This window comes from Mustela nigripes, chromosome 8 (assembly GCF_022355385.1).
Source record: "Mustela nigripes isolate SB6536 chromosome 8, MUSNIG.SB6536, whole genome shotgun sequence".
In the NCBI taxonomy this organism is placed as follows: Eukaryota; Metazoa; Chordata; class Mammalia; order Carnivora; family Mustelidae; genus Mustela; species Mustela nigripes.
The window spans coordinates 16772695-16843675 of NC_081564.1; the positions used below are offsets into that span (position 1 = coordinate 16772695).

At 52.0% G+C, this 70981-nt stretch overlaps 1 protein-coding gene across 4 annotated transcripts; it reads right to left on the reverse strand.

Moving 5' to 3' along the window:
- Window positions 1-3997: 3997 nt before the first annotated feature.
- Window positions 3998-49540, reverse strand: CMKLR1 (chemerin chemokine-like receptor 1). 4 transcript variants are annotated; one of them, XM_059408609.1, is made up of 5 exons: window positions 49318-49540; window positions 49009-49062; window positions 47327-47416; window positions 6612-6684; window positions 3998-6068 (listed from the first exon to the last, which is right to left on the reverse strand). In XM_059408609.1, exons 4-5 carry the CDS (start codon window positions 6612-6614, stop codon window positions 4971-4973), a joined length of 1101 nt encoding a protein of 366 aa, XP_059264592.1. In that variant the 5' UTR covers window positions 6615-6684; window positions 47327-47416; window positions 49009-49062; window positions 49318-49540; the 3' UTR covers window positions 3998-4970. The 4 variants fall into 4 exon arrangements, with proteins under 4 accessions (XP_059264592.1, XP_059264591.1, XP_059264593.1 ...); XM_059408608.1 differs by lacking the exon at window positions 47327-47416; XM_059408610.1 differs by lacking the exons at window positions 47327-47416; window positions 49009-49062; window positions 49318-49540 and adding an exon at window positions 26777-27487.
- Between the last annotated feature and the right edge of the window lie 21441 nt (window positions 49541-70981).

Here is a 70981-nt window from a genome sequence, read left to right on the forward strand (position 1 = left end):
GGAATGACGAGCCCACCCAGACACCATTTCCTTCCACCGAGAGGAAAAAGCAATCTGTCAGATCCACCCCCCACCCCCGTTCCCATCTCCTCAAAATCTGACACTGGACAGAGAGCGTACGCTTGCCTTCCTCTCTCTAGGAAGGAGTCTCGTTAGAGGACAGTTTGTGCTCGCAAGTTGCTTTCAAGCTAAACACTTGAGCTGGAAACTCTAGCTCTGTCACTTACTAGCTGTGTGATGCTGGGCAAGACACTGCACCTCTCTGAGCCTTCATTTCCTCATGGGGAAGTGGGAAGAGGAATGGCTGCTGCCATAAAGGTTGTTGTAAGGATCCAAAGAGATAATGAAACCAAAGCACTTGGAGGAGACCCAAACCCTGCGCATGCTCAGTTAATAGGACCAACTATTATGACTATGGGAAATGCTTTCTTGGGGCTTCAGGAACAAGGTAAGGGTCCTATACACCTGTGCTTTCTCCACCCGTGACCAACTGGCCATTGACTGGGCCTCTAGAGCAACAGCTAGCTGCCCTCTAAGGATGGGGGGAGACTTCCAGAAGCTCCCCGGGACAGAGCTCTGGTGATCTCCCAAGTTAAATCCTCGGTCTAAGCACTTAGCATCTTGTCTGCATAAACTCCCCCAGCTGCCACCCACAAGTACAGCATTAATGTGCCTCCGTTCCTCTTAGGTTAATATATGTATTATTTATAGGGCTTTATTATGTGCTCAGAGGGCTCCCCTGAGAAATGTAATTGTGCATTGGGAGGTAAATTTGAATAATATTTACAATTAATTTCCATCAATAAAGGAACGCACGGAGGCCTCTGTGCCGCTGAAATGGGCCCTGCGTTGGCTTCCCGCTAACCGCTCCCCTGAGAAAGCTTGGGTAGATTTTAAGTATCTCTAGAATAGTCCCCTTCTTTGAGCTCTACCTCTGCACCCATCACCCTCAGCTGGGGGCTGCGGCAGCCTCCTGGCTTCCCCTCCTGTCCTTCCACATCCTGTCCCGCCCAGAGCAGCCCCCGGCATCATTGCAAGATGCAGATCTGAGCACGTCCTCCCTTGCCCATGGCCTCCCCTGCCGTCCTCTCCATCCTGTCTGCTCTGGGCTCATTCTCCTCCCTCTGCTGCATCGCCCACCCCCTTCCGTCCCTTGCCATCACTCTCCCCTCCCGCTCTGTTCCTGCCACCTGGAGCACCTTCTCCAGCCCCCGCCCCTCTGCCACCGAATCAGCACCTACCCATCCCACACATCTCAAGTGTCTCTTCCCCAAGGCTTCCCTCTCCTCTGGACAGGGTCAGATCTCTCTCTAATAGGTGTGTAGCGCTTAGCATGGTTCTTTTCCTTCAAGGGTGTGGTTTTTAAAAAATTATTGGCTATCTCTCCCACTGACCAATGAATGAGCTCTTGAGGACAGGGACTGTGAATGCCCTGGTCACCCTCGCATTCCCGGTGCCTACCACAGGGCCTGGCAAAGAGAAGGTATTAAACAGATTTTTATGGAACAGATGAATGGGTTGTGTAAATGGATGGGTGGCTGGGTGGCTGGGTGGGTAGACGGATGTTGGAGTGGCTGGGTGGGGTTATCGAGTCATTACTAACAATCTACGGTCCTTGGTTGCCAAGAAATTGAAGTAAAGTGGAGGGAATGCTTTTCAAAACACAGTTTCTTTGAAGTCCTAAATTTGGGGAATGGTAGGAAACTTCTGACTTCCTCCTGCTGCCATTTCACAACACTGCTGTGTGACTTTGGGCAGCGTGCTGCACTTCTCTGAGCCTCGCCTGCTGCTCTGTGAGGTGGAGGAGGAAGGCAAGAGGGTTTGGGGGTGGGCAGGAACGTCCAGCATGGCCCCGCTCTCACCTCTCGTTTCGTTATTCAAAAGCAACTATGTCCTCAAAGGGAGAAAGCAAGCAACCCCCACCCTCCTGAATTACTTCTTGGTTGGACAAATGGCTTCCTGGATACTCCTGGTCCTGAATACCACCCCTAGCAGCAATTTTCTGAGTCCAGGGCTTGGCAACCACAGGCCCGGGGCACCCATCTCCACCATGGCACCACATGCTAGGGAGGAATGGGAGAGGGAAAGGCTGGGGAATCATGTATCCCTTCCATCCAAGCAAATACCAGCTCCATTTGCGGCAAAGAACAGCTCTCAGCTCCCTCATCTGTAAAATGGGAATGCCCCTTGTGGCACTCACTGTTGGGCTCTATCCTCTCCTGCCCAGCCTGGCCCCTTAAACCCTCTCGAGTTGACTCTGGGGACAGGCTTAAGCCATTCCTTCCTCATTCCTCAGCCAGTGCCACATCTGGGTCACTGTCCCCTCTTGAGCCCCTCCCTCTGGTCCCCCTTCTGCCTCCTGCCCCCCTCCTTCCTCCCACAGGCTGAAGAAGCTGGGAGCTCCCCTGAGCAAGTGGGGCCCGCAAGCCAAACCTCTCATTCTGCATCACCCATGTGGCTCCGATGGTCCTCTTCTCCTTTGGAGGGTCTGATGAGATCCTGAGCCTGACAAGTCTTATGACTTGTTTAATGAATGCCAGACCCCTTTGCTTGGTCTCTATTTTGCATTTCCTCTGTGCGTCCCTCCCCTCTTCCTGTCAAACCCCACCTTCACTTCTTGTCCCTGTGCCCACTTCCCCGTCCGCCCTCCACCCACCCGCCCCACCCAGGAAGCAGCACGGGGGCCCCCATTGACTGGTTCCTGGCCCCAATGGGGGCAGACCCTCTCAGGCACAAAGCACATTGGCCGCCTGTGGAGTAGTGCAAGGGCACACTCTTTGTGAACCACAGGACCTTTGTATATGTCCCCTGGGAGACACTCTGAAGAAGCTGCAGGGACAAGATGCAGGAGGAGGTCCCGGTTGCATTTCAGTATTTAATGAGAAACTCCTGGTGGGGCAGCCAGAAAGAGGTCTGACCTTAAGGAGGAAACAGCTGGTTTGAGTTTTACTCCTGCTCATCAGCTTTTCCAACGACAAAATGATTTCCTGGCTCCCTGGCCCGGCCTAGCCGGCATGCAGCCCAGGAGGAGCGAGGGCCCTGGCCTGAGCAAGTAGCACCTGGGGGTCAGAGGCTGAGTGGCTGAGGACTGTCCCTCTGGGGCCAGACATCCCACGCTGTCCCGTGCCTTAGCTCCTTCACCTGTGCCACGGTGGTGGGAGGTGACAAAAGGCACTGGGCACGACTTCAAGCTCCCTTTTTATGCTCCCAGATGGCCCGAGTTTAGATTTCTTGAAGCCACTGGATGCCTTGGGGTCAGTTCCAAGCTGCCTCCTCATAAGCACAATGGCCCAAGGAGGGAAGGAACAGTCCCTCTTTTAATGAGGTGTGATTTCCAAACCCCTTTCAAAAGCCCGTGGCCTCGGGAACCTGCCCAGCGCTGTGTACACATTACATGTGTTCACCGCATCTTGTCAGGGAATTGGCTTCACAACGGCGGCACGTGGAAGACAAGAGAATGTGGACACTCGAGGCCGGAGGGCCTCGGGCCCACCAGAGACCGCCTCCAGCCCAGCCTCTCTCCCCACCCTGCCTTCCCTGGAGGTCGCCGGTGGTGCAGCACATGGGAACCACAGTGGGCACGTGTGGGTGGGTGTCAGGGGACTGGAGGCGAAGTGTACTTTCTTTGCCATGTTGGGTCATTTTGAAAAACTTTTTGCAAGCCTGGGTTATGCGCTATTAAGAGGTTTATATGAATCTGCCGAGTAATAGATATTTATGGTCAAAACCCCAAGCCTCTCTCCACACCCTGATTCTGCAGCCTTCTCTGAGCCAGAAAGACCTGTTTTCAAATCCAGGTTCTGGCAGAGACCCACTGGACGCCCTTAGGCAAGTTACTTCACCTCTCTGAGCTGCAGCTATCCATCATATGTAAAAGGGAAGTAATAACTGTACCTAACTCAGGCCCGCCAGGGCGGAGGGGAGTAAAGGAGGTAACACATGGACAGTCTTTAGCATAGGGGGTGCTAAGTAAATGTAGGCGATCATGAGAGTCTAGAATATTCTCAATAGATACACCCTCCATTAAAAAAAAAAAAAAAAAAAAAAAAAAAAAAACAGAGGTTCCGGAGCCAGTCAGAGCTGGCTTCACCTCTTAACTGGCTTCCGGCTAGCTGCGTGTCCCTGTGAGTTACTCCCCACCCCCACCCCCAAACAGGACGTCTGCTTTGTCACTTGTAAGTGGGATAATGACACTGTAGCACGGGAAGGTGTCAGGCCTCATTGAGAAACGGCAACAGAGCTACTCCTGGGCAGGCCCCACCGCCTGCCTCTCAGCAGCACAGGACAAGGGCCCAGGCTGCAGGCTCCGCTGAGTTCCGTGACCAAGACCTTGGACCCATTCTTCAACCTGCAGGATGCCCCCAGCTTGTTTCCTGAAGCTGACTTGGGCAAGGCTCGGAGGAAGCTGAGGAGAAGGACAGGCCCTCCTTCCCTGGCCTCCCGCCCTGGCGTGCTTTATTCTGAGCACCGGCAGCCAGAGTCGGTGGACCAGGGAAGGAAGGGCAGCCCCCAGGATGGGGTGGAAACTGCAGGTGATGGCTGCCCGCCATGACCCGGCCCCCAGGAAACAAAGGCAAGGTGCGAGCAGGGCCTGGGGCAAGGGGCTGGCACCACGTCTCCCAAACAGCTATGGCCCCGCAAAGCACCATCACCCTGGAAAGTTCAAGGGTGAGTATCTTCAGTTGGCCTCCTTTGAGGGCCTGAGCTCTTCTCCGTCCCTGCCTCCCCCAGACCCCAGATCCTCATGGAAAGAGTCCAAAGTTGAGAGGACATGGCTTGCCCAGTCCATCAGGCCACTCGAACAAAGAAGTTCCAAGCCCTGGACTCCCAGCTCAAAATGCCAGTCAGCCCCGTGCAGACTACAGGGGGCGTTGGTGTGTCCTGCGGAGGTTTCTGCGGTGGTCTTGAAAAGGCAGAGTTTGCGGCCTCCAAGGCCGGAGTGTCTGTCCATTGGGGTTCCCAGATGGGCCTCAAAGCATGCTGGTCTCCCTCTCGTTCATCGACGACATCTTGGTAAAACTTCTGTGGCTGGGGTAGGAGGAGTGGCCTGTGTCCTCGCTCAGAGCATTGACCAGGCGGGAGAAGAAGGCCACCTTGAACTTCTTGAAGTCCTGGCCCATGAAGACATACAGGATGGGATTCATGCAGCTATTGGCAATGGCAATGGCAGTGGCCAGGGGCAGACCCAGGCTAAAGACGGAGCCGGGCACAGCGGTGTGGTGGAGCTCCAGCAGATGGAGGGTGTGGTAGGGGCACCAGCAGAGGAAGAAGGTGGTAACGATGGTCACAATGATCTTGAAGGGCTTCTTGGTCTTGGCCAGCCGGTTGCGCCGCAGCTTGCAGACGATGGTGAAGTAGCAGGCCGTGATGACAAGCACGGGGACCAGGAAGCCACAGAGGAAGCGGGTGACGGTCACCACTGTGTGCCGGCCGAAGCCCACGGGGTCCAGGCGGGAGTGAGTGGGCCACGGGGCAGAGCTGGCCGCTGACTGGCTGAAGTTGTTAAAGCAGGTTATCTTCCCGTGCACGTGGGCCGTGTCCCGGAAGAACAGGGAGGGAGAGCTCAGGAAGAAAGCCAGGACCCAGATGACCATGCAGGCTACATAGGCCAGCCGCACGCTGCGGTGGTTCTGGGACCAGACAGGGAGGAGCACAGAGACGCAGCGGTCAAAGCTGATGACGGTCAGCAGGAAGACGCTGGTGTACATGTTGTGGATGAGGAGGAAGTTGCTGATCTTGCACATGGCCGTCCCGAAGACCCAGTGGTAGTCCAGGGCCGCGTAGGCTATGTGGATCGGGAGGAAGACGTTGAACAGGAAGTCCGCCACGGCCAGGTTGAGGAACCAGACCGTGTTCACCGTCTTCTTCATCTTGAAGGTGGCGATGATGATCACCAGCCCATTGCCCAGGATCCCAAGGAAGCAGATGATGCTGTAGACCACCACCAGGAAGATCCTGGCTGTCGTGCCTTCCAGGGGAGAAGATTCCTCCAGGACCATGATGGGGTCAAAATCGTCCGGGTAGTCATCATAGGCAAGGGAAGTGTTGTAATCCTCATCCCCCATTCTCTGCGAGGGGAGACAGGGGTCAGTGGGGAAGCGTGATGGCGACTGACTGCAAGGGCTTGGCCAACACCAGCAAGGCCGACCGGGATCTGCCTGACTCTGGGCCAGGCCAGTTTGGCATCTTGATGGCTTAAGGGCTTACTTAACTACAAACCCCATTTTACAGACAGGGAAGCTGAGGTAGAGAGAGCCTAAGTCCCTTGCCTGAGGTTATACAGCGGAGATGAGGCAGAGCCGGGAGCCACACCCAGCTTCAGAGTCAAGCCTCTTGACCATCCTGTTTTGCTGCCTCTCCTGGACCCTCCCCTTTGCTTACAGTCTAGTGAGGGAGACAATCATTCATCAGATTCCTCAACTCATGGTAAAATGGTGATGATGCTCAGCATAATGAAGGAGGGGAGTGCAGTGCTGGGAGCTCGGGTCCCTCCATGTTTCCCAAACCCAGGAGACAGCTGGCTGGCATTCTCCAAGTGCTCCCCCCGTGTCACGGGTCCCCCACCAGTGTGGCCTTTGCAGATGCTAGTTGCAACCACAAAAGCCCCTCACCATTCAGTTAGGGTATCCAAGGCTCTCCGATGGGGTCCTCAGCCAGTCAGTCCCTGGGCACAGCTAGAAACACCTGCAGGAAAAGGACAGAGAGGCAGGGGTTGGAGCCAGGTCTGGAGTGGGGGCCTGGGTGGACTCAGAGCCAGAGACAGGCTCTATCGTCACCGCTCCCAGTGCACAGAGGAGGAAGCAGAGGCTCAGAAAGGCCAAGTGATGCCCAAGGGTGGAGGCTGGGGAGTGGCTGAGCCCCTCGAAACCAGATGAAGCGCCGAACCCTTCATCCCAACCTCATCCCCGCCCCACCCAGCACATCCACAGAGGAGGGCCTGAGTTGGGGGCGGGTGCAGGGGAAGGCACGGGCGAGAGTGCGCAGATGGCTCCATACAAGTCTGCTGCCAGGACAGCCCCAGAAAACACCATTCCACTTACCCGGAAGACAGAGGAGAAATGGCCCTGAACACCCACTCCGTGCCAAGGAATAATTCCCTCATTTTGTCTTCCCAGGGCCTCTCAGAGGCAGGCATGGGGACTCTTGTTTCAGATCTGGGGAAACTGAGGCCCAGAGAGAGAAGCATCCTTCCTCCGGGCGTACCCTGAGCTCCGTGGGGCCATGGACCACACACAGACCCGTGTCGCCACTGTCTGGGAAGGACATGGCCACGAATCCACTCACCGAGCACCTACCATGCGTCAGGCAACTTAAGTGGCACATGGGCCAATTCCCAGAACAACTTTGCTGGGGATTTTCCCACTCGAAGGAGGAACACCCTGAGATTCTGGGGAGCTGGCAAACTTGGGAGGTCTTGGAGGTGCGCCCACGGGCACGGTTCAAACCCAGCCTCAACCACCTGCCAGCCATGTGGCTTTGGCTATGTGACCTCTCTCGGAGCCTTTGTTTCCTCATCCATGAAATGGGAACACGTGCTCCTTCACAGGACGGATGTAAAAATTGTAGGCACCGGGAATAGGGCACATCAGCTCAGTGCTGGCACATCATAAACCCTCAAAAAATATTAGTGATTCTGTTAGGGCCCTGTGGGGAACTGCTGAATTCCAAGCTGGGCTTGGAATATGGGGCTCTGATAGCCGGACACCCAAACACCTTCCACCACTCAAGCTCTTCCCATCCCGACACGTGGGCTCCAAACCAGACGCTCAGCTCGCACAACTGCCAATCAATGCTTCATTATAAATAACTCCAGCCTTCCACCACGGAAATGCACTGTTGGTCCTTAATGGGCTTGAGGTTGTATTTTACGGCAGAAAAGTCATCTTTTGTTTTTATTAAATAAAAGCCAGTTGGACAATCCCCTTGAGCGTCATAGGCTCAAGGGACTCAGAATTCAAGTGTCACCCCACTTGGGTATCAGCTTAGTCCACAGGCTGGGAGGAGAGTCCAGACATACCCAGTGAGGGCACCCCCGGGGCTTCCTGTGACCCCCGGAATGCAGAGAGGAGATGGGAACAGTGCGTCCCACCCCTGTAACTGGGGCAAAGTGTGATTGGTGTTCAAGATCAGGTCTGCAGAACGAGGGCTCTCACCGTCACTACATGCTGCCCCCAAAATCATGGTCTGATGACAGTCACCGAGAGTGGCCTTGAGGACGAAATGACCATGTCCTCCTTCCCTATGCCAGCTTGTGCAGGTCCCAGGGACGTGGAAGTGCCTTCCTTGGGTCCCTTCCCGTAGGGGCTCACAGTCAGTGACAAGGCACAGGACAGATGTGTGCTCGGGCCGGAGCAAGGCCAGGAAGCCCGAAGAAGCCTGGAGGGGGCGTCCCCCAGCCTGCGCATCTGTCCTATACTTCTTCTCCCTGCCCCCAGCATGCCTCCCTCCTTGGCTGTGGGGCTGGGGGGGGCGGGGGTGCACGCATCTGAACCCAAGAGGAAGGCAAAGAGGAGTGGGGATCCAGCACTTTCCAAGCATCTATAGACAGGCTCTGGACACAAATAACGTCATGTCTGGCTCTCCAGCTGGGCTGGGAGCAGCTCGGGGTCAGAGGCTACGTCTTTTCATCGGTAAGCAGGGATGGGGGTGGGCAGGCTGAGGTGGCACGGGGTGACAATGACATCCTCTAGGCATGTCTGTCCGTCCACCACTCAGCCGACTAGGAATCGAGTGAGTCAGTGTCCCCAGTTGGCTTATGCTCTCCCCCTGAGCCCCGCAGCCCTCCCCGGGAGAGTATTTCATCACACGCCTGCCCTCGGCCTGTCCCAACATACATCCCTCCCACCCTGAGCCTGTTTCTGCGCCAGCCCAGGCTGTAGAGCAGGCGGTCAAGGACACAGACTCCGTGGCCCAACCAGGCTGCCAGCTCCCAAATCCTGGGTCCACATGAACCTCCTGTGACCACGGGCAAGTCCGTTGTCTTATCTATAAAATGGGTGTGATCCCCACAGCCTCTAACTCATGGGATGGCTGTGAGGCTTGAATGTCACCTGTGAAGCTCTTAAAACAGGGCAAGCACTATGCTGTTCTGGTCCCAAGAGTCTACTCTTAAGGCCCTCCTAAAATGCACTTTGCCTGGGAAGGGAGGAGGGGCTGGAAAGGCCATAGGACCCTCATGTCCTGCCCGCTTACCTCCCCACTTCTGGGTTTAAGGGCAGATCAACAGTGACACAGGCAAGGATTTTGCTTCTCTAAGTTCTAATCTCTTGTCTCTCAAATAGGGGAAAAAAGTGTCTCCCTCATGTTGTCAGAAAGGTCAGGTGAAGCGGCAGTGAACCCTTGGCCAACGGTAAATGATAAAGAGCTATAAAGTTCTAGTTATTTTTGTTCCTTCAACAAACAATCAGGAAGCTCCTGAAAAAAGCGTGTGTAACTACAAATGCGTCTTCTCTGTATACACACAGCCAACATTAATCGGAACGCTCAGCATACGCCCAGCACTGCTCTGCCAGGCTCCGTGCAATGCCCCTGACAGCCCCGCAGGGGTAACTCTAACTGGCAGGTGCAAAAAAATGGAGGTTCAGAGAGGGGAGCCGACTCGCCCAAGGCCACACAGCTGGGAAGTTGGATCTCCAAGGACCCCAGCGAGCAGTGTCTTGGGCTCCCCCTGCTTCCCTGAGGGATTAGGGGTCCCCAGTCCTTCCACTCAACCCTTGGAGCTCTTTAAGCCTTCACTTTGAACCCGGAGAGCTCAGACCTTCGTCACATTCCTGCTCCTCCCACGGAGCTACCTTCTCCGAGCCACCGTGCCGGGTTTCCCTTCGCCTTTCCTTCGCGGTGCCTACGCGTGGCTGCATGTGACAGTCACGCCTGCGACGCCGTGTGTATCCCAGTCCGGGACCCACACCCACCCACTGCCTCTCTTGGGCCCCCTTTAGGAAGCCCTCTGCTTAGTGAGAAATGCCCAGGAGAATTCAGCAAAAGAGCAGCAGTGCTTCTCCTGAGGAACGGGGCTGTTTCCTCATTCTTAGTAATTCAGGTGCTACAACATCACATTTCCCTGTTTGATGTGGCCACAGGTCAATTCACAGGCCAAAGCCAGCAACCACGATGGCCTTGCTGCTCCTCAGGCGTCTGCACTGGTTTTGGTTGCTTCTTAGGTCTCTGTCTATTGATACTTTCGATTGGTTTTAGTTCCTGGTGATAAATAAGAATTGACTGGGCGCATACAATAGCCCATGCACTGTGTAAATACTTTCATTGCATTAGCTCATGCGTCCCCAGGAAGCCCAGGGAGTGGTGCTGCTGTCACCCCCCCATGTAAAGGCGAGGAAGTGAGGCTACTGTCACCCAGTCAAATAGTGGCCAATTCACACCCAGGATGAGCAGACGTTGAGCCCTGCTTTTAGCCACTTGGCTTTCCAGAAGGTGAAGCACGTCTTTCCATGTCTGTTCCCACACCTCCTCATGCCCTAGAGTGTCTTACTCATTGCTCCCCTTTTCCTAGCCCATCAAGGAAGCCACTGCCCCAGTTCTCGGGACATCTGGTGGAGGCCCAGGGCACATCGTTCATCACAGCCCAGGCAGGCAGGTGAGCCTGTGGCCAGCCTGGCCCCTTTCCACCCTCAGCTCCCCAGAGAGCCCGCGGAGCAAACGGGCCGCTCTGGCTCACTCCCAGATTTGGCCTGTCACCCTGACCTTACACCCATTTGGAACGAGGCCTGGAGCTGGGCAGCTCTGAGGCCTCTGGGACAGACTTCCCCAGGCCGAGACAGTGTCCTGCCTCCATGCCCTCTCCTCCCTGGCATCCCCTCCTGGAGACTTATGGGAAGTGTACGAAGGAAAGGATGGCTTTCTTTCCCTTTGTGGCCTCAGCTGGCCCTCCCAGCAGCCCTGAGAAGCAGCAGAGCAAGCGTTCTTATCATCCCTATTTGCAGGTCCTGCAACGGAGACCCCTGAGAGAAGCAACTTGTTCAGGTGTGGTCTTGCACCACCACCCCCAGCCTCCAGAACTGTGAACAGGAAGGTTCGAGACTTCAGCCGCATAGTTTCTGGCATTCTGCTACAGCAGCTTGGACAGAGGCCGAGTCCTCTCGGGGGCTCTACCGCGATCCCAGTGCAGCGGGGCAGATCCCATGACCAACCCCCAGGCTGCTGCGAGGCTTGAGTAGGTGAAGGTGCGTTTTGGGGTGCTTGGGCGCTGCCTGGGGCATGAAAGCTCATCCCTGTAACTAACAGATCATTTCCTGTATGCTGGACTGCAGACCACACACTTCATGCACCTATTACTCACCCCTCACGACAGCACTCTGGTGCCAGGACACGAGCATTCCCATTTACAGATGGGGACACGGAGGCACAGGGAGGCAAAGTAAGGTCTGTGAAGCACTGTACACACCTGTGTAGAGCCTCAAGCCATTGATGTCGGTGTTTGTGGGGTGGGGGTGGGGTCAGCCAGAATCAGCATCTGCTAGAATTTCCTACTGGTACCCGCTTCTGACTCCATTGGTCCCTCCAGCTCACAGGCATCTCCCTGCAATGCTGACCACATCCTACCCACTGCCCCCTAACACCTCCAAAAGGCCTGCCAGACAACAGACATTCATTCTTCACCAGTCCCCAGCTCAGAGCCTGGCACAGAGCACGCACTTAAGGGGCACGTGTGGCATCATCATTGACTGGACACTTCTGTGTGGCAGGTGCCAAGCCCATTAGAAATGTGGGCACAGGTAACAGTCCTGCAAGGGGGGAGGTGTCCTTCTCCCCCAAGACTTTGGAAGCCTGGAGTGTCATGTCTCCTGGGGCAGTCACCTTGGGCAGCTGTAATGAGGGACCACAGGCTAGGAAGTTCAAAGAACACAGATGTTGATTTTCTTACAGTTCTGGGGGCTCTAGGTCCAGGATCAAGGTGTTGGCAGCATTGGTTTCTCTGAGGGTCCCTCTCCCTGGCTAATACACAGCCACCTCCTCCCTGTATCCTGTATGGTCTTTGCTCTGTGTGGGTCTGTGTCCTGATCTCTTCTTATAAGGCCCCCAGTCAAGAGGGATTAGGGCCCACCCTCATGAGCTCGTTTTACCCTAAGCACCTCTCTAGATGCCCTGTCTCCAGACATAGTCACATTCTGAGGGATTGGGGGTGTGGACGTCAAGATATGAATTTGGTGGTAGGGGGGATTCATAACACCTATGTGTTGTCATTAGTGTTATAACCTAGCATTGCTATTTGTGGTTCCTCCAGATGGCTCACTCTGAGCATGGGCAGGGTCTTATCCCCAGCTCTATGTCCCATGGCCTCACCCATGCTGGGGCCCAAGCCCCCTGCCTACAGTGGGTTACACACACACACACACACACACACAGGCCCTACCTCCAGGGCTGCCTGCCTCCAAGAGATTTATAATCTCCAAACCCATCAAGGGATTGCCGTCTACAAGGTACAAAAACCCCTTCCTTCAAATCTAAAAAGAGAACAATTCCAACAGAACAATCGTCAAATGATACGAACAGGTAATTTACCAGAGGGAAACCTCCAAATGCCGGCATATGACAAATTCATGCTCAAAGACATCCAAATGAGAACCACGGCCAGATAACACTTAGCGCCTGCTGGACTGTGGCACAAATGCAAAGCTGGCAAGGTTACCCCGCAGGCTGGCAGGGTAGGGGCACGGGTTCTCATGCCACACCATGGGTACCCAAGAAGCCCTGTGCACCTTCCAGCACCAGGAGGCACCAAGCACTGGGGGCGCTCATGGGTAGTGTTTGGGGGTTAGGGGTCATGCCTTAGCTTTGGCTCTCCAGAAGCAAACCTCCAATGACGACCCCTGCAACAGTGATTTATCAAGGATGTGTTCCAGGAAAAATCGGTAAGGGAGTGGAGAAATAGGATCCGGAAGGGGAGGAGGCTGGACAAGGGTGCAGAAGGTGCCCTCGGCTCTTGCTTGTGCTCTGAGAACAATGGAGGTCACCGTCCAGGAGGCTGGGTATTTGTATCCCTCTTCCCTGCCTCTGTGCATTCCCAGGCACTCCCAGCCCCTGAGGTCACTCCTCCCAACAAAGAGCGAAGGTGCTGGCTGTTAAGGCAAGAGACCATGGGGAGATCACGTGCACAAAAACCATCAAGGTTCCTGAGTGCTGGGGGTGGTCTGTGAAGCACACAGAGTCGTCCCCTGATAGCTGGAAGCTGGAGGCCCTTGAATGTCCACTGTGGGAGACTGGTGAATGATACGCAGCTGGTAGAAGCAACAGATTATCCAGTGTGTACACAGCAGTGGCATTCAGAGCATCTTAAAACCACCTAACCATAATAGCTCTTAAGTGCATTGAAAGTACACATGCAAATGCGGCAAAGCACACAAAACAGTAACGCACGTTTTGCAAAAACACTACCAAATAAAAAGATACACACTGAACGGATTACAATGGCCCTGTGGGAGCAGCGGTGGGAGGCAGAAGGATAGAAAATGAGGCTAAGAGGAAATGAGCCCCGTGAAGGAAGAGAGGTCAAGTGCGGGGGCTTCCGGAGTCCGGTGACGTGAACGAGGATGGATGCAGGGGTGTCCATTATGTCAGCTCTCTCTCGTCTCCTGAGGTCCAGAAAAGCCCAGAGCAAACAGACAGCCCAAATCCTTGGCTAGCGTTCATGCTTGGGCAGCGCTCAGCCCATGCCTGCATCCCTGAATTCCCGATGAAGCCACGCTCGGCCGGCCAAGGGCTAAGCAAGCAGCCTTGGTCCTGCCCAGGGCCCTTGGGTACTCCCCAACCCCGGAGCCTCCTCTCAGACTGGGAATGAACTTGGATGAGCCACTGGAAGCCCTGGTCCAGTTTAAGCTGGCTCCACGGCACCCAAGGCCTCATACTTCCTTGGCAATCCCAGACCCTGGCCAGACAGATGGGGGCTCAAATCCACATCTGGTTCTTCCTGCCACAGAGAGCACAAGACCTCAGGAGGATGTTATTGGCTTCATTTTTATTAAAGAAACATGCATGTAGCCCTCACTACATTCTAGGCACTGTTCTAGGCACTATTAGAAAGAAACCGAGGCCCAGAGAGGGTGAGAAATGTGCTCAAGGTCACAGAGATAACTCAGGTATGCAAGGTAGGTCAAATGAGGCATTGTGTGTGGCTCCAGGCAGGTAGGCGTCATGCTGGGCTTCAAACTCCGCCTGCCACACTGCCAAACCCACTCTCTGTCCTCGTTCACCACCTGGCCTCCCTAGAACATTCTGGAATTCTCTGGTCTTTGCTCTAGTGGAACTTCCCAAGAGCCCCCACAAGGTCAGTCTGTCAGGGTTCACAGTGTGCATTTTACAGATGGGGCAAGACAGGGTTCCAGGTTCCCTACAATTTTTCTGCCAGGGTCCCCCTACCTCTAGGGAATGGCCCAAATGGGAATGTGTCATCATCCCAGGTGCGGCAGGAAAAGACTTTTTTTTTTAGATTTTATTTATTTATTTGACACAGAGAAAGAGAGAGATCACAGGTAGGCAGGCAGAGAGAGAGGGAAACAGGCTCCCCGCTAAGCAGAGAGCCCAATGTGGGGCTCGAACCCAGAACCCTGAGACCATGACCCGAGCCAAAAGCAGAGGCTTAACCCACTGAGCCACCCAGGCACCCCACAGCAGGAAGTCATTTGGAGATGGGGGCGCATTCGTGCATCCATTCTGCAAGCATGCATGGAGCCTGTGTCCTCTATCCCCCGATCCCCACCCCCGGCCCCGGCCTGGAGGTTGGGCTGTACCACCTGGGCCTTTCCCCACCCAGACCTCCTCCTCACACAGCAAGGGTGGCTGTCACCAAGTCTGTCTTCTCAAGGGGACAGCTGAGGCCAGAGGGGTGGGGGTGGTCGTGCTTGCCTGAAGGCACACATCTGGTGAGCGGCAGTGCAGGGATTTGAATCGGGTTGGTCTGAGTCCAAGGCCCCCCCTGCTCCAGCTGCTGCCTGCTGGCCTGTGTCCCCAAGGGCTCAGGGGACAGCAGGGCTGAGAGGCATCTGGGCAGCAGCTGTGTGCCTTCTGCTTCCCCTCTGTGTCTTTGCTCATGCCCCTGCTAAACGGGTGCCCCAAGTCCGCAAAGGACTGTCTGTCTGTGTCTGTCTGTCAGGTCTCTCCCTACTTGCTTCTCCTTCAGCCTACCTCTTTCTCCTTATCCGTGCGTGTGCATCTCTGGGTCTCACTCTGTCCTCTCTATAGTCTCCCTGTCTTCTGTCTCCCGGCTCCCCCCTCCCCGCCCCATCCTCCCCTCTGAGAGGCTCAGCGGCTCCTCACCTGCCCTCACTCACCTCTGTCGGCCCCTGCCGCCAGAGGCCCTTTACTCTCCCAACCACTGCCTCTCCAGCCAGAGCATGCCTGCCACTGAACTCCTGGCCACGGGCCCAGGGTAGGGGCCTTATCAGGGCCCGTGGGTGTGGGAGCCCATCAGGGAAACTAGAAGCGCTTGCCTTGGTGTCTAGACTGGCTGTCCTCCTCCTCTGCCCCCTCCCCCACGGCCCACCCTGGCGGGCAGAGGGCCACCCCGATGCCTCTCTTTTAGTTCCCTCCAACCTCGGGAAGGGGACGCCTCTCCCTCAGAGGGCACTCCGTTTGGGGGCTAGAGAAACTGGGGTCCTGACTGAGCAAATGACCCTCCCTAAGCCACAGAGAAGAGGGGCTCAGTCTGTCCTGTGCGTAGTGTGTCCCCCAGAGCCTAGAACTCTGTCTGGCCCACCATATGCCCTCATGCCTCACCCCTCTGGAGCCTCCCTGCAGAGACCTACAAATAGAGGCTCACTCAGAGAGGGGAGGTGGCCGTGGCCTTTAAGCCTCCGCCTAGGACTTGAACCAAGGATGTTCTGACCCCCAAATCTTTGCTATTTCTACTTGCTCAAGATCACAGCCTCGGCCCGCAGCTGAAGTGTCAGGAGGCCTTCCACATGCAGCTCCTCCTTCACAGAAGTCCCTCCCCACCAGCATCCTCACCTCCCCCCCCCCCTGCCTACCCCCCCCCCCCCCAACCCCCCCCAGCCAGACAGCTTCTGTAGGTTCTGATGTCAGTCTGCTGCAGGGTCTCCTGGCTGCCTCCACCTACCAGTTCCTCACCCTTCAGGGCAGAGAGAAGGGCCCCTGGTCCCCAATAGATTGCTCTCAGGGAGACTCCTTAGGGGTTATAATGCCTGGATCCCCAGCTCGGAGGGACTCAGGAGCCTCAAAACCACACTGCACCACAGATACTCCTGCCGCAGGCTGGCCGCCAGCCCCGGGACAGAATTAGCTCTGTGTCGGAGAGAATTTCCTCCCCGGTCCCACGCCCACACTTAGGAGCTCACGCTGAGTCACTGCAGTGAACTAGAAAGTGCTGGCTGCCTAACAGTCTGTCCCATTTTCTTTTGGCTTGGGTGGGCCCATGTTTGAGCTGAGGACCCCGTAGGAGGGCCAAAGCACCGAGCTTACAGCCCGGGACCCGGACAATCCCCTTGCGCAGAGACCAGAGACCCCAGGAAACCCCCAATGGTGATGAGTGCCCAGAAGCAGGAGACCCCCAAAATACCCACTCCGCTGTCCGGTACCCCTGCCCACTGGAATGCCAGTCCTTCCTCCCCAGCATGCTCTGTCTATCCCCATCTAGTCCCCCTTGCTCTGTGTCCTAGGGTTCCCCTTGACATCACAAGGCTCTTTGCCCTCAGACTTCTAGTTGAGTTTGATCCACGAGAGACCCAGCTGGGGGGAAGAGGGTAGGAAGAGAGAGGGGCGGTCAGGCTCCCTCCCACTTGAGCCGGTCGTTCGCTTCCTTCTACGACCTGAGCCAGACTCTCCCTGCCCACCTCCCACGTCTGTCAGATCCGACCCATTTTGTTCCCACACAGCTCCCAGATCTGCCCATGACTTCTGCCCAGCAGACACTGGCCTGGCTGACGGTGAAGTGTGGCCACTGCCTAACCAGCCTCTTGTTGCCACTGTGATTTCGTTTTTCAACTGGCAGCCGGAGAGGCTGCAACTCTCTGCTTCAAAGCCCTCCTTGAGAGCAGCACCAACTCCTTCCCAAAGTCCCCCAGGCCCTTCCTATCCTGGGACTGGGCCTGGGCTGGACCCCGGCCCCAGATGAGAGCCTGACTTGGCATCAGGTTCCGGGGCCCAGGGAGAGCACAGACACTTCCTTGCAAACCTGGCCCCACCTCATAGGGGAGAGCCAGCCTCCGGACTTGGCTGCATAAGGCTGCTAGCAAGAGCGTTTGGGGGGGGGGGGGGGGCACCTCTCCTTCCAGGCTCGGTGGCAGCTCTGGCCCCATTAGTGAGTCTGATGCACAAACGCTGCATGTCCTCTCAAGCACTCGGCTTGTGCCCAAAACCCCCAGACAGATAGCCTGTGCCTCTTCCCATAAACACTGCCCCAGCCCCTGAGGTGGCCTGTAAACAAATTCCCCCCTGCTTACGTCCCCTGAGACTAGGAGGCCCAGCACCCGACCCGCCTAATCCCCTGAAATCAGCCTTGAGTCTGCTCACACAAGCAATCCCCAAGCTGTGTACACAGTTTATCCGGAAGGCGGCAGGCCCTGGGGGCGTAGGCATGAGCCGCTCAGGATGTGGTCTGAGAGGGCTGCCAACGGTGGTCGCCGTCTCCCCAGGCCAGGCGCCGGCCCACCCCATGTGCTCAGGGTCCTGCTCACAGCGTGGGCTTGGAACCTTCACTCCCAGGGACTCTTGGGTGCTCCCCAGAAGTCATCATCACAGCTCCTGCCCCAAGTCCAAGCCAGCACAGCCCCTTCAGCTCTGAAGGCCAGAGTGAATCTGATACTGCCCCCAGGTGTGGCTTCTCCCCTGCCTCCTGAGACCCCTGGGAACTGGCGGCCAAAGGAACCTTCTCCATCAGCAGGGCCCCAACCTATGTGGGAGACAGGAACAAGCAAGCTATGCCCCGGGCTCCTGCTTCTGGAGCTCTTGTTTCCAGGCTCTGGTCCCTCCCTCCTTCTTTGTAGCTCCTGAAACTCACACCAGAGCCCCAGGCCGGGTATGAGACCAGGCAGACCACCCCTGAAAGGAGCCCAGGAGCCCAGAGTGTCAAGTTTAAATAGTATTAATAATCATCATCAAAATAATGATATTTTACTGAGCACCTACTACGGGTGCCAGGATGCTGAGAAGCACCTTACGTACGCCCCCTCACACAAACCCTGTGGGATGATGGGCATTATTATGACCCTTTTAGAGTTGAAGCAGAGGCCTAGCGAGCTTGAGTCTTACCCGGGATCACAGGGCTACTGAGAGGCAAAGGTCTTTATACTTCTACTGGTTTTGCTTGGCACATGTCCTTAAATAAACCCCTGACACTCTGGGGGCCTTGGTTTCCCCATCTGTGCAACAAGGAGGTTGGAGTAGATGGTGTCAAAGTCTCCCTTCCAGGGTTAAAAAAAAATGCTGTAGTCGAATGGGGCACGGGTCTGTCTTGTGCTGGTAAAAAGACAGTGTGGCTCAGCTCCATGCAGTGTGACCCCGCGAAAGTCACTTTCCCTCTCTGAGGGGCCACACGTGGTTGGGTTGCTTATAAAATGGTAATATTAAAGCCTTCCTTTCAGCGGTGCCTGGGTGGGACAATCGGTTAAGCGTCTGACTTCTCGCTTCGGTTCAGGCCCTGATCTCAGGGTTGTGGGATCGAACCCTGTGTCTGGCTCGGCTCAGCATGAAGTCTGCTTAAGACTCTCTCTCTCTCCCTGTCCCTCTGCCCCTCCCTACCACGTTTTTTCTCTCTCTCTCAAATAAATAAATAAATCTTTAAAAAAAAAAAAAAAAGGTAAAACCTTCCTTTCAGAAAATCAGGGAGTCTGAGTAAAATCATCTCTTGGGACTCCTTGCAGTTCTAAGATTTCTGGCCCAGGGGTTGAAGGTTGATTAGAAGCCTCCCCTTCCCCAACCTCTGAGGAAGTCTGGGGTCCTTCTTGACTGTGACAAGGTGGTCTCAGGCTCACCCCCTCTTCCAAGCTACCCACCAAGCTCAAAGGCCCTTCCTAGTTAAGCAACTAGGTACAAATGATCTCTTTTCCAAGGTTCAGTGTTCCCGTCTGTAAAATGGGGCTGATGGTACAACCTCCCTCTTAGAGTTCTCATGAGCGGGTCATGAAACAATAACATGGGTGGACACAGTGCCCCCCACAACCCAGCAGGTGCTCAGCAAACATTTGTGGAGAAAATTCAGACGGTGCTTATCTGGGAGAACCAGCAGCATCCCTGTCCCCGGGTGAAGAGAAAGCTTGGCTGAATCCAGCCAGCAGATTCTGAACTGAAGCAAAGAGCCGCACTTCTAGAAACCAACGGAACTTGAAAACCAGCCTGGAATGTGCCTGGGGGCAGAGGAGGGATGGGAGCCAGGCCGCAGGCAGCCGTTCCTCTGAGCCTCCTCCTGCGGGATCAGACAGCTGCCCTGGCCACTGCCATCGCCACCCTCAGCTCAGTCTCTTCCCCCATCCTGCGTCCCCACATCCTCCACGAGGAGGTTTTGCACTTGGTGAAATCTCTCCGCTGAACCCAAGCTATTGTCCTGCATCGGTCCACACAGAGCTGCACAGCGTCACCCAGAGCCAGCCCCAGGCTGTGAGGTCTTAGACCCGTTCCCCACATCTCTAACCCCCCATTTCTGCTTCTGGGGCATGGAGATCACCCTGCAGGCTGTGAAGATCAAGGAGAAGGCCCGACGGGATGCACCTAGCAACACAGTCAGCCCTTGCAGGGTCTCACGTGATGCTGAGTTCCCCTTATTCCCATTTGACAGATGGGAAAACTGAAATTCAAACAAGTTTCATGATCTTTCCCCAGGTTACCCTGACAAGTGAGCAATGGGTAGAATCTGGCTTCTCTTGTGGTCTTTCCTGGAACCTGGTTCCAACCCACTTAGAGCTAGGATTGGATCCCAGCTCTGGCCCTTGCAGGCTGTGTGATCTGGTACGAGTTGCTTCACCTCTCTGAGCCCCATCCCTGGCATCTGCCTCCAGGAGCTGTGAGCATTCAGTGAAACGAGGCTGGCGAAGCTGCGGGCAGAGTGCTTATCACAACCACAAGGACTTACAAACACCATGGGCAAGGTAAAGCCTGGGAACTGCATTCCCACTGCTACCTTGGCAGACCTGCTATTTGAAGGTCCAAGGAGAAGTTGGGAGGGCACGCGCCTTCTCTGGAAGCCCTCCGAACAGGGTCAAATGTCGGGGCGTGCTGGCTATGCTTGGGTCACTGACAGGCTGCAGCGCTGGAGCCTGGGCCCCTTTCTAGCCTTTTCCTTGTGTCCTGTTTGCTTGTCCCCTGAGCCACGCTGAGGCTTCCAGCACATCTGGTGGAGAACAGCCCTGCCGGGCCCCTCCCTGGCTGCCCAACAGCCCTGTTCACTCCAGGTCACCTTGTTTCTGAGACTTCCTGCCTCCGGCCTGGAACGTTCTCCTCCGTGGCCCTGTCACAGGAGGAAGTGTGCTCAGCATGGGCCTGGGGTTCCAGAAGTGTGGTTTGGCACCTTGGCCTGGGAGAGGTCAGAAAACAGAGGCCCTATTGGAGGGTGAGGGAGGGTGAGAGAGGCTGGGTTGGGGCCTCTCCCAGACAGGCTGACTCAAACCCTCCGGGAGGCTGAGAAAGTTCCGGCAAGATGGCCTTGACATTGGGCTAACAGAGAGCTCTGAAGGCCGGAGATTCTTCCCTCCAGTTCTCAGATTCTCCTGTTTCCTTTGCTCTAACCTTCCAAGAAATATTTATTAAACATCTATTAGGCTCCAAGCCTGGATCTGGGAACTGAGGGGGCTGGCATTCTCCAGGGGGGGTGGGGGGATGGGAACAAACAGATAAACAAAGGCACGATGAAGAAGGCCATCACCCCTGGAGCCAGAGAGCCTGGGTCTGAATCCCTGCTCTGCCAATCACCAGCTGTGTGTCCTCGGGCATGTCACCATACCTCTCTGTGCTTCAGCTCCCTCATCTGAAAACTAGCAGGGATGCAGCTCCACCCTCACAGGGTTGTTCTAAGGATTAAATGAGTTTACATTGTCAGTGTTTTAGAAGCAGGCCTGGCTCACCGGAAACACTATGTAAATGATGGAAAAATAAAATGATTACAGTGGCAGGTGGTGGGATGTGCTACAGAAAAACTATAACGGGGAATGGGGTGGAGAGCCTGGGAGGCTCAGTCGTTAAGTGCCTGCCTTTGGCTCAGGTCACAATCCCAGGGTTCTGGGACCGAGTCCCACATCGGGCTCCCTGCTCAGCAGAGAGCCTGGTTCTCCCTCTCTTGCCTCCCCTGCATGTGTTCCCTCTCCCGCTGTCTCTCTCTCTGTCAAATAAATAAATAAAATCTTATAAAGAGAAAACAAGAGGTATGGAGCATAGAGATGGGGGAGAGGGTATTATTTTTAGGTTGAGTGCTCAAAGAAGACCTCTCTGAGAAGGTGACCTTTGAGCAGAAACTTGAATATAAGAAGAGGGAGACGTGTGACTATCTGATTGAAGGCAGTACAAATAGTAAGTGCAAAGGCCCTGTGGCAGGAGCAGGTTTGACAGGTTCAGGAAATGGCACAGATCTATGCATTCAAACATTGATTCAAAAGGCTGCTAGTAAACACCTTCTAAGTGCCACACTCCTTGCTAGAAGCTGTGGGTGTGAGATGGCCCAGTCTCTGCCCTCATGTAGGGGAGGTGGGCACAGGGGCATGGTTGATGCTCCTCAGAGCATCTAAAGTCCAGACTTCCAGTGAACTGGCCATATTGGGCTGCATCACAAACAGGATGGGGTTCTCTGCCATCTCCACCCCTCCCTAATACCTTCTTGATTCTGTGGCTATGAGCCAGTGGCAGTTCACCATAGAGTTTGCCCTGGGTCCTGCTGGTATAGAGATCAGAGAGATCTGGTGAGAAAGATGGGTCAAGTCATTCTCACTTCTAGCTGTAATGGGAGGGTGCATATCTCTTTGCAGAAGTGACAACATAGTCCCAACATTACTCATTGTGTCCCCTTCCTGGCCATTAGCAACCAAGTTTTTGACCCTGGCTCTGTACCAATCAAAGGCAAGTTGGTTGGGGAAATCAGAGGAAGCTTCTTGGTGGAGGTGACATTTGGCCTGAGCCTTGGAGGGTGCAAAGCCTTTGCTAAGTGGAGCCACAGAAGGAGGGGGGCATCTGTGCAGACAGAACTGTGTGCAAAGGCACAGAGGCTTGATCAAGCGTGGTGGGAGTGCGTGTGGAGTGGGATGGCAGGAGGGAGGGCTATGCGAAGAAGACCCTGCAAAGCAGCAACATTTCCCTGGGGGCAATAGGGAGCCATGGATGGTTTTTGAGCAGAGGGGTGTCCATTTTTCTCAAATGACCCCAGTTCTAACTCATACAACTGATATGGGGGCTGTGCTGGAGGAGGGGAGGCTGGAGGCAGGAGACAAGCAAGGGGCCCTGTGAGCTGGGTAAGGATCCTTCTGCTAGTTCCAAGTCCAGTCAGAAGTAGCAGTCTTTGGAGGCTATAGGAATTGGGGTCCCCTCAGAGAGTGGGGGAATCTGGTAATCTCCCTATTTCCTTTTCCTTAGCCCATGTGGGCAGTTTTGCCTCAAGAGTTGTTTCCATGGCGACAGCCAATACTCTAAGAAAGGTCTTAGATGGGCAGACAAGTGGGGACCAGAGATACCCAGATGAGGCTTCAGGGGAGAAGCCAGGTCACAGAGAGGGGCCCACACTGGCCAGTCCCGGGGACTGAGACTCATCTGCTCCCAGAGCCCCTGAAGCCATGGATGCAATCTGGTCGCCATGATAATGCTGATTCCTCATCTCTCAGTCTCACTGACCTGGGGCCTTTCAGCATGGGGGGTGGGGATGAGTAATGCCAAGGGGCAGCCAGAACCAGCAACTCACAAAATAAATATGCACACCTAAGACAGGGGTGTGAGGCAGGTAAGTGTGGAGACCCCCAGGAGATGAGTATGGATATAGCCAAAGGAGCAGCGTTCTGGGTCTGGTTTTTGGATTCCAGAAAGGCATCCTCCCCCACACCAAACTGACATCTGATAAACCCCCGCTGCTATGCCTTGAATTCCACCATAAGAGTTGCACTTTCTATTCCCTTCCCCCCAATTAATTGCCATAAAAGTAGTAACGATAACGAGTGGCGTGAACTCTGTCCTCCTGCCAAATTCACATGTTGGAGCCTCATTCCTAATGTGAGGGTATGAGAAAGTGGGGCGTTTGGGAAGTGATGAGGTCTTGAGGGTGGAGCCCCATGAATGGGATGAGTGTTTCCATAAGAGACCCCACAGAGAGAGTCCCAGTTCCATGGTCAGCGAGGAGACAGCCATCGATGAAGCAGGCGGCAGGGCCTCACCAGCCACCACATCTGGCGGCACCCTGACCTTGGACTTCCCAGCCTCCAGAACAGTGAGAAATCAATTTCTGTGGTTTATAAGCCACCTAGTTTATATTTTCGTTATAGCCACCAAGACAGACTAAAACAATGACCAACATTCACTGGAAGTTTGCAATGCACCAGATGTCGTTCTAAATACTTCAACACATAAGCTCGTGCAATCTAGACAGTAACGGCACAGAGGGTATTACTGCTCCCATTTCAAGATGAAGAAGCTGGGGCGCCTGGGTGGCTCAGTGGGTTAAGCCGCTGCGTTTGGCTCAGGTCATGATCTCAGGGTCCTGGGATCGAGTCCCGCATCGGGCTCTCTGCTCAGCAGGGAGCCTGCTTTCTCCCCTCTCTCTCTCTGCCTGCCTCTCTGCCTACTTGTGATCTGTGTCAAATAAATAAATAAAATCTTTAAAAAAAAAAAAAAAAGATGAAGAAGCTGAGGCACAGAGAGGTCAAGCAATCTGCCTGGGGCCACGCAGTTAGGAAGGGGCAGAACCAGGATTGAGATGTGGGCATCCACTCTATTCCTCCCTGCTCACCACTCTGGAGTTTCCTTCCACAACCCATGCTTGTTTCTGGTGTCGTGAAGCACGCAGAGCTTAGCAGTGTGTGGCACAGGGTAGGGGGCCAGCAACGTCTGCTCCCTTCCTCCTTCCTGGTGTATGGTCCCAGAAAGGAATCAAATATAACTCACTCCCCTAACAGAAGAAATGCTGCCTTTCTCTCTAGAAGTACCCCTTCCTGGTAACCTTCAGCAAACCTTAGCTTAGCAAACCCTAAGATTTTGATGAGGAGCCCCTGGAATCCAGAGACAGCTTCTGGACTTCTACTTGCCCCCCGGTGGTGCCCATTCCTGGGTCCCTCTGGGGAGTGACCCGACCATCTCTTCTTTGTGGAAAGCCAGCCCTCCCTCTGCCTCCTCAGGCTGAGGGGCTTGGAAGGAGATAACCCCGCCCCCTGCTCCAAGCCTGGCCAATGAGAATACCCCATCCCCTGGCCACCAATGACTGTTTCAGGAATTGGGCACAGGGGCCTGAAGTGGGCCAGTGAGAGCCTTCCGTGAGACTCTTGTCACCCCTTGGGCAAATTCCACCAGAAAACAAGACCAATATGGAAGGAAGCAGACCTCCAAGATGGAGAGAGACCAAACATGCCTGAAACACTTGCTGGACAGATGAATTCCCCCCAACCGATGTATTCCCCTTCCTGCTTTAGCCAGTTTGAGTTGGGGTCCTGTCCCCTGCCACCAAGAGAACCCTGCTTCACACGCGCTGTTCCAGCTCTGATATCTCAACGTTGAGGAGGGACCTCACTGCTACAGTGCCGGAATCATCCAAAATGGCAGCAGCTTGAGACAGAGAGAGATCTAGAGCCTCACAGACTTGCTTGCCTGACCCTACAATGTCCCACTGCTGAAGGAAGGGGCTCCCCTTCAGGTGCAATCAACTCTCCAGGGAAATCAGGAATGTCAAGGGAAGCCCAGAGGGCTTGTGAAGGGCTTCCCTACACAAGCAAGCAAGACCAGGCCTTGAGCTGGGAATCTGACACACAGATGAATTAGACAACATCCCTCCCCACCCGCACCCCACCCCACACCCCCCCATCCCTGTCCACCCAGCTGCGGGGAGCTGGGAAAAGCAGTCATGCAAATAGATGCCCGAGTCAGAGCTGACATTTACTGAGGGCAGAGGCTGTGGCCACTGTGGCCTGTTCTGGCCACGGCTGCACCCCAGCCCCTTAAGTCATAAGTGACACACGGTGTGCACTCCATAAAAAAAAAAAAAATGTGTTAAATAAATTTGAAAGCTTCTTATGTGTGTGGCATTTTCATGTTACTAGCTCAGTCTCTGTGTCAGTCTTGGGAGGTGAGAACTATTATTTTATTATTAGCCCCATTTACAGATGAAGGAGGAGAAACTCACTGAGGTTAAGTAGCTTGCCCCTGCCCAGCCAGGAAACTGCAGAAGTGGGATTAGAATGGGGACTTACAGGGTTGTGGCAGACATCTGTAGGGGACATGGCAGGAGCAGGGAAGAGGGAGGGAGTGGTTCTAGCTGAGGGTTTGCATCCTAGAGGGGGCTGAGGGGACAGTGGAGCTGCAGCAGGGAGCTGGGACCCCGGGAGAGGGTGGAGTTCCAGTTGTGGGGAGCGCTGTGTGCTTACAAAGCTCCAGGGAGGAGAGGCTGAGGCGGGGAAAAGCAGCACAGGGCAGGAGCCCAGATGCAGAAAAGCCACAAAGAGAGGAAGAGAGGCCCCCTGAATGTGAGCACTGGTATCTGTTCCCCTTGGCCAGCCTGGGTAATGTCAGCAACCTCGGGTCACTGACCCAGCACAGGGCTGCAGGGCCCTGGGTCAAGGAGGGCTACCCGGGCTGAGGAGTGAAGGACCGCAGAGTCCAAGTCCTTCTAATCCCACCTGCTCCCTTGTGCACCAGGAGCCCAGTGCCTCCTAGCACAGTGTTCGAGACCTCTGGGGCCCTTACCCGGGCAGATTCCTCTGCCTGGAGAGGCCCTGTCTGGTTCCCTCTGCTCCCCCCAGTCCCACTGGGCACTCTGTTAGGAACCCAGGCAGAGCAGCCAGCAGTGGTAGCGAGAAGAAAGCAAATGCTCCTGCTGGGACAGCCAGGCGTCTGGCTCGATCTGGCCTTCCTTATCTCCCAGCCTCCAGACAAGGCCCCCAGAGATGGGGGGTTTACCATCCCCACCTAACAGGTGCTGAAACTGGGACTCTGGAAGGCACAGGATCAGGATCACCAGCCACGCCTGGAACTTGGGTCTGTTCTAACAGATCCCAGCAGCAATCCATGAGGCTGGTTGAAATATCCGTCTGTCCTGTCACAGCATGTCCAAGCATCCGGAGGGTAAGACGGCCCTTCTACTGTAAGGCTGTGATGAGCCTTTCTTGTCTGTCAGACTTCCCTCACATCTCACTAGCAAGCTTCTATGCACGGACTCAGAAGCCCTCTCCCGTCTTGGGGTCTTGGAGCACAGCTCTGAGCTGAGAGTAGCAGAAACCAAAAGGCTGGCATGAGACATTAACTCCCACGTCTTGGGTGCCCACTGTGCACCCAGTACCTCTTCTCAGAACAATGCACCCACGTGGGCTTTTGCAGTCCCATCTTGCAGATGTGGAAAACTGAGACACAAAGAAGCAAGACCACTCGCCTAAGATCCCAGAGCCAGGAAGGGGCAGAGATGGGATTTAAACTTGGGTCTGCCTTGACACGGGGGCCCTACCTGCGGTCGCTGTGACTGTACCTGATATTCTGTGACTTGCCTGCTAGAGATCCCTGGGCACAGAGCCCTGTGTTCTTATGCCTCCTGACCCCCACCCGGGCCCAGGGCTGGCAGGGCCACCGCGTCTCACACATTCCCCAACCCCACCTCCAAGAGCCCTTGGTGACTAGACTCACCCAACTCTGGAAAATAGTCGCCACTCACCAGGCTCCTGGACAGGCAGGGGCTGCAGAGTCCCGTTCAGCCGGGTGGAGCCCCGAGAGATCCTGGAGCCGTGAGCTGCGCAGTTGCACCCTGCCCAGGCTGCTGGCCCTGGGCACAGGGGCCCCGGGGCATCTAGGCAGGTTCTGGCCCCTTAGAATTCCCTGGCTCCAGCCCAGGCGGCTGACAAAAGGGCAGGCGCTGCTGCCAGCAACTGGGACAGGGGAGCCTGAGATCCCACCCTGTTCCCAGGCATGGGGGGAGGAGGAACAGGCTGCCCTCCCCCTCGACCCCGTCACTGCGCCGTCACCTTTCCCAAGGCAACACTCCAGCCTTGCCCTAAGGAAGGGTCTTGCTGGGAAAACTGCCCCTCCGCCCTCAACGGAAAAAACAGCTGATTGGAGCCCAAAGGAAATTCCAGGATCTCCAAAGCCGTTGCTGGAGAGGCTTTAGGATGGAGGAGTCTGCCCCGCTCCGGTTACAGCGTAAGCCTCACCAGGCAGCAGCAAAGCCAGATGCTCAGGCCGGCCCAGACCCACGCCTGCCATGCCACCTCGGGCCACAGGGCCATCGCCTCATCTGCAAGGTTGGTCCTTGTAAAAACTACATGGGATCCCCAGCACAGGGTGTATAGGAGATCAGCCATCCAGTTTGGGGGTGTCCTGTGAGGCAGTGCTTCCAGAACGTTCCAGGCAAACCAGGATGGATCGGGCAGCCTCCGTAGGTAACGATCCTGGCCCCAACTCACATGCCCCTGGCTGTTATGTTTACAGAGAGCTATTTCTGGAGGCAGATAATACCGAGTTGGAATTCTAGCTCTGCCACCAGAAGCTGTTTTCTTCATTCGATTACTGTGACAAATCTCTGCGGTGGGCCAGGCGCCAGGCTAGGTGTGGGAATGCCGCAGAGAGGAAGGTGTGCAAAGAATCGTGTCTGGCAGAGTTCACCTCACGCGGGGACGAGACACAAGTCTTTGCGCCCAAGGAACCAGTACGCAGGCGACATCGTGCAGGGGTGCCCACAGCCAGTCTCGCTGCCTAGCGTTGCCTGGAAATGAGGGGAGCCTGCCCCTGGGGCCGCCCCTCAGGAATCCCCTGGGCCCCCGGGTCAATACTCAGAAATAAAAGAATCCAAAATAAACTCGCCCTGGGTTCTGCCATGTTCTAGGGCAGGTCACTCCTTTTTCTTACCCCCCTCCCAAGCCCTCCCCAGCAGAACTTCCAGAAAAACCCATCGAGTCATTAGAAAGCTCTTCCTTTTTGGACTAAACTGAACTCGGAGCAACCTGTCATACTCGCCTCAAGCCTGGTTAAGCCCCCCTAGAGTCACACGGGATAAGCTGGCCACCTCCTTCCCACCCCTGCCCCCAAATGAGGGTCACTTCCTCACTTTTAACGTGGGCCAGCACTTCCTCTGCAACATGCTTAACCCCTTGCCTTCTGGCTCTCACCGGCTGGGATGTTCTCTGTCCAGGCAGAAGGAAGAGTGCTACAGGATGTTTTTGCTTGCAGGTTTGTCTGTGTGTTTGCTTATGTTTTGACTTGGTCCAGAAGGGAGGGAAAAAAAAAAATCTCAAAGACTCACATATACAAGGGATCATAAATTAAAAGTGAGAGTGTAAGGAGGAAGGGAACGTGGGTGGAGACAGAAAGCTGAGCCAGGGCTGAGGGGAAAAATGCAGACGATAAGTAATGTCCTACATGCTTAGCTTGGGTGGGCCACGCCGCGGACTCCCAGACTCCTAGTCTCGGAAACGAAAACTGGTCCCAGCGGTCACGTGCCTCCGGCTAAAAACAAACCCACTCCGGGGAATGGGAGGCCTTCCTGGGACCAGGGGGCAGAAGGACTTTTCTCCGGAGGTGCCTTCAGAAAGGACAAGGTGTGTGGTGATCACTGTCCTCACCGATGCCCTGACTGTGGACACAGGCTCGAGGTTCTGCTCGTTTTAGGACAGGAATCCAGATGTTTGTGGCTTAAATACAGCGCCCTCCCTCCGTGCTGGTAGCCTGACCCCAAAGGGCAGTTCCTTAAGAGCCCATTTTCTCAGCTGGGCCCGGGCAGGAGTGTTTAGACCCGGTTTACGCATTGCCGGTTTCCTTGGAAGACATTTCTAGAATATCTGGGAGCGGGCCTGAACTGTGTGGTCTTTGAGGCGCCCTCCCTGATCCTGCTTCTCCCTGAACAGATGTCTTGATGTTATGAGCCAGAGCAAGTGGCACACCATTCTGTGGCAAATGCTAGACCCCAGCCCCAGTCCCTACTAGCTGGAGGCAGGCCTGGGGTGTGGTTCTGCTCCCTCCCCAATGCTTGCTTTCCTGTTACCAGGCCCAAGATGCTCACAGCGCCTATGTAGTGACCCTATATCCTGGCCTGGGGCTCTTATCTCAACATGCTTATTAAGAGTGCTGCTTTTCCTCTCACAGTGCCCCAGTCTGGACAATATGGCTTTCCTACTCACAAATCACCCCATCCTCTGCCCCAGAGGGAGGGCGGCCAGAAGCTTCTGAGCGCAGACCCTGCCTGCCCACCCGTGCTGGACCCTGTGCTGAGCACTGATCTGGGTCCTCACATTCCCATGACCCCCACTTGGCAGACAAGAAAATAGGTACAGAGAGGCTGGGGCAACTGTGTAAAAAGGTACCTTCCAGGCACCTTGTCCAGAATATTCAAGGTTTAGGTGCCCCCTGGCTCTGCTCTGGGGCAGCTACTCCCACCTCCTCCATTTCACAGAGGCAAAGAGTGAGGCTTGGCTCAGAGACACAAGAGCGCCTGCCGGAGCGTCTGCAGCCTCAGCCTGAAAGCCTGGATTTGAGAGGCAGGCTCTCGCTCTGGACCCTGGGGCAAGGAACTTTGGCCTCTCTGAGCCTTCGCTTCTCTCATCTGTAAAATGGGAATGAATCTGGCAATTACCTTCTGTTGTTGCAGGACAGCTGATAGTAGGAGCGCCTCGGAAGCTGGCACACGTCCAGATGTGGTTACTAGCGGGCGGGAGGGGCAGCAGCATGCCCAGAACCTGGACCCTCCCAGGAAGTCCACGCCCCTCAGCAGAGCAGGCTGCTTACGTTGTGGGGCCCCATGCAAAGTGAGCAAGCAGGCGGCTTATTCAAAAAGTACGAAGAGTTTCAAGACGGCAACTCCGAGGTGTCAAACCAAGCTCAGGCCCTTCTGAGCCCCATGCGGCTGCCCTGGTGGCCCACCCATGAAGCTGGAGGGGTGCCCCCTCTGGAAGGGTGCCCCCTCTGGAAGAGTCCAGCAAGCCCAGCAGGGTAGGGGTTGGGTGGGCCAGGCGATCTGGGCTGGGGCAGGGGTGTGGGAGCAGGGGAAGACACCGAGGTGGACACAGAGGGCGATGGGAAGAGGGCGGGGCAGCCGAGCCCCTCACAGAGGGGAGAGGATCCAGCGGAACAGGGAGCACGGGAGGAGGGGACAGCAAGACGTGGAACGGGGAGACAGAGTCGACAGAGAGGGTAAGGGAAGCACCTAAAAGGTGAGAGCAGGGACGAAAGACTAAGACAAAGGAAATACAGATTCAGAGTCAGACAGAAGGGGGAAAGGCTGAAAGCCACCTTTCTGCCTGACTCCTGAGAAGGTTCAGGAAGGCCTTATGGACTCAAACCGGAGTGGGCCAAGGAGGGGCCCCACGAACAGCCATCCTTCTGGGGGTGGTCCAAAGCAGCTTGGAGAAGAGAGGGCAGCCTTAGGTTATTTCCAAGATTCCCAAAGACCACAGAGCTAGGAGCAAGGTGTGAGCCCTATGGAAACGTGAGGGGCCTCAGGTCTGGGAAGGAAAGCTGGAGCCACTGGGCAACGGGGGACCACACACTGATCAGAAGATGCAGTGGAGCCGCATTCATGTCTTTGGCTCATTTTAACAGGAAACGGCAAGCATCACTTAACACCCGGGCTGTTGGGTGGTGGGGTGGGAGCGGTGTTTGGGGAGGTCCTGGCAGAGAAAAGACTGGCTAACAGCCCTATCAGGTTGTTTTCTCAAATGACACATGGGTTTTCAGTCATTATCTTCTCTAGAGAGTCTCTGTCCATTGGATATTAGCATCAGGGAGAGCCCACAAGGACACATTTTTTCCTATACACATTTCACCAAGAGTTTAAGAGTTCAAAGGTTTTCTTGGAACGAGACAAGCAAGTCTCTTGAGTCGACCACCCATGGCCAAGGGGGCCACCAAGATGATGTGGATGTTAGAGGGAAGCATGGGCCCAGCATAAACCCAAATAGGACCCTCGCTAGGCTCCAAGCGGGCCAGAAGGGACGTTCTCCGGGGGACACCGCGGAACCAGAGTCAGGTCACACTAGATTTAAGACCTCAAATGTGTTCACGGCACAGTCCAGGGATAGGGGTGGCAAAAGTCATTACAGGTTAGATAATACTTCCTAATAACTCTTTTTAGTAGTCTACTGGGCCTTTGATTCTCACTTGGTTTTGTAACTTAATTTTTTGACTAGGTAATACAACTCCCATCTGATTGGTGATGTTCAAAACCATCTAAAATTATGAAAAAGTTAGAATGCAAATCCTTGCTCCCACCGCGCCACCATCTACCCAGTCCCCTCTGTAACTATCAGCATTTGCTTCTCATATCCCCTTCCAGGATTTCTGTGGGTAAACACAAACATATATTCTATTTCTCTCCATTTTGCATGAAAGGTAGTATATTACACATGCTACTTTGCAAATTGCCTTTCTTACCTAACAATACATCTTGGAGATCATGTCCCATCAGTACGTAGGAAAAGTACCTGTCCTTTTTGATGGCTGCATAGTATTCATTTTGGGATATAGACACACAAACACACACACACACACACACACACACACACACACACTTTTTAATTAATTTTTTAAACCACCATTTACTGATCCAATCTCCCCAGGTTGAGCACTTGACTTGTTTCTAGTCTCTTACTACTATAATTCATTATTGTATATGTGTTAAAATATAATCAACATGCTTTGTGTGTATCATTTCCTACAAATTCCTAATACCATCTGGGGCTCTCAAGCCCTTGTCTTTCATGATGAGCAAACAAGACTTCAGGCCTCCCTTTGCAGTGGCTATGTTGTGTTTTAATCTGTCAAGAAAATGCTTCGGAGCCTCTTAGACTGTCAGTCCCCAGAGAGCCCAAGCCACATCTGTGGTATGAGGTGTCACAGGAAGTCAGGCATTCTTGGTTTTTATTCTGACTGTCCCGGCTGTTCCAGCTTCTGGTTCTCAGTTCCCAGATTTATCAGAGGGAGAAAACAATCACATACAGGGCCGCGTGGGGATCAGGGATCAGGAATGGATTCTGCAGGTATATGAAGCTATCTCTGGTACAAGGGAGACAGATTCGTGCCCAAAACCCTCTTGCCAACTCCAAAGGGTAAATCTGGACCCTGTGGGTTCCCAGAAAAGAAGCCAGTCAGGCTGGAGGGGGAAGGCTCCCCAGAGAACTGGGCAGTGACAGGCCAACTGGCACTTTTTCCAGAGCTTCTCCATGTCAAAGGCTGGAGCCTGAGCTGCTGAGGAGTCATATTCTGGGCCTGGCTGGGCAGCCATGAGCAGCCCCAAACCATGATCAACTGAAAGTTTTCCACTTTAATTCTGTTTTAAAATAAATCAGTGATCACATTCCTGGTGTAGAGAAACCTCTCCTCTCCATGGATGGCCCTAGCCTTCCTGTCCCCTCAGGAAAGAATCCAAGATAATTTTCCACCCATTGCTCATGATGAACAAATCCTGGCAGACAGCATGGTGCCCATCCCACTTCCAGGCAGGAGTCCTCATCTCCTCCGCGGGGCTCTTACTTCTTCCCAACTCACCTCCCAGAGGGAGGGCCCCAGGTGGCAGACAGAAGGGCCTTTGTCTCCCTGCTCCTTGCTTCCTCATCCATCTGCCAAGAACCAAGAAACTGGTGCAGGTTTCCAAGGGCCCCCACAGTGAGGAGCCATGAGCCTGCCCCGAGAACCATCACTGGCAGCCCTTGGGATCCTTCCGATCCATTACTTTGTTCCAGCCTCCCCACAGCCCTGATTCTCACCCCATCTCACAGTTGAGGGAACAGAGGGGCCAAGCAACCTGCCAAGGTCCCACAGCTACAGTATGGAGTAGGTGATTACAGACGGAGTTCGGATTTAAGCTCTGACGGTGTACACACTGGTACAGTGTGCAGCAGAAGCAGAATTTGAGCAAGAACATACGGACCCTGGTGTCACCCTAAAACCCCGGAGGGAAGGTGTGGTCAGGGAACCAACCCCGTGCTCTCTCCCTGAGCCCTGGGACGCACGTCACACTTGGTTGGTGGTATTTATCCTGAGTTCCACCAAGAAGCCCAGCCGTCTCCAGGGCTCTGGGACTCAGGACTAAATATCCCAGGCCTCAGGGGCTTAACACTCCTCAGCTTCCCAGTTTAGGAAAAGGCAGGGCACCTCCCATCACCCTCACTACATGCCTGCTTACTGGGGGGCAAAGCCCTCTCCTTCCTCCTTTCCTCTTCGTCCTCTCTCTGCTTTTCCCTCCCTGGCCAGAATCACAGACACCGAACCCACTTGGGTTTTCCTCTCCCCCTGCTCCCACCTCCCAGGAAAGGAGCTGGCAGCTGAAATGAGCTCAACTCCCTGGGCCATGCCCATATCCACACCAGCTCCCTCCCCCTTCCCTTCCCCAACCCAGAATGCCCTCCCTGCTCCAGAACATTCATACATTCCTCCATTCTATAACAGGAATAGAAGCTGGGTCCCCAAAGCCTCAGCACCCTCCTAGGCAAAGAAACACAGTCCAACAGCCAAAAGCACTTATAAATGATTCAAATGTTTTACTGCCATCTCTCAAAGAAAAACAGAGTGTCGTGGTAGATGTTGGGGCCCAGCTCAGATCCCCTTTCCTCACTGAGGGCACCCATCCCACAGCTATAGAGTACCAGACAGCTGGCCCCCTCTCCTGAGAAGGGCCCTGAGCTAAGCAGGGGCTCCTCTCCCCAACAGACGGAGTACAATTCAGGCTCCAGAGCTCCCCGTGGGACCAGGCTGAGGCTAGTCTCTGCCTGAGACTGCCTCTTTACGGAGTTCCTCCTCTGCTCTGTCCTTGAAGGCATAAAGATTGTGCTCCAAAATACACTAATCAGAAGAAATAATATTTTAGTTCCATATTTTTTAAAAAAGATTTTATTTATTTATTTCACAGAGAGAGATCACAAGTAGGCAGAGAGGCAGAGAGAGAGAGGAGGGGAAGCAGGCTCCCTGCTGAGCAGAGAGCCTGACTCGGGACTCAATCCCAGGACCCTGAGATCATGACCCGAGCCAAAGGCAGAGGCTTAACCCACTGAGCCACCCAGGCACCTCCTAGGTCCATATTTTTAATTAATTAATCAAATTCCATATTCTAGCATTATGTTAATTATATTATCTTATTATCTTAATACTAAGTTCCATATTTTTTTAATTAATTGATTGATTTGGAGAGAGAGTGCATGCAAGTGGGGGAGGGGTGGGGGGCAAAGTGGGAGGAGGGAGAAAATCTCAGGAAGGCTCCACACCCAGCTCAGCTCAGAGCCAGACGCCAGGCTCCATCTCACAATCCCGAGATCAGGACGGAGCCAAAACCAAAGATCAGACGCTTAACAGACTAAGCCACCCAGGCATGCCTAGTTCCATATTTTTTAAAAATTGAAACTAATGCACAAAATGCATGATGAGCAAAATATCACAATTTTAAACAAAGATGGACTCCAAGTTTGTACTTGGGTGACCCTGCCTCACTCACCTCCCTGAATTTCAACCCTGCCTTACAGAACTTACTCAATACCTCACATTCACCTAAATCCTTGCCTCAGGCTCTGCTTTGGGGAATCCCTACCTACAACAGCTATCCAACTCAGAACCCAGTCCTCTGTCTCCCTGCCACTGCCCTGACTCTGAGTTGTGTGCTGAGCACTCACGTGGTAATCATGAGCAACTACTATGTGCCAGGTACAGTCCCTGCTCTGCAGTCTGGCTCTGGCTTTAGCTGCTGGAACCTTCCCCTCCATGCCCAGGGCCCAGTCTCTCAGTACTTTCCAATCATGTGACCTCAGCCACATCTCTGCCTACCTGACCCTCCCTGAGCTCAAAGGAGCCCAAGATCCTGTGTTAAGTTCAGTGAACTCCAAACTTTGGGGTTTCATGAACCCAGTTATGTTTCCCAGTTCTGAAACTGGCCTAGAGCCCCCATCTTTCTATGCCAAGTAAGAGTGTTGCAATATTAAAATTGTCCTTTACCGCCCCCACCATTTCAGAAAAAAAAAAAAAAAAACCGGGATCTTAATGCCAACGAAAATCAGTGGGAAAAAGACCTCTTTCTCAGCTGAAAACATCTTACTTTAGGAAAAAACTCATTCTGTTGTCTGTATGCTCTCTCTCTGTTTCTCTGCAGACTAGTAAAAACTTGACCACATCCAGGTTCCAGTGGGCCAGGTTTGTCAATCACCCTATAGGGGGATATATAGGCAGGGGAAACAGAGACCCCAAGAGCAGCTCTCTCTGTCCCATCCAAACCCTGAGCCTTGAATGTTCCTGTGGGGGAAATTGAGGCACAAACAAGGTGCTGAGGGAGGTGGGAGACATGGCTTCCAGTCCCACTCTGCTCCTAATTTCCCTTGAACCTGCACAAATATCTTTGCCTCTCCAAGTCACGAGCATGTGGCTCTTCCAGGAGACCCTAAGCCCTCTGCCCAGCAGGGAAGACTCAGGGCATCAGTCCCACCTGAACACATGTGCCAACACAGCTGGAGAGATAGGACCGGACACCAGGCTTCTTTCTCAGACATCATGTTTGGGCCTCAGTTTCCTCTTCTGGAAATGAGTTCTCAGAAACCTGCCAACTCACAGTTGGCTCACGGATAGCAGTCAAAGAGCCAAGGGCCGGACACTGGGAAGAAGCCAAACCACCTGGAGAAAGAGGCTGGCCATTGCCTCAGAAGAAAGGCACACAGGCTGTTTCCTCTAGAGAGACCCAGCCCAGGCCAGAGGTCCAGGACTCAAGCTGGGGAATACTAAGGTTTGCATCTTTGGGCAAAACTGTCCCTGTCTCCGAGGGGAGCATCCTTGCAGCCTCAGGCGCTAGCTGGGTTCTTCGTGGTTCTTAGGTCTGGGAGCTGATTGCGACCGGAGGCGATGCAGTGGAAGGAAGTGGATCTCAGATGTCCAGGAAACTGCCCCAGCTGCCCAGCCATAGATGCAGCAGGGAAAGGGGAACAGGGACTCACCCAAGGGCTAGCATCTCTTGAAGTGTTAGGGCGAACGCTATCTGGCTTCAAACTCTAGCTCTGCTGCTTACCAGCTGTGTGACTCTGAGCAAGTCGCTTAACCTCTCTGTGCCTATTTCCTCAATACACAGTGGAGAGATGGGGGTGGGGTGGGGAAGAAGAGTCAGTGTCTGTCACTGTCCCCGTCAAACCTGACGATCCATGCATTTTCTACCCCAAATTTCTCTGAATGAGCCATAGAGACAGGAAACCAGAACACAGATGAAGGTCCCCTCTGTGGAGCTGACCCAAAGATTTCTGAGTGTCACAATTTCTGTCTTTAAATGCAGGAGAATATTACGGCACTGAATGCAAAATTTCCATGCCTTTTTGTTTGTTTGTTTAAACAAAGCACCCTCAAAATAATTTTATGTTTTAAAAATAGGCACACAACCTCAAAATAACTTTAGTGAGTGTTCGGTTTTTGCTAAGAAAGGAAGGGGTCTTGAGGCGATGCTCCAGACTATGGTTCCCGAAGCGTGCCCCTCCACTGTTGGGGCTCGCTGGTCCATCCCCCCTCACTAGCACCTGTGCAGTGCCCACAATGTGCGCAGGGCTGTGGGGTGCCTGCGACAAGTTTCCTGGACCACTGAGGCCTGCTTCTTTTTTTCCTGGCATCTTATCTCAGCTAGCTCCCAGACAGAAGTCAGAGAGCCCAGCTGGCACCCAGAGCCTCAGAGACCCTCCCTCACCTCAAGGAAAGTGCTTGCTTTTGCCCAAAGATGTCCACTCAGCCTCTGGAACTTAGAGCACTGGCTTGGGAAGATAGGGGAAGGGGGGAGAGAGGAGGGGAGGTAGGGGGGAGGAGGGAGAGTGAGAAGGAGGCAAGCGGTCATAGGGCAGGGAAGTACACTGAGAAGACAAGGGCCAGCCCGCCTTTGTCCCAGCTCCTCAGAGTGGCCTGGCTCTGTACCCCATGTCCGGGGACAGAGCCCAGGATCCTCGAGTCTTAGAGCCCCCTCAGGAATGTGAGTGTGCCAAGATGCCTGCAGCATTTCCATATGACATGGAAGGGAGAAACCAGCCAGCAGCACCACCCCCCCCACCACCGCTGCCCACCCCTGGAGGAGCCAGATGATGCCCAGAGAGACAGTTTCAAATGGTTCCAGAAGCCTATCACTGCCTTGGAGCCAGGAGCACTTTCAACTTCACCCCTGTGCCCTCTCAACCACCCTCTCAATGCACCTCAAGTCTTCAAGAACATGGCTCTCAACGAGGTGAAGCAACTTGCTCAAACCCTCGCAGCAAGAAAGCAGAAAGGAGCAGAGCTTCTTCCCAAAGCCACCTCATCGCTAGGGATACAGACTGGACCGGACCGCTAGTGGCGAAATCGCAAACACTGGGCATTTATTGATCACTGGGCCCCGGAGCTGCACGCACGCTATGTGTGGACGCCCCATTCCACATTCTTCCTTTGAACAGCTGATGGTGGCAAATATTAAAGGGAAAAAAAAATATATAAAACATAAAACATGCCCTCCCCTACATCTATCTCCCCAATCCCAAAATCCCTATGAGGCAGTGTCAACCTCTCCCCCATTTTATAGATAAGGAAAGCAAGGTCTCATAGCTAGGAAGTCAAGGACTGTGAAACCAGACAGTGAGTATGATTCTGGAAATACCATTGGCCATGCCCCCTGCCTCTCCAGACGTACCTGGACCAGAAGGGCTTCTCCCCACACCTGCCCAGCCTCTAGGCTCCCCGCCAATGCCCGCATCGGGGGACAGTTTTCTTAGTTCAGTGAAGGGTGACAGGGGCACCAGGCTCCTCACCTAGGATCCAGGACATGGCTGTGGTAAGTATCTCTGCCCCCAGGCTCTGGGAGAAAGTGGCAGAAGGGCGGACCCTGTAGACATGGGGTGTGCCCAGATTGCGACACTGGTCCCCATGGCCTCCCACGCTGCTAAAGTGCAGCTTCGTCACAGGGGGGGAAAAAGGCTCAATTCTGGCCACTCTATCTACAAGAAAAAGGAGGGACAGAGAAGCCCTCTCTGGCGAAGGAGTGAGGAAGTTGGAAATCTACACTTCTATGAAATTGATTCTGTAACTGCCTGTCCTCGGATCTCTGGAAGAAGACAGAGCTGCTGCTGGCTTGCCTGGGAATCCCTGGCCAAAAGCTCCCTTAGCCTTGTGTCCACAGTGCCTGGATGTCCACCACCACAGACTTTCTCCGCTGACTCAAGCCACCTTGCTCACAAACCCCCACTCTGGTGAGCTGTCATTACTTGTAAATACCTCAGTGTGAATGAGTTGGATTGCTTTGGTTTTCAACTGGACACCTGGATGAGAATGGGCTTCTGACAGAACGGGGCATTTGATTTAAAAAAAAAAAAAAAAAAAAAAAAAAGGAAAAAGAGATAAGAGAATAAGAGATAGCCCTAGTTGGAATAGGGAGGATGTGAGGCAGACTTAAGGCAGAAAGGCCCAGAAGCCACAAAGGAGGAGGGTAGGTAGACTCTGGACAAAGGGGCCAGGAAAACAGAAGAGCCATGTGGGATACAATTAGGTGTAGGGGCAGGTAGAGAAGGAGGTGTCAGGGGCCCGTCTCCTGTGTGACCTTAGGCAACTGACCTCCCTCTCTGAGCCTCATCCTGGATAGGAAAGTATGCTGCATACAGGCTAGGGGGTGCCTACTGGCCCCAGAAGACAATCTGAAAGACAGGAAGTGGGATGGGGCAGAAGCCCAGCAGGGACTCAGCCAGTGGAAGCTAGCTGTCCCCTGGGGCAAGGGACATAACACAAGAAGCTCTGAGAAGGAAGAACTTTGGGTGTTATGGCTTCCCGGGAAACATGAGATGCCAGCGCTGGGAGAGGCCCGAGAACGTGGAGCAAACAGAAACTGTGGAGCCGGGGCCAGCCAGGCTGGACAGGGAGGAGGCCCGGGACCCCAGCCTGACCAGGGCCCTCACCACCAGGCCTGCCAGGAATTGGCGAGGGTGAGGTGAGAGCCATCGCCCAGCCAGGCTCCAGGAAGCTGCCCTGCCCTTCCCCAGAGCCCTGTTCCAGATTTCCTTCATGGCTGGGGTTTTTCACAGGAGGAAATGGAGGGGGGGAAGGATCAGAAAAAGAAAGGTCCATTGAGGCCAGGCAGGCCCAGCATCCCCCAAGAGAAGAGAGGCTGGCGATTCAAGGTCCCCACCCACTCCTGCCATGTTTTGGGGCCAAGGCAGGAAATGGAGGGGAAAGTGTGGGGCCTAACATTACCCTGGCATGGTCCACACTTGGCATTTCTCAGCCCCTCCTGGCTCGGGACTTCTGGTCCCTACTCCCCCATCACCATTCTGAGCCACTGGAGACCGGCCCCCTCATGCAGAGGCCACAGTGCTTTTCAGTCCCACCTCTGGGCCATACATGATCTCATGTAAGCCATGTAACACCCTGGTGATCCCCAGTTTACAGTGGGGGAAACTGAGGCACAGAGCAGTTAAGTGATCTTGTCTGCGTTTCACAGCCAGCAAGCAGAAACGGGTTTCAAAACAGGTCTGTGAACTGGCTGAGTTTCTCCTTCTATGCACCAGATGGATGCCCCATTCTGACTCAAGGAACGTCCTTTTTCTTCATGACCCAAATCCCTGACAGCTGAAGGGGCCCCCTGTGAGACAAGTCAGCGAGAAAAGAGACTGCAGATTGCCTTCACTCCCCCAAAGACTCTCTCAACGTCAGCTCTACCTCCCCTGCCTCTGGGAGGCCGGTGGGCCCTTCGGCTCCCAGCCCGGCTCAGTCTGGCTCCAATGGAGCATTGGCAAAGTCTCCCCACAGTAAACAATCCCAGGCTGACCACGGGTGCCAGCCTAAATCAACTTTCTTTAGCCCCAAGCTCCGCGTTTCCATCCGTCAGCAAGTCCCAGGCACAGGAGGAGAGCGGACCCATCATTCTGTCACAAAAGCCACCAATGCAAAGAAATATTCTCTTTTCCAAGCTGGTTTCTGGACCAGACAACCCAAGAGATAGAGCCACAAACCAACATGCCCTCTGCCAAGTTGGAAGCTCAAACTCAATTAGCTTGGGGTTGTCTGGAATCTTCAATTGTTCAAACGTTTGAGCTTAAGCACAGAGTTTGGAAAGAGTGAGCCTCGGGACAACAGGATGCTGTTCTGGTGAATACTAGCAGCCTTGGACCACCCAGAAAATTGGGTGGGATCTTCAAGACCCCGCAGAGTGTCCAGACTCCCCCCGGCCACTCCCTGCTTCCGCCCACCACACCAGACACCCCAGGCTCATGAAGTTTCCAAATCTCTCTTCATGCTGCTTTCCCTACCTGAAATATCTTTTATTTCTGGCCAGCTTCTGCTCCAGCCAACTAGAGGTCTCATCGAAAGCCAACTCATCCTTGGAGCCTGCTCAAATCTGCACTTTTTTCTCAAGGTGCTATTTCCAGACTTCCCCAGCAAAGGTACCCCCAGCAAAGCTCTTTGCCCCTATAGTACTGGGCGCATTGAGTGTATTTAACGATATGCTTTCAGGGGGCCTGGATGGCTCAGCTGGTTGAGCACTCAACTCTCCGTATTGGCTCAGGTTGTGGGATTGAGCCCCAAGTTGGGATCCATGCTCAGCATGGAGTCTGCCTGTCCCTCTTCCTCTGCACCTCCCCCCATTCATTTGCTCTCTTGCAAATAGATAAATAAAATCTGTAAAAACAAAATAAAACAAAACAAAAACAGAAAAACTAAAAAACCACCAACAATGTGCTTTTAATCAAATGACCAGGGTTCAGCTACTGTTGTGAATGGATGATGGATTGAAATATCATGGGTGATCATGACCCAGGAGCAATTGGCGCTGTGCACCCCGCCATGAAAGCCAACCTTCCAGCTGGAGGGACCCCACTCTGTTTACATACCTGTCTTCCCAAGTGACTGGGAGCCCCCTGAGGGCAGGGCTGGTCTCTCCCTGGATGCCATGTTCCTGGCACACAGTAGGTGCTCAATAAATGCTGGTGTGGGGGGGAACAGAAGCTCTATCCTGGTTCTCTCACTACCTTCAAGGGCCCCTTTAGACAAGTCCTTCTCCCTTTCTCGAGCTTGTTTCTCCATCTGAGCAGTGAAAGGGGGGACTAACTCACACTCAGGCCTCTGGTCTGAATGTCTGTGTCCCCTCTGCCCCTTCCCCACACCCCAAATCGTATGTTGATGTCCTAACCCTCAGTGTGACAGTATTCAGAGGTGGGGTCTTTGGGAGGCGATGAGATCATGAGGGTAGAGCTCTAATGAGTGGGATCAGTGCTCTTATAAAATAGACCCCAGAGAGCTCCCTCACCCCCTCCACTGTGTGAAGACACAGTGAGAGGTCAGCCATCTGTAGCCCAGAAGAACCTGACCACGTCAGCACCCTGACCCTTGAACTTCCAGCCTCCAGGACTATGAACCATCAGTGTCTGACATTTACAAGGCCCCGGTCTCTGGTATTTTGTGAGAGCAGCCCCAACAGACTAAGGCACTCAGGAATGATACATGATCATCTCAGATGACCATCGTCATCCACCGAATTTTCAGGTCAAATCTGGTTGATAGCTCATTATCACCGATGGGCCCTAACATCACCCCCTTCCCATAGATGCACTTTGCTCCTCCATCAAGAGGTGAACCCTACTGCTTTTCCCTTTGAGTCTGGGCTGGGCTGGTGATGTGCTGTGACCAACGAAGTGTGGCAGAAGTGATGCTTGCCAACCCCAAGCCTAGATCTCAGGAGGCCTGGCAGCTTTGGCTTTCACTCTCCCAGGGTCCTGAGCCCCCAGGGAGAGAAGTCCAGGAAGTGGTGCCATGTGGGGAGAGGCAGCACGCGTCCCCGCAGGACATGAGGCCATCTTAAGGAGCCTCACCCCAGTCAAGCTCCCGGCTGATCACAGCCCATGAGTGACCCGACAGAGACCCCAAGGAATGGACATGGGTCATCCCTGAAGAACTCAGCCCAGCTACAGAACGGTGAATAAAAGAAGTCATTTGAAGCCATTTCACATTTTGGAATGATCTGAATCACAGAGATAAATAACTGAAACAGATCCATGTCTGCCGTGGCTCATGAGTGAGGAGTGTGGAGCTCCATCCCTGGACTAGACAATGTCAGATCGATGTCAATTCGATTCCTTGTCAATTAGAGATTTGTCTTGGGCCTACCAGATTAATCCATCAGAGAGAAATCAGGATCCCACTAGAACTCCACGAATCCAGTGGGCCCTCTTGGGTTGTTCCAGCAGACAACACAGAGAGTGTGGCACAATTAGGAGCAGAGCCAGAAATAGAAAGAGAAACTCAAAAAGACACAGACTTGGAGGAAACTGAGCCCCATGGGTAGAACAGCAGGACAGGGAGCTGTAGGGTCTTACAGCAGAAGGGGTAAGATGGCCCCTCCCTGGAGCCACGTCAGAGCCTGAGAAACTTCTAGTTGAACACAAGCCTGGCTGGGCATCTGGTACCACCACCCCCAAACTTAAGCATGAGTTGGCATACACATTCCCAACAATGAACCCTCTTTCTTTGAGGGTACCTGCAGCCCAGGAGCCAGGCTACATCTCCCCCCACCCCAGCACAGGGCAGAAACCGAAGGGTTCTCCGTCTAGAAATCACCAGGGCCAGACGTAGAGGCCCAACCACCAGAAGGATCACTAGTTCACATTGAGTCCTTTACCAGGTTCCAGACACCATGCTCCACACGAGACGTGGACACCTTCACTTCTTTCTAACCACTACCCTGACTTACAGCTTGCCATCCCATTTCACAGATGAGAAACTTACTGGCTCAGAGCCACAGGATTTGTAAGTAGCACAGCTGGAATTTGAATCCAGGCTGAATGAGGCCAAAGCCCGGGGCCTCGGTCAGGCTTGACGGTCACCCACACACCCCAGTACAGCCTCGTGGTTGGTTCACACCCACATCTGTTCTGACGGGTCCGTGCCTCACTGAGCCAGCTGTCACTGCAGCAGCGGCCACCAAATTGAACTCTCAATTTCCCAGTTCAGGAAACAGACCCAGAACAGTGTTCGAGATGTCCCCCACTGTGGTGGGCAGAATAATGCCTCCCTCCATCAAAGATGCCGTGTCCTCACCCCTGGAACCTGAGAATATGTTACCTGATGTGTTAAAAGGAGACTTTGCAGCTGGGATTGAGTCAAGGGTCTTGAGAATCGAGAGATTATCCCAGATTATCCAGGTGGCCCAAAGTCCTCGCACAGGTCCTTTTCAATGAAAGAGGGGGCCAGGAGAGTCAGAGCAACCCCACGTAAGAAGGACTCAACCCACTGCCGCTGGCTTTGGAGATGAAGAAACGCACTGTGGATCTAGCAGCCTTTTGAGGCTGGAAAAGGTGGGGATGGGGTAGATTGTCCTCTAGAGCCTCTGAAAGGAACCCAGTCCTGCCAACACCTTGCTTCCAGCCCAGTGCTACCTGTTTGGGCCTTCCGACCTCCAGAACCTTAAGCTGAGACATGGGCCTGGTTTTGAGCCACTACACCTATGGTGTTTGTTACAACAGCAGTGACTGAACTCCTACACTGACTCCCTGAGCTCTTCCTCGCATACTCAGGAATTCATAGATGCCGACAGCCGTTCCAACAAATCCAGGTAACAAGGGATGGGTGCGTGTTGTACGTCCCCCTCTCTTTTATTGCCACCATGATCATTTCCTGAGCACTGCAGACGGGCTCTCCGCAACACTGAGACAGCAAGCACCTGAGGCTGCCCCGAGCTCACCCAGGTGGCTGGTGCCAAACCCAGCTCTCCTGTCCTTCTGGGCCCAGGCTCCCAGAGGAAAACCTGAAGACACTAGCCATGGTCTTTTGCCCCAGTTGCCTTACCCAACCATCTCCTTACATAAGAGCTGTCCCCAGGGCTGGGATCAGAGGATCCGAGTCATGAACCTCAAGAAAGCAGAACTGATTCTGACATGTTGCCTGCATAGTCGCTGACTCCCCCTGCTGAGTCAGCTGCTGGTACTTCCAAGCTTGCAGAGTGGCTTTTGACGGGGCGGGGCGGGGGGGTTTGCGGAACAAGGCCTAAGCCTCCCCCACTACCCCCAGCCCAGGGCTTCTCCAAGGGGCAAAGCATGAAGCCAGGAGATGCACCCAAATGACCTTTTCCCACCTGGGGACCCAAGACCACAAGGTGCCAGACTCCCATAGGGACCCAGGTGTGCAAAGGCAAATTTCCATGCCTGCTTTCCTAGTAAACAATAGAAAGGTCTTCATTAAGCTGACCGTGCACCATGCTGTGCTTTACATATATTAACTCATGTGATCCCCCATGATGCCATAAAGGAGGTGTTTGAAGTACACCCGTCTTACAGAGGAGGACACAGAGGTGACAGGATGTTAGGGAGCAGAGATGGGCTCTAAACTCTAGAGCAAGTGGCTGTGGATTCTGTGACCACTCGTTCTTCCCTTCTTGGACTGCACCGGGTAGAATGACCACCTCTCCCTTCCACCCAGCCGGGCAAGAAATTCTACTTTCTGGATTCTCTTGTGCCCATCACTGCAAAACTTCAGAAATTCCAAAAGAGAAGTAAGTTAAAAGGTTTCCTAATTTTGCCTAAAACCAACCTGTCCTGATGACCATCCATAGGCAGCACAAAGTGACTATCAACCCAGAGGGCACCTTCCCTGCATCCCAGTCCCGGCCAAGGGAACAAAGATGCGTTCTGGACTAAGAACTAGGAGCCCAGGTCCTACTCCCACCAAGTGACCTCGGGAATGTCACTGAACCAATCAGGGCCTCACCTTCCTCCTGTCTAAAGTGGGGGCAACCATAAACAGCCCGCAGCCTCTCCAAAGTTCCACTGAAGCAGGAAGAGTGTCTTTTTCTTCGTTCTGCCTTGAGGGGTGTCAGACACATAGTAGGTACTAATAAATGTTTGTTGGGTGAATAAAGAAAAGTCAGTTGTTACTGATTTGCCTCCCTCTCGCCCCCGAAGGGCCTTCAGACCAGAGATTGGGCCTGATTCATTTAAGGTTCTCACATTGGTCCAGCTTCTACTTCTCCGTAGGCTTATTCACGCAAGAAATTTTTCCCACCATCCACTATGTGCGTGGCCCACTTGAGGCCTCAGTCCCATCCAGACACCCTCAGTCTGTGTCCTCACGCACCATCCCCTTCCCTTTTTTCTGGTCAGTGACTGTGACACTTAGATACACTGAGATCTCCCAGGCCAGGACAACCACCCAGCTGCCTTATGACCGGCCAGCACAGCCCATGCTCACGATATGGAGAATTCCTTACACTTCTACTTCCTCATGCCCAGCCCTGGGGGATGCAGCCCAAGGAGACCCCCTACCCTAACCACACACATGCACATGGGAGCACGCACACACATGCACTCATACGGACTTGCACATACACATCGAACATGCGATGCCACCTCAGGACAGGACTAGGATTATCTGAGTTCAAATTCCAGCTCTTTTGCTTATGAGGTATGTGACCTTGGGCAAGTCCCTTTACCTCTCTGATCCTCAATCACTTCATCTCTAAAATGGGGATGATAATCATGGAGCCTTTCCGGGTCAGTCTGTAGGGCGATACTGGATATGAAAGCCTTGGGCTCAGGAAGTGTGCTGTGCTCAATAGAATTGTTTTGTGTATTCCAGGAGGGAAAGAGAATAGTAGTTGCCTAAGTTCCAGGGAAACCCACGTTGATGGGTCTGGACCATGGGCATTTACTCAGTACATCTGATGATGGGGATTATCTTTAGGATAGGAAAGTGTTTGTGGGTCCAACATCACCTTGTTAGCACCATGTTAGTGAAAATCTAGACTGAAAATCAGAGAATGGGAGACACCCAAAGATACCACATTTGTGGCAGAGACAACTAGCTGTCCACAAAAATCCATCCTCCCCTTCCACAGCATACAGCAGGCACTGGGATAGAACCACCCTGCCAAGAACTCCATTTCCCAGCCTCCTTTGTGACTACACTGGTCATATGACTAGTTCTCCCATGTGGCAGAGGGCAGTGAAGAAGCAAATATGCCACACACCTCCATGCTTTCTTTCATCAGGTGTGATGTCCAAGGGGACAGTAGGGACAAGCATGCAAGAGGACCTTCCCTCATGCAGAAACACCTGCCTTCTCATAAACATCTGTTTTTCTGAGCTGTTATACTTGTTTGGGACTATTTGTTACTGCAGCTACTACCTGACTAATACAACCTTCAACCTCCTTGTTCACACATGAGATGATTATGGCCATGGAGTGAAAATACCTTGCATAAGATCATGAAGCAAATTCTGCAAAGCTCCAGAATTTTGGTCTCTGATCAGTCTGGAATAGATATGCCATTTTCAACCTGCCCCACCAAGCTCCAAGAGTGAGGTTCCATGAACACAGCCTGGAGTCCTCCACCTCTGTTTCAACTAGAATAACATGCCTTGTATCTGCATTCCAACTGCCGTCCTCCCTATGTCTTCATTGCAGGAAAGATTTCTGTTTCTTAAAATAATTTCAAAGCCCACACACTGGGTGCCGGCTAGCACGCTCCGACTGTCTATGGTGCTACAAGATAAAGTTTCACTTCTGCACCAGGCCTCCTGGCCTCAACTGCTGACACAGGACAGACACACAGGCTCACAGAAGTACGTAGATATTTGCTTAGAAAGGGAAAAAAATTCAACCTCAGCGTGCAATAAACAACCCAGAAACCTGGTCAAAAGGCAAACAGAAAAGATGTTCACATCCTCTAGCTCAGTAGCCCTCAAGTTTTGGGGTACATCTGAATCATCTGGGAAACTGGTGCCACGTGCAGACTCCCACGCCTCGTGTGGAGACTCTTGACTGCCCAAACTGAAGCTTTAGGAGATATCCACAATTATTCGGCATGAATGATATTATTCATAATCGTTCCAATGCCAGCATTCCCATGACCACACTTTGAGAAGCCCCAAGTCTACTTTGTAGCCTGGAAAATGGAAATAATTATGGGCAGTAATAACCATGCTCGTGCAGGGTACCTCAGAGTGAGTGAAACAGGCTTTGAGGGATTTTTTTGTAACCTGATGGGTATCTGAGCATTAATACTCCACTGGTAAAGAAATTAATAATAATTTCTATTTGGCTCAGATGGGTGTTGAAAGTATGGACAGCAGGTATGGTGTAGAAATGATCAAAGACTCCTGGCCTATGTTGCTAGAGCTCCTTACGACGTGATGACCCCTCTGCTAACTGTTCCACGTGTGTGATCTCATGTAGTCTTTATGATATCCCTGTCTTACAGATGAGGAGACTGGAGCATACAGATAACTTGTTCATGTCACTCAGCTGGCAGGGGGCTGATGGGGTTCAAACTTACCCAAACAAACTCATGCTGCAGCCACAATGTTCTAGTGCCTTTCGTGGCGGTCTAACATCAGAACCCCTCCCCAGGGCTCAGTCTCCTCATCTGTAAAATGGACATGTTAATAATATCTTTATCACGCAGCCACAGTAAGGATTCAAGAAAAACATGGCAGTAAAGTGATTTGCCAACCAGGAAGATTTAATTAAGGAAACATCTGAGGGATGAGACATTGTCTGATCTTCCAGTCCCATTTTACAGATGGCAAAACTGAGGCCTATTTACTTCACTTATTCAAGAACATTTACCGAGCACCCAGAGGATATAGAGAGGAGTGTAAGTATCCCAAGTCTGGCCTCAAGGAGCCCCAGGCCGGCAGGAGAGACAGACAAGACTAGGCATGGAGAGAGGGACCTCCCAGAAAGGGTCAAGCCAGAGAGAGGAGTGATTTGCCCAAAGTCAAGTTTACCTATTCCCTGAAGTTTTGGCAGAGTCCAGAGAAAGTCCTTGGTACCACGAGGGAACTCTTCCTGTGGGCTTCTCAGTGCCTGACACCCCACCGTCTGAGCATCCCTGGTTTAAGCTAAGCCTTCTTTCTTGAGAAGGCGCCAAGCATCCCCCCTCCCACCATGGGACACTGGAGAAAGGAGAGAAGGCGAGAACCACAGGTGAGATCGCTCTTTGAAAGGAAGTAGGGGCTGCCAAAAGGGAGGGCAGGATCAGGCCTCTTGCTAGAAAAAGAAGACAGACCCAAAACCTGACCCCCTCCTCGCTGGCCTATCGGAACCACAGGCTGGTCTGAGGGATCAGACTTGTAGCGAGCAGTGGTTACTGGATTATGATATGTTGTTCTTAACTTTGCTCGAGGCGAGCCTTTCCGGCGTACTCGTTTCAACAGTAGCACAGTGCCCAAGTGCCAGCCAGAGCAGAGGGGAGGGCAGGTGTGCTCAACAGATAGCACTGCCAAAGGAGTGCTATCCATATACAAAGAACTCTTGTCCATATACAAAGAACTCTTAAAAATCAGCCAAAGATAAACACACTGACAGAAAAAAACATGGGAGCGGACTTGAACCATAGGCTCGTAAAAGAAAAATGGACAAGTAACTTACAGCAGGTGATCAGCGTTAATAACGAAATGTAGAGGGAAGCGGTTAGAAGCTTCACAAACCTTAAAAACAGGCACACCTTTGGCTCAGGGATTTGGCCTTTGGAAAAGTATCCAGAGGCCAGACATGCAAAGATGATGTACACGAAAGAGCACCGCTTGTAATCATGGAAAAAAGAAACAAAACAAAACAACAAAAAAAAGAAGGAAGCAACCACGATGAGAAGCGGTTACATAAATCCCAAGACGCCTTTCCATGCAGCCATTAAAATGCATCCTGGAGGAATACAGATGGGAGTGCACAGTCCCTGTGCAAGACAAGGGAGGTTGCCAAATCAGATGTTGGACATGTGTGTGCGAGCCCACACCTACATCCTTAGCTGTGTCTGCGCCATCTAGTAGGCTCTCAAGATGAATTAGTGAGTGAGCAAGTGTGGGAGCGACGGAGAGAGCCCCCTGAAGGGCCACCTCTGAGTGAGGCCATCCTTCAAAGTCTCTGTACGGAGGCAGTGGTCTGTGCCGGTAACACCGGCTTTGTTCCAATCTCAACCTCCCCTCACTGCTCCCTGCCCCACCATCCCCCACTTACCGTCTTGCCGCTCTGAGCCACTGCCTTTCCCTCTCTGGGCCCTGGTTCACCCACCTGTAAAATGAGGACACCTGTGAGAGGGAAACACCTGCCTCGTAGCTGTGAACATTCATGAAGGAAAACACAGAGCTCGCCGCTTTTAAAAATAGGGTGACCCTGCTGTTTTTTACAATTAGCATGCATGACTTCGGAAATCTGAAAAAACAGGTTTTCATTTTGACAAACATTAAATGCTAAGCAGAACCTCCTCTCTCTAGGACTCTCCCCTTGGCTGGCCCCTCCAGACAGTGTCAAAGGCAAGCATGCTACCTTGTGGTTGGTCTCCGCCTGGGTCTTCCCAAGGGCTCCCCTGGACTTCAGGCCACTGGAGGCCGTGTAGGGGACCTATGTGGTCCAGCTTCTTTCTCTCGGCCACGGGATGCCCCCCACCCAGCCCAAAATAGCTTCAGCCTTCAGGAGGCTCTCCAGGAGACCTCGTGCTGTCCCGAGCTCCTCACTAGCCTGAATGGGACAGAACTCTGCCAGAGGAACAGCTGGAGGGAGGAGAGAGCAAGAGAGAGTGAGAGAGAGGGAGGGAGGGGCAGGAAACTGGGCTGGCCGAGGGCGGGGGCGGCCAGCTGCGTGGAGTGGGGGCCTCCAGAGGAGGCTGGCGGCCATGCCAGCGGGGACCGGGATTGTGGGTGGTGTTTGGGTGGCCGGTGGCAAGGCCCACTGGGAATGACCCACCCCTCTGGCAGGCGGAGCCCAGCTAGGAGCAGTGCCCACCATCTGAGTGCAAACCAGGAGCACATGCGAGCCCCAGGCAGCTGTGGGAAGGGCAGCCGCCCCCTATAAGGGTCTCGGGAGCTGCCGGATATCCCACCAGCCTGGGCCAGCTCTCTCCACCGGAATGCCCTTCCTGGCCCCCTAGTTGTGCTCCCCTTTCCTTATTTTAATTTTTGTTTTTTTCAAATTAAAACAGCAATGAGTTTGGTTTTTTTGTTTTTTGGGTTTTCATAGTGTCAAATGAACAAAGATGAAAATGTTTCATAATGTCTGGTTTTAGTAAATGTCACCGGGAAGCAAAAAATCTGCATAGTTGCAATACACCTTGATAGACCATTTCTGGAGAGCTGTCTGACAAAACACATCAAAACCTTTAACTACGTTCAGGCCCTGTGTTGTTTAAATATAAATCCTGCTTTCATTCCAAGCCCTGCTCCCCAGAGAGAAATATCATTAACACTTCGGTATGAACACACACACACACATATATGCTACATCTAGGTGGAAAATGGCTCAGTCATGCTCCGCGTTCCAAACTGTAAACTCCTTCATTCAGTGATAGGGGTGTGTGTGTGTGTGTGTGTGTACACAACTTAAACAATTTCATTGAATTAATGTACTGGTTTGTTTATTTATTTATTTATTTAACTCACCCCCTCCCCCCCATGCAGTTTACTACTTATATAGGTTTCTTGAATTGACACTTTCTGGGTGACTGGCTAGGTTCTTTTCAACTCTTTGACTATAATAAATGCCCCACTTCACACTTGTCCGATTATTTTCTTATCCAAAATTCCTATGAACATACGTTTTATTATTCAGAGGGGCCGACTCACTAGTTTCAAGTTTCAACTTAGGGACCACCTCCCCAGAAGCCTTCCCCCGCCACTGGGGTCCTGCTCTCGGCTCCCCTGGTGTACCCCTACAACCACAGCAGCAGGGGCATCCCTTCCCCTTCCAGTCTCTGTCTCCCTTACCCTGGAAACTCAGCTGGGGAAGGAGCCGTATTCTGTCTGGCCCCGGCGCCGCGAAGCTCGGTGCTGGCTCGCGTGATTGCATCATCAGCAGAATAAACACAAGAGTGCACACCCAGACAGGGTGCTGGCCCCGCCACTTGCTCCTTCATTCTCAGGAGGTACTATTTCTGCTAAGGCGGTGTTATTTCTGCCCTTGTGGTATCAGCGAGGAAATGGGGACCCAGAAAGGTTAAGTCACTTGCCGTGGGCCACACAGCGCATAGGCGTGAGAGCTGGGATTCCACCCAGTCTGTCTGGGTCCAGAGCCCAGCCCTTGGCCTCCAGACTGATAAACTAACAGGGGCCCACTGTGTGCATGGCCCCGCCTTGGGGCTGGGGTGGGGGTGGTTCCATGGGTCACATGACCCTCCCCCCATTCTGGAGGACCTGCCGTTCACCTGTTCTACAGTTGAGGGTGTTGGGGCTGTGGGGAGTTGTTCTTTGGCTGAGAGCACCCAGGTGGGGCTGGCAGACAGAGGCCCGGCTGAACCCAGGTCTGGCTCATTCCAAAGCTAAGACTGCCAAAACTAACTTGTGTAGAAAGGAAAAGAGAAGGGGAGGAAGATGGGGAGGGAAGAAGGGGGGAGAGAGAGAGGGAGGGAGGGGGAGAGACGGAGCAGGAAAGACAGAGAAGGGTGGGGGGAGAAGGGAAAATGGAGAAAGGATGGAAGAGAGGGTCTCTTGCTCTTTTTTCTTTTTTTTTAAGATTTTATTTATTTATTTGACAGAGAGAGAGATCACAAGTAGGCAGAGAGGCAGGCAGAGAGAGAGAAGGGGAAGCAGGATCCCTGAGGGGCAGAGAGCCCGATGGGGGACTCAATCCCAGGACCCTGGGATCATGACCTGAGCTGGAGGCAGCGGCTTAACCCACTGAGCCACCCAGGTGCCCCTATGCTGTCTTCTTTAGACCTAAGGGTCGGGGTGGTTGTGGAAACTTGTCCTTCACCATCTGACCAGCCTTAGAGCCTCTCCTTCCTCTCCCCACCATCCCCAACTGTTAGTTCAGTGAAACTGACACTTAGAAATGATCATCTCTTTCATTTCCTAGATACTAACTGGAAGCACAGAGAGGTTAAGGCACTGTTCAAGGTCACACAGCTCCCTAGAGTCAGAAGTCAGACTCAGCCTAACTCTAAACCCCTCTCCTCCCTGTGCTGCCAGGCTTGCCCAGGGAACCAAGAGCATCTCATCCACGCCCTTACTGTACAGCTGGGAACACTAGACCCAAAGAAGGTAGGGACGTCCCAGATCAGAGCCCCAGAGCATCCTGGTCCGAAGGTGAAGCTATTTCCACAATGCGACAGCGGCCTGAGCACTGGGTACAGCACCATCTAAAGGTCTGACATTAATAGAGACCAATGGTTTTCAAAGCGTGGATTCTGGACCCACTGCCACCTTGCTGGGAAGCTTGCTATAGAAATTCAAGCTCTCGAGCCAGTTCTGTCCACAGACCTTGGGAACCAGGACCTCTGCAGGCGGGACCCAGGGAGCTGTGTGTTCAAAAGTCACCAGGGAATTCTCACACTCATTCAAGTTTGACAACCACTGATACAGACATTCCCACAAGGAATAAATCCTGGATCCTGGAACAAGTTACCTTGTGAGTCCACGGTCAAGAGCTGGGGGCTCTGACATTAGACAGAGCAGATGAGACCGAATCCCTGTTTCCACCACTGTGAGCTGTGTGACTGAGGCAAGTCCTCCCACCTCTCTGAGCCGGTTTCCTTAATCTGCTGGGGACTGAGGGGGACTGGAGTAGGGAGAGGAAAGAGAGGAAGGAGGAGTTGGGGGGGTAGGAGGAAGTACAGGAGGGGAAGAGACAGAGATGGGGAAGGGGAAGAAATAAAGGGGGAGGGGAAGAGCAGGGAGAGAGGAGGAGGGGAAGAGACTGGAGGGGAGAAGGGGAGGAGGAGGAAGTGGAGGAGATAGAAGAGACGAGGAGGAGGGAGGGGAGAAGGGAGGGGAGGAGGGAGAGGAGACGGGGAGGTCACCTCTGAGGAAGATCTGGCACACTCAGGATATCCTGGAAGGGGAGCCTCGCCAGGGAATTCAGCGTCTGGATGGATTTATGGAAATTTCCTCTTCCTCCTTCAGGGGATGTTGGATCCTGTTAATGCAGGTCTCTTGGAGCCCCACCCCCACCCCACCCCCAGTCTCCAAAGCCAACCCAAGGCTGTAATGAGGTTTGGGTTTATTGGCTGGGCAGTCTAAGAGAGTGAGGGGCCTGGATGCCCAAAGTAAGGGTCAGCGTACACAGCCCCACTTGGGCCCACAGGGAGGAACAGCAAGGGTCCTGATGCCCCTGCCAGTCAGAAGCCACAGGTCTTCGGTCACCATACTGAATGTGGCTGAGAAGTCTGCCTTTTTCTTCCTTGGAATAAAGAGGGTTGTGGGTGGTTGTGGGGGAGTTGTTTGTTGTTGTTGTTTTCAAATAGGATTCTGAAACCCGAGGCCGACCATTGGGGTACCGAGACCCACAAGATAGGTGGTGGCAAAGAAGACTCTGTTTATTCCCTCAAAAATGCTGTGTAGTTCCAAGATGGCGGATCGAGATTTCTCTTATAAACAAATCTAGTTGGTTGGCTCAGGAATCCTAGAGCTCTGTGTTAAAGGAAATCTGAGACCACATCCAGGTGGGGCTGGAAAGAACACCGTGACCCATGAGCAATGCCTACCTTGGACCTAAAGGAGGGGCTTTGCCTCTTTCATCCCACTCAGTTCTCCAACAAAAGTCCATCCATTGGCCTAGGGGACTGGGGGGCCAGTGCCAGCTCTGCTTCATCCTGTCCCATGGATTGACCAATCCTAGTGTAGATAAACTTATACCTTAACTCCCACACCCCTTGGTATCTCTTTCTGGTTGATTTTTAGTGCTCACTGATGCCCAACACTCTAGTTAAAGCAAATGGTTTCCTTGTTCTCCCTGGTTATCAGTTGCGAAACTAGGTTTACCGGAGAGGCTCTCAAACCACAGGAAGCTGGGGAAGATACTTTCTGTGACATGAAGGGTTCCCTATAAACCCACACTGTGCTTACTTCAGACTTTGCTTAAGATGTGGACAGACCGCACTGGAATGGGAGCTCTGTCTCGGCCGCTGACTGGCTGTGTGGCCTTGGGCAAGTCATTTTTCATCTCTGGTTCGTTCAGTACTTGTGGGATTAAGTTGTGGATGTGACGAAACTGTGCCTTTTGAGATGGGGGAGATTATCCTGGATTACCCAGGGGAGCCCAGGGTAACTCAAGGGTCCTCAGAAGGGGAAGGCAAGGAATCAAAGGGGGGAGAAGGCAGTAAGATGAGGAAGGAAGCAGACAGCTCAGTGATGTGGCCACAAGCCTAGGAAGACAAGCAGCCTCCACCCCTGGAAAATACAAGGAGCGGCTTCTCCCTGAAGCCTCCAGCAGGAACCAGCCCTACAGACCACATCCTGGTGTTATCCCCTTCAGTCTCATTTTGGACTTCCCAGCTCCAGAATTGAAGGAGTGTAAATACGTATGGTTTTAAGCCACAATGTTTGTGGTAAGTTGTAGAGGAGCAGGAGGACATTAACGCAAGGGCTGTTCTAGAGACCAGAACACTGACTTTGGTGGCAGACAGTTCTGGGTTCGAGTCCCCGCTTCACCTGCTAGCTATGTGACCTTGCACAATTTTCTTAACCCCTCTGAGTCTCAGAGAGAGACTTTCTTTCTCCTCTGCACAAAAGAGTAATGAAAGACCTACCTCAGACCGTTGTTGGAAAGATGAAAGGAATTGATACATACAACAGGCCTGGAACAGTCTGGCGCACAGCACTCAATGAATGTCAGATCACTTTGCTGTTCTACTGGGCATTAAAAGGCTGGCATTGCCCAATGCAGGCCCTCTAGCCATCCCTGGGGCACTACTAGAGCCACCAACCCGATGTTCCATTTTGTTCAAGGCCACACCACTGCTCAACATTCCATGACTCCCTAGTACCTAACCTCATCTCCCAGAAAAGAAAAAAAAATGAAAGGGATGGCAAAGCTGAAAGAGGACTGGAGGACCCAAATCTTCCCATTGATTGAAATGTCATTTTCTCTGCACTCCCAAGCGAGGTCAGTGTCCCTGTCATTCATTCTCGTGACATCCTGTCCCACACTATAGCACCGACCTCATTTGTAATGCCACGATCATTCGTATTGTGAATATACCATCCGTCCCCATATCCACACGTAAAGCTCCAGGGGCTGGGACTGCTGCTAGGCCCATAGTACCTGTTCTATAAATATTTGTTAAATGAATGAGCAGATGGATGACCAGCCTTCTCGGACCAGCTGGGCCACGTTCCCAAAGACTTCTTCCTGACGGCCAAGTTCTGGCTCTTCACCACAGGGAGGCCTGCAGGGTTACCAAGATGGGAGAGTGGAACGCTGTGCCAAGCGTCATCAGACATTGGTAACTCCCGCAGCCAAGAATGTTATTGGGAACATGATGTCTGTCTGTGCGGTGTATGTTCAGGTAATGGTAGGTCGTGTAGATGGGGCTCAGGGAGGGAGGAGGAAGGGGGATTCCTTGGGCTCCTGGACACCATCTGAGGCAGAGGGAAAGAGTACAGAAGTGAGAAGCTGACTTTTGGGAACTGAGAAGGAGGAGGAGGTAGGAGGGTGCTGGCAGCTCAGCCAATTTTGTCTGCTTGGCAAGAATCCAGCCCCTGGGCTCCGGTCCAGGCTGGGAAGGGTTAACAGCACTGAGAGGGAGTGTTGAGGGGTGTGTGTGACCAGGAGTGAGGAAGCCCTAACAGGGGAGGGGGCTTCCTGGGGGAGGTGGGGTGGGGGGTGGATGAGGCCCATTTCTCCCCTATGAGCAGGAATCTGCCCACCTAGCCCAGCTCCTCCCAGTGGGACAGAGAGATCTGCAGGGGTGAAGGGAGACCACTCTGGATGCCTGAGAGGAGTGGGGGCACCAGCAGGGTTGTTCCAGCCCATTGCTTCAGGCTGGGGATGGGAGGAGCTGGGAGCATGTTTGAGGCCCCTTCTCAAACCCAAGCTGGCCATTCCCCAGGTCTGGGAAAACTTCCATGTTCCAGGCAGTAGAACAGAGGCTCAGAGAGGGTTAGCAGCTGCTCAAAGCCACACAGCAAGTCCTAAACAGACAGTTCTCTCAGTTCCCAGAGTACTCCTCCATTCCTGCTATTCACACACACACACACACACATGCGCGCGCGCACGCGCACACACACATGCACGCACACACATATAGTGGCCTCGCCCTGCCCATCCCTCCAGCTGCATGGCTCACCCCTTCCCTTCCTTCTACTCTGACCCCATCCATCATGTGGTTTCAAATCTCTGCACCTGTGCTAGAGCTGTCCTCTCTGCCAGAAATACCCTGTCTGGCCACCCTGCCTCCAGCCACAGTGACCTGGTCATCTTTCAAATGCGGATGTCCTCTCCTCCAGTCAGTCTTCCAGGCGCACCCCATCTCTCCCCTCCTACTGGGAAGGTTGACCTGCCAGGAGGGTCTGTATCTGGCCAACACATTCATCCTTTCTCAAATCACACTGCCTCTTCCTTTTATCAGGTATACATCTGTCTCCACCCCTGGACTGCTGTTGTACCAGCTACCAGCACTGGGCCTGACCCACATGGGAAATTTTTGATGAATTGAGCCAGGCTTCACACCTGCACCTCCCTTCCCAGGGCCAGCTGTTACCGTGGACTCCTGGAAACAGATCAGAAGCACCAAAGCCATTGCATTTTAGGGCAGTCCAGCCTAATGGTCAAGAACACAGGCTTCTTTTTCTTTTGGAGCACCTGGGTGCTCAGTAGGTTAGGCATCTGCCTTTGGCTCAGGTCATGATCTCAGGGTCCTGGGATCGAGCCCTGAATTGGGCTCTCTGCTCAGCAGGGAGCCTGCTTCCTCCTCTTTCTCTGCCTGCCTGCTTGTGATCTCTCTCTGTTGAATAAATAACAAAAATCTTAAAAGGAACAACAACAACAACAACACAGACTTCTGCATCTGCCTTCAGCTCAGATCATGATCCCGGGTTCCTGGGATAGAGCCCTGTATTGGGCTCCCTGCTAGGCAGGGAGTCTACTTCTCTCTCTCCCTCTGCCCATTTTTCATGGCTCGTGCATGCTCTCTCTCTCTCTCTTAAATAAATAAATAAAATCTTAAAAAAAAAAAAAGAACACAGACTTTCGAGGTCAGAAAAACCTGGGTTTGAATGCCAGCCCTGCCACTTTCTTGCTGTGTGACCTGGAGTAAGATACTTGCCTTCTCTGGGCCTTTCTTACTCTTTCTGCAAAATGAAGATGCTGATTTCAACCTTGCAGAGCTGCTTTGCAGGATTCTCTGAGATGATGCATGTGTGTATATGACACAAGGCTCAGAGTCAGCGCTTAATACCTAGTGTTGCCACAGCTCGGTGGGTCATTTCTGAAAGCCATCACCCCCCACCCAGTCTCCTGGCTCTAGCCCTGCTTCAGTCACCAAAGTCCCTGTTCTAGCTGTGTTGTTAACATGGAGTAAGTTAAGCCACACTAACCAGGTGCCCAGATGGGCATCCAAGCTCTGCCACCCCCTGGGCTGTGTGACCTCGAGAAAGCAACTTCACCTCTCTGAGTCCCTGTTTCTTCCTATGTAACATGAGGATAGTAATAGTACCTGCCTGACAGGGTATTGTCAGGATTAGCATGCATGCTGGTAAAGCTCAGAGAGCAGCAGCTGGCGAGTGCCGAGTGCTGGCTTGCAAGGCGGCTGTACGAAGACACAATTCGCCATCTGGGCCACTTCTTCCACCGCCCTCTTTCTCCTCCCACTGCCCACCTCCTGCTCCTGCTCCACCTGCCAGTTTACAACCAGGGACTTGGCTTCTTTAGTCTCTGCTGTTAGAAAAATGATAGGCCTCCAAGATCAATGGACTCAGTCTTTAGATTCCATGGCCACAGGTCTTTAGCTTTCTTCTTAGAAGACACCTTTCTTCCAGAAGGATCTGTAGAGATCCCCCAAATATGAAGGCATATGAAAAAGCACCTGCTCAGCTAGAGAGGACGGGTGGGGGGGGCACAGAGCCACACCCCTTAAGCCCCTGCTGCCCTTCCAGGCTTTGCAAGCTTCCCATCAATCCACTGATGACTCCTGGCCCACCATCACCACCACCTGCGATGGGAGGGGGAACTTTTTCTTTTTTCATTTTGTTAACATTTTAAACTCGGAGAAAGGCAGCAACAATAGGACAAGGAACTCCTTGCACCTTCACCCAAAGTCACTGATTTTTGCTATCTTGTTCCATTTCCTCTACGATCCTCGTCCTCCGCGTCTCCCTTCCTTTCTGCTCGCCTCTTCCTAAACTGCTCCCATTTTGCATACAGGAAAACTGAGGCCCAGGACCGGAAGTCCACAAGCTTGTCAAAGGTGCGGAACCTGAAATTGCAAGCAAACCGACCCCAGAACCCCGAAAGGCAGCTAAAAACTCAACATTAATAAATGTCTGGTGAACGATCTATAGTACACTAGTGAGTCAGCTGCTAGTCCACAGCGCCTGTGTGTTTAGAAATAGAAAAGCCCAAATCACAAGAACATGCTGAATAATTTATTCTTCGGGGGAAAAAAAAAAAACCCTGATTGTATGAATTCTTTTAAAGCCTTTTCAGATATTTTTATAAGAAAGGCACACCTGTAATGGGATCTGTAGGGACATTTTGAGGTTTGCCACAATGTGTGGGGTGGGGGTCCCCAAAACGTCAGAGATCCCAGAGCCTTCAAAGCCTTTATGACAAGCTCTCTTGGCCCCAAAGCTCCTTGAATCTCCCTCAGATCAGGCATAAGATGGAGATTTTTCCATGTATTTTTATAAGGAGGCTGTATGTACCTTTTTATGTGGGTCATAAAAAAAATGTAGAAAATTTCAACAACACAGAGCAACACAAGAAATTCGTCATAGCAACAGAGCTGCCTCTCCTATTTTTGAAAAGTGAGCTGCTCCCTCCTCCCCTTAGTACAGAAAGTTTATTTTCCTGCCGGGGCCTCTGACTCAGGGGCAAGCCCAGAACTCAGTCAGCTGCTCCTGAGGAGAGAAAGTAGCCTCGGGGGTCATGGCCTCAGGCAAGGGTGGGTGACGCCCAAGGGTTCCAGGCTGCAGATCCCCCTCAACTAACATGTCCTCCAGGCACCCTGGTGCCCCTGGCATTTCTGATCACCACATGGGCCACCCATTCTGTGCTCCTCCACACACTCCCATTCCATGGGCCTCTTCAGAACAGCCCCACCTTACAGGAGCCCAGCTGGGGTGCTCAGACCAGCTCTGTAACTATCTAACCAGCTGGTAAACCCCAGCTAAACAAGACTCTCTCCTAGGACCACACCATGACCCAGGAGCTAAAGGGGTAAACAACAAACAAATGGGGGGCCAGAAGTCTGACCCAGGCCTGCTTTCTAATTGGGGACGCCCTATCGGATGATAAAAGAGATATTACCGCAGCCCATGGGGTTCAACATGGCAACTGGAGGTGGCTGTGGTGGGGCGGGGTGGGGGACGGGAATTGAGAGCACAGTGTGGGTTTGAATCCTGCCTCACCAGTCACCAGCTGTGTGACCTACGGCAAGCACCTTAACCTCTCTGTGCCTCAGCTCCCTCTCATGGGTATTATTAGTAACTGTGAGTTATGGTGGGGATGACTGGTATTAACTCATATGAGGACTTCTCATAGTCCCTGGCCCAGAGCAGAATCTTAATAAAGGTTGATCATCATCTCCTTACCCCAGTCCTTCATAACACTTTTGGTGACCACCTTATACAATCAAAGGAATGAAATCAAAATCCAGGTTCCATCAATTACCAGCTGAGTGACCTTGGACAAGTTACAAAACGTCATTAATGCTGATTTCTCATCTGTAAAATGGGGATATAATACAAACATTTATAATATAATATAATAATACAAACACATAGCTCAGCTCCCGGCTCATGGTCAGTGTTCCTAAACTCTGGCTGTTATTATTATGAGGGGTCAGGAAACTATAGCCCATGAGCCAAATCTGGCCCACTGCTTGTTTTTGTAAATAAAGTTTTATTGGAATACAGCCATGCCCATTCATTTACCTACTGGCTATGACTGCTTTCTTGCTACAAGGGCAGGGCTGAGGAGTTTTGATGAGCCACTGTATGGCTCACAAAGCCAAAAATATTGACTATCTGGCAGTTTAAGAAAAAGTTTCCTGATTTTTATCATCTCGACCTTTCATGGCAATAACTGCAGTACAGAGACATTTCATCTCTCTCAGGAGACCATACAAATTAAGATTTGCTTTCCAGGAAGCCCTAGCAACCCACAGTTGAGCTCCAATGGTCCCAAAGCTTCCTTATATGATTGGCGATCCTAGTGGACAGAGAGGGGGGGATGTAGCTTTCCTTGGTTTCCCAGAGACGCCGGTGGACCCATGAGAAGTCCACAAGCGCAGGAACGTAAACACTAGAAAAGCTGGCCTGCATCCAAATCCGTGCCCTCCTCCGGTTCCCTGGGCTGGCCAGTTCTCGGACAGTCCCGCTTTAGGGCCCCAGACGCTGAGGCTTCATTGATAAGCTTTCTCTTGGTGCTACTTAGGCACCCACGCTGAGCAGCTGGCTGCTTCCCGGTGCAGGACACTTCACATTCCTTTCGTGTGATGTGTGTGGTGTTGGGGTAAGAGAAAGGCCATGGAGGGAGGCGGGGTGAGGCAAGAATTGGGAATTCAGCAAAGGAAACCTGTGAATTATTCACCACAGAAAGATGTCTTCGTGTCTGGTCCTCTCCCTACTTCGGCAGGAGAATCTGGCCTGCCTCTTGGCCTGATGGGATTCTGGTTGTGGGGTATACAACCCGGCACAGAAAGGTATTTGTAGATCTCCCAGATCCTAAGGATCCCCGTGGCCATGCTCCCGGGCTTCATCCCATGGTTTCCACTATTCTAGGAGGATTGGTTCCCAAAACCCAAATTGGGCCTTGATGTCACCTAGAAGACCAGGCTGGACTCAGCCAACTGCAGTCCCTATCTTTACTGGAGGTCACCAAGACTGGTGACATCCGGGCACCCAGATGCCACGCCCCCTGCTTTGTCTCTTCAGCTCATTGGCTCTTGTTTCTTCCCAGCACGCTGCCAGGGACAGCCAGAGGACGCATGCCCTGCTGAGATCCAGCTGGCGTCCCCAGGCTAGGCCAGATCAGGTGAAGACAGGACTTCCTCCCTAGACTGCAGGCTCTGTGAGGGCTAGGACCAGGCCTATCGGACTTTCTGCTGAAGCTGCGAATCTTCAAACAGCCCACACACAGGAAGTGATGCGCAAACGTCTAAGTCTACAAACGCTGCGGTGGGAGGAAGGAAATCCTGTTGAGTCGAGCTTCAAGGTGTTACGTAATTGTAACAACACGAACGTAAGAATGACATCTTTCTTTCATTTATTAGAATATAACAATGCTTCTGAGCCCCCCGCCCTCAGGAAATCCACTGACAGTCTGTGGGTCTGTGAGGAGGCTGTAAACACGTAACATTATCCGTGTGAGTGCACAAGGTTTTCTAGGGAGGGTGTCCGACGTTTTCATTAGATTTTCAAAAGATTTCCAGAACCTCAAATGGTTTGGAGACCCCAAATCTGATCCCTAGCTGCGTCCCTAATGCCTATTGCAACGGTGGGTGCATGATAGGTTCTGGAGAAAGGTTTGCTGGATGTATCGATTACGGAACGACTGTTTGAAACCACAAACTGCCAAGCTGCCTGATGATCAGATTTCTTGGATGGCCGAAACACTCTCATTTGGGATTTGGGATTTGGGGATAATTCAAATGGATTCTTTTTTTGTCAGCAGGAAGGGAGTGGTATGTGGATGGTACAAACAAGAATGAGCAGCCACTGACCCTGGAGGGTGTCCACGCCGGCCAGCAGCGGCTTTTCCTGCCGTGGGCACTGAAGCAGCCTCCCCAAGGAACTGCATGGAGGGGAGGTTTTCTTCTTCCAGACAGCTGTTGTCTGTAACCCAGAAGGACCAAAACTGCCTTTCCTGGAAGATATTCTGGGATTCCTTCTACCTGGACTTCCCCTTCATGAACCTTAAAATTCTCTCCCCAGACAAGCACAGTGGAGCCCAGACCCGGCTAGAAAACCCACGCATCCCACAATTCAGTGACATTCAGCGACTTTAGTAAAGGTGTTTTCCTTTGTAAATAATAGCACCAGAGGACACAGTGAACAGGCACTTAAATGCAGTATAGGGGAGGGCATGTGGGGGCAGGAGAGTTTTGGAAAGCAAACAGCCCAAGAGTCGTAAAAGCATTCACACCTTGTGCAGAGTAATTACACTTCTGGAAGTCTGTCTTAAGGAGACCATAAGAATTGTGCACAAAGATTTATTTCTACAGATATATAGCTTCACATGATGGATAATAGCAAAGAAGCTGAAACAATTCGAGGGTTCAACAACAGGTATTAGGTAAGAAAATCATGGCACGCTCAGATGAAATATTAAATCATATCATAAAATCATTTCTGGAAGACAGTCTTGAAACTTCATAAACATTTAAAAACTTTTGTGCTTCAAAGGGTATCATCAAGAAAGTGAAAAGACAACCCACAGAATGGGAGAAAAGATTTGCAAGTCACATATCTGATGAGAGGATTGTGTCTAGAATATAAAAAGAATTTTGTAACTCACTATAAAAAAGCAATTCAATAACTGATTTAAAAGTGGACAAATGATTTAAAAAAAGTGGGCAGGTGAGGGGTGCCTGGGTGGGGTGGGTCAGCTGGTTAAGCGTCTGATTCTCAATTTCAGCTCAGGTCATGATCTCAGGGTCCCAGGATCGAGCTCCATGTTGGGCTCCGCACTCAACAGGGAGTTAGCTGGAGGATTCTCTTCTCCCATTCCCTCTGCCCTTCCCCCTCCTTGTACTCTCTCTCACACACACTCTCTCTCTCAAATAAATAAATAAATAAATCTTTTAAAAATAAAGATAAAAAGAAATTTTAAAAGCAGGCAAATGACCTAAACAGACATTTCTCCAAAGAAGGTATACACATGACCAATAAGCATGTGAAAAGATGCTCAACATTATTAGTCATTAGGGAAATGCAAATCAAAACCACAGTGAGATCCACACTTCACACCCACTAGGACAGCTACAATAGCACGAGTTGGAGAGGATGTGGAGCAATGGGAACCCTCAGACATGGCTGGTGGGAACATACAATGACACAGCCACGCTGGAAAAATAGCCTGGCGGTTCCTCATAAGAAGCAAGCAGAGTTACCATATGAACCAACACTCCGCTCTGAGAACACACCCGAGAGACGTGAAAATCCATGCCCATAAGCCAATGTTCACGGCACTATTACCCATAACGGCCGAGGAGGAGAATAAACAAAATTTGGTACAGTCACATAACAGATTGTTCGGCTATACAAAAGAAAAGAAGGGTGCCTGGGTGGCTCAGTCGGTTAAGTGTCTACCTTTGGCTCAGGTCATGATCTCGGGGTCCTGGGATCGAGTTCTGCATCAGACTCCTTGCTCAGCAGGGAGTCTGCTTCTCCCTCTTCCTCTGCTGCTCACCCTGCTTGTGCTCTTTCTCTCTCTCAAATAAATAAATAAATAAATAAATAAAGTCTTGAAAGAGATGAGGTACTCACAAGCAGTACAATGAGGATGAGCCTTGAAAACGTGATGCTAAGTGAGAGAAGCCAGACACAAAAGACCACATATTGTGTAATTCCATTTATTTGCAAGATCCAGAAGCAGCAAATCTACAGAGACAGAAAGCAGATTCGTGGTTGGGGCTGGAGGGAAATGAAGAGTGGCTGGCTGCTAATGCGTACAGGATTTATTTTTGAGGCGAAGGAAATGCTCTAAAATTGGTTGTGGTGATAGTCGTACACTTTTGAGAACATAGTAAAAGCCAGGAAATGCACAGCTTTAAATGGGTGAATTGTATGGTGTAAATTATATGTCAGTAAAGCTATTTTATATATACTATTATAAAATAAATGTTATATGTTAAGCATATCATATATAAGCACATTATATAACATAAATATATGTATATATTAAGTATAGATATATGTAATATGTTCCATACACTGTGTATACATACTGTCATATGTGTTATATATAACATATATACATATAAAATAAATGATGCCCAATGAATATCATATTTTTAAAATATCTTAGATTTTTACAAATACTTCTCACCAAATGACAAAGTATGACTGCATAATTTTGAGGGTCTAGCGTGGAGCCTAAGCCACGAGCCACATTTTTCTTGGAGCTTCAAGCTTTAGTTACACAAGTCAGGCACATTCTGCCTTCCATTTCAAAATATGACCATGTTAATTTTAATATAAAAAGATTTATTTTCTCCAAACCCATGAATTAAGTTGATGCTCTAGGAAAAAAATATTTACTAACTTGGGGAAATGGCCGTAACCTAATAGTAAGTGGACATAATACAGTGGTAAGCAGGTACAAAGCTCTGTTTGCAGGATATGAGTCTACCAGGGGGTGGGGGGAAAGGAGAGGAAATTACATATACAGCAGAGAAAAAGACCAAAGGGATATATGCCAAGAGATTATCAGTGGTTATCTTTAGGTTGTGGGATTGTGATTTTTTTTTTTAACTTCTTGGTACTTCTTTTCCTTTTCCATATTTTTAAAGAATGTTGCATAATATTGAAGAGTAAACATTTTTTGGTCCAGCAGAGGAGGCCCAGGAGGGAAAATATCAGGCAATGTTTTTCTGGAGATGACTTAGCGCAGCCCTCCCTGTGGTGTGAGCACACTCACGCCCCTGGGATCGCAGCTGGGCCCTAAATGGAAGGACATGTTCACTCACGGAGGCTCCCAGCATCCCCTGCTTTCTACGGGTGTTGGCGGAGAAGGTAGATTTATTCCCAGAGGGGTGATGAGGCCAGAGGCTTTGCAAAATAGCAGGAAGAAAGACAAGCAGTTCATCACTATGTGACAATAGCAGATAAGGACTGGATATGATGTGGGGGACAGAGCTCTGGACTGGGTGGGCATCAAGAGACATGGGTTCAAACCTCTGTTTTGCTCCCAGCCAGCAGGATGACCTTAGTCAAATCACCTTCTTTCTCAGGCCTTTGCCTCCCCCTCTGAAATGAGGGCACTCGGTCCTTCTATTTTGATGGTTTATGATTCTGTAATCTCACATGTGCTGCCTTTGTTTCTACCATTCATGTAACAGACAGTCTACAGCTCTTCCTACTGACTGCCCATCACAGTCCCAGCCCCCAGGATCTCAAGAGCCATTCTGCCCCCAAAAGTAATGTCTGAATTGACACATGACACTTTTCAATCCCCTTAATCAGAGAAGACTTTCTGAACAAGACAGCGTGAGCAAACAGCATTCCCCACCCTCTGTACCCTTGAACCTGGTCAAGTGTGAGGATATTTATTGAACATTGACCAGGGACCAACCACTCACGCTGTGGTACAAGTAAGATACATCCTGCTTTCTTGGAGCCTACAGGATCAACAATAATTACTAATTACAGACCACCTATCCTGTTTGACAGGGTAATTCACATACACTACTTTTTTTTTTTTTTTTAGATTTTATTTATTTGAAAGGTTTTTTTTTTTTTTTTTAGATTTTATTTATTTGAGAGGTAGAGAGCACGCATGAGCAGGGGTGAGTGGCAGAGGGAGAGGGAGAAGCAGGCCCCCCACTGAGCAGGGAGCTCAATGTGGGGCTCGATCCCAGGACCCCGGGATCCTGATGTGAGCCGAAGGCAGATGCTTAACCCACTGAACCACCCAGGAGCCCCTATGTTACTTTTTTATAAGCTACACATCAGTACTTTAAGGCTGATGCCATTATTCACGTTTTACAGCTGAGAAATTACAGACTAAGAGAAGTAGGTGCCCAAGGTCACACAACAAACAGGTGGTAAAATTGGGATTCCAAACCCCATTAGTGACTCTTCCAAGTCACCTGTGATTTGTCAGTGTTTTGTTTTTTTTTTTAAGATTTCGTTTATTTGACAGAAATAGAGAGATCACAATAGGCAGAGAGGCAGAGAGAGAGGGGGAAGCAGGCTCCCCGCTGAGCAGAGAGCCCAACGTGGGGCTCGATCCCAGGACCCTGAGATCATGACTGAAGCTAAAGACAGAGACTTAACCCACTGAGCCACCCAGGAGCTGGTCAGTGGTTCTTAACCTTACAGTTTATATACAACAAAAGACCTCAAGGTCCACCCAGTTTCTACCCTTTTTGATTTGTCTGTAAGAAAGAACTGGAGAAAAACAAAATTAGTTGTTGTAAATTTGATACTGAAACATTAAACTTCACATTGACTTTATAAGAGCAAACTTTGAGTTCATACAAATGAATTTGTGAGAAGCAATACCCTTTAATATGGACAAGACACTAAATATGTAATGAGTCACAACATGAGAAAATTATTCTCTTTTCAATTTTTTTCCCAATCCATCTAGTTATACCCAAGAAAAGGTCTCGATTTGGTACTAACAGATCTTTACCACATTTTCCAATACTTGCAGAGTTTTCTTTATAACAAAGAAAGAGCAAGCATCAGGCTCAGAGCCTTGGTATCCAGCTAACAGTATCTGGCTAATATTTAATAACATTGTTTATTTTCATTGTTTATTGGGAGTGGTGCTTGGTGGGTATATTCTATTTGAGGAAAGTGAAAGCTGGTTTCCTATTTACTGTGGTCATGTAGATTTTCTTTTTGAGCTACAATTACTGATAGTTAAGGAGTCCATTTACTGACATTTTTAATGAGTAGATTTCCAGAAAAATATTAAATTCATGATACCATAGAGGTGGTATACAAGCAGGACCAAAAAAAAAAAAAAAAAAAAAAAAAAAAAAAAAAAAAAAAAGTGGAGCTGAAATGACCAAACCTTGAGAAATGATGCCCAGTGAAATTAAAAATAACCCAGCCATGTAATTATATTGTCCTGGAAATATATTGCAAGTTACCTAAATAGCACACATTCACAGTAGACCATCACTATTAAAGCACATTTTTGAGGGTTTACGTATGCAGTTACTTTAGCAACAGAGATATAACTGAAACATATTTGAACCGCAAGACATACATGCCTGAAGGTCTAATTATTGGAAGATTACAGACCTAAGAAATACAGCTGTGCCTCAGTGCACACTACAGGGTTGACAGAACACCTCACGGTAATTGGATAAACCAAGTCTACATAGAAGATGTATGGAAAAGAAGAACCTTTCCCCAACTGTCGAGCCCTCAGACAGATGTGAGTGCAGAATTGCATATATTTATCCACTCACTCGTTCAAACATTCCTCACGATGTTTATTTTATGGAGTACAGTTCCGTGCACTGGAAATACAATGTACTCTGGCGAGCCTCCGGGCCAGAAGGGGGCGCCAGACATCATGCCCAAGCTCATGAGTGCCTGGCAACTGGGCTCTGGGAAGAGCACAGTACTTTGAAAACTTCTAACAAAGCAACCTGCCTCCCTAGGGCTGGTCAGAGAAAGCTTCCTGGAGGAAGGGGCCATCAAGTTCAGAGCTAAAGAAGAGGAATTAACCAGAGGGGGTGGGAGAAGAAAAAGAGGTAAAAAGCCAGGAGCATCCACCTAGGTGTCCCATGCACCTCTCATACAGTGAGCCATCCTGGGCCATCCTCCAAGTGTCATCTTTGCATTTGAAACTATGTATTTCATATGTCGTGGTCCCTAAATGCACGCCTGCACAGGTCTCCATTCTTCAGTGGGTGTACAGCTGTCTGATCCCAACACGCAGGGAAAATGGAGAGGGTGGGTGGGATCCCAGCATCAGCCTCCCATGGGATTTGAAAGACCGATTTTTGACCGTGAGCTTTTGTCATAGGCACCAATGTAGAGGTTCTCAGCCAGGGACTGCGCTTAGGACTGTGGGGAGCTTCTAAGCCTCCCTGTCCAGGCTGCACCAAGACCACAACCAACCCTTAAGCAGGTTGGGGCCGGTGACCAGCAACGTTTAAAGCTCTTCGGAGCAATGTATGGCCGAGGCTGAGAACTACACAGGGACTCTAACCCGGGTGGAAGATTCAAGTCTACGAAAACTTACTGAGCACCTGCTCTGTGCCAGGCAGCAGGCTGGGGGCGGGGATAGTGAGCCTAAGATCCCACAGCCATCTGAGAATCACTACAGAAGGCTGCACCCGCTCTCAGTGAAAGTATGGAAACCCAGGTAAAGATGAAAAGTGCTTTGCTCCCATGAATTGCCTGGGGGATCTGAGCAGGTCTGGATGGATGCACAAGAGTCTGCATTTCTAATGCGCTCCCAGTGTCAATGCAGGACCAAGAATTACTTGTGGATGGCAAGGTTCTCCAGGAAACCTCTTCAACCGGGGCTGCTGCTCCCCACCATTTCTCCACCTCTCTGACAGTCCCAAGCATCGCCTGGAGGTGAAAACAAAGTATAAGGAAAGAACAAAATACACCCTGGCAACCAGTCAGGTGCACACCTGTGTCTCGTCCAGGCTTCAAAGCCCCAGGGCAGTGGCCCGTTCCCACCCACCACACACCTTTAGAGCATGTAGCAGATCTCAGGAAGAAAGCGAAGGGGCTGGGATGGAAGATGGGGTGCTGGGAAGGTGGTTGTCATAAATAGCAAACCATCTGCACGCCCCCACTGCCTAAGGAGTCGCCCATCTGGGGCCAGAACAAAGGCAGCAAAATTCAAGAGGCAAAAGAGATCAAAAGGGCCTCGGAGGCTCTCCTGCAGCGAGTCTTCGCTTCTAATTAATCACTTGTCCTTGGCAAATCAATTGTGCCAGTGTTAAAATCTATGCTCCAAGGACAAGGGATAGGGTGGGAGTTGGTAGCAAGAAAGTCTTTGGAGCCCACGCTCAGGGCAGTGAATTCTGGGGAGGGGATGCTAAGGGCTCACAGCCCTGACCTGTTCAGCAGGGCCAGGAAGAGAACAGATCAGGAGACATGAATGCTTCCAGAGGCCAGGCTGGCCACAAGAACCAATGAACAGGCTGGGGGTGAGTAGAGGCAGCCCAAGGAACTGGGGCCAATGGGGACTGTGTGCTCTGACCCCATAGGGTGGCGACTCCTCAGTCCTGCTCCCTCACTGCCCAGCAGAAAGGCAGACCTGTTTCTGCACTTTTGGAACATGTGCCAGATCTTCCTTTTTGTTTTGCCTGAAAAGGGGGTGCCTCGGTGGCACAGTTGGTGGGGCGTCCAAATCTTGGTTTTGGCTCAGGTGGTGATCTTGAGAGAGTGACCTCAGGCTGGTGAGATTGAGCTCTACGCACAGCAGAGTCGGCTTGAGATTCTCTTCCCCTCTCCCTCTGCCCCTCCAGCTCGTCCTCTAAACAAGCAAGCAAGCAAGCAAACAAACAAAGTTGAAAATGCCTGAAAATATGATTTCTTTAAATATGAAATCTCCTGGCTTACAGAAGTCAGCTCAAATTGTTTTTGAAACAGCATGTTGTCCATCAAAATCTGTCTGAGAACTACATATGCAGAGCAGGCTGCCAATCTGTGAGGTCTGAAACAGGGACCGGACTGTAAGAATGACCTGGACAGTTAAACGGTGTGTGGGCAGGGACTTGTTCGGGGAGCTCAGAGGAGGAGAACGTGGGTAGACAACTTCCTGAACACAAGGGAGGGAGGTGTCCCTGAAGCCCTCCAGAAACCCCAGGGGAAGATATTAAAGGGAGAGTAGGTCCTCCAAGCAAGGGCTGGTAGCCTTTGTAATTAGGGCAAGAGTGCCCCTGCAGGTCCCATGTGTATAATGCCAGAGGCATGCACTCCAGTCACATCTTGGTAGCACTTATGGAGCATGTACTATATGCCGGTACGGTGCTAAGTGGTTTATGTGCATTACCTCATTTAATCCTCACAACAACCCCACGGGGTGTTACTATTACCCCCACTTTATAGATGAGCAGACTGACCTGGGCAGTCTGGCTCCAGGGCCCATTCTCTTCATTGCATGCAGCCCTGCCTCTCTTAATTCCCACAATGCCTTTCACAGAGCTCGGCATGGAGCAGGTGCTCAGGAAATGTCCACCCCGTTGAAACAAAGACCCACTAGAATCTGATGGTGTGATTTCAACTGATTTGAGGTGCTATTTCAAGAACTGGCTCATGGTTCCTGCTGGGGCTGCGTCCTCCCCCGGGTAATAGCTTCATCATGGTGTTCAGTGCAAGGAGAAGGAGCCCCCAGCCCCTGCTCCCCTTCCTCCCGGGACTCTGCAGCTTCTAGCTTCTGTCTATCTGGTTGCCTTCCATCCTCGCCCAGCTCTGTGGCTCATGCTTCCCTCCTGGGACATGTTTCAGACGTCTCCCGAGAACCTGTCTTAGTGTTAGAGCTCTCAGAAGACCGTCTCATGCAGTGCAGTGTACCTAGAAGGGGAGGATGGCGTTACCTCTCCAAAGCTAAACCCTGTTGGGGACTGTTTAACCCTTCCCTGCCTCTGGAATTGTAAAGCCCCTAGAAGAAAATTCCCACTGTCTGGAAGGCAGAGTTTTCACCTGTGGGAATTCCACGTCCCACCAGCTGCTCGTTACTATGTGGGAAATACACAAAATGGGACAGACTCAGCAGCCTGTTTTGGTAACCGCAGAAACTGGTGGCTGAGCCCGAACACTGGCTTGAAGTCACATGGTTCTACTTCCAGATCTGCCAATAAACATTCATTCTTGTGTCCATTCATTCATTCATTTGACAAATACGCGACGTGTTATGTTCTAACCACTGATGTGGGTGCTAAAGAAGCAGAGAAAAGCTAAGAGGTCCCCATGAAATCCCTGTGAGACCGCCGGGAGGTCAGGGGTCCTCTCCGAATCTCGACCTCTTTTTCTGTAAAGTGGGGGTGCTTATGAAGACACAAGATCCCTGCAAAGTCCTAATCTCCATCTCTAGCCACAAGGCCTCCTGAATGGGGCACCTGGATGGGGTGCCTGGGTGGCTCAGTCAGTTAAGCATCTGCCTTTGGCTCAGGTCTTGATCCTGGGGTCCTAGGATTGAGCCCCCCATTGGGCTCCCTGCTCAGCGAGGAGTCTGCTTCTTCTTCTCCCTCTGCCCCACTCCCGGTTTGTGCTCTACCCGCCCCCTGCAAAAAAATTAATCAAAATCTTAAAAAAAAAAAAAGGCATCCTGGTGCCATGAAAGGAGCACTGGAAAGAGTCAGGATGCAGCCTTGGGATGAGTGCCCCTGAAGAGGTCATTTCTGTGGACC